General features: G+C 43.2%; 1 protein-coding gene across 3 annotated transcripts; it reads right to left on the reverse strand.

Annotated features, from left to right (window-relative positions):
• Positions 1 to 5,317: 5,317 nt before the first annotated feature.
• PLCXD2 (phosphatidylinositol specific phospholipase C X domain containing 2) lies at positions 5,318 to 56,344 on the reverse strand. Of its 3 annotated transcripts, XM_047876129.1 has the most exons (6): positions 56,135 to 56,344; positions 55,671 to 55,950; positions 24,216 to 24,676; positions 18,747 to 18,988; positions 11,430 to 11,517; positions 5,318 to 10,436 (listed from the first exon to the last, which is right to left on the reverse strand). In XM_047876129.1, exons 2-6 carry the CDS (start codon positions 55,831 to 55,833, stop codon positions 10,299 to 10,301), a joined length of 1,092 nt encoding a protein of 363 aa, XP_047732085.1. In that variant the 5' UTR covers positions 55,834 to 55,950; positions 56,135 to 56,344; the 3' UTR covers positions 5,318 to 10,298. The 3 variants fall into 3 exon arrangements, 2 of the variants coding, with proteins under 2 accessions (XP_047732085.1, XP_047732084.1); XM_047876128.1 differs by lacking the exon at positions 56,135 to 56,344 and having other exon boundaries at positions 55,671 to 55,965; XR_007155833.1 differs by lacking the exons at positions 5,318 to 10,436; positions 11,430 to 11,517; positions 56,135 to 56,344 and adding an exon at positions 15,095 to 15,105 and having other exon boundaries at positions 18,647 to 18,988; positions 55,671 to 55,965.
• Positions 56,345 to 57,932: the final 1,588 nt, after the last annotated feature.

Genomic DNA, 57,932 nt, shown 5'->3' on the forward strand with positions numbered 1-57,932 from the left:
TCTTTTTCCTGTAGCAATCTCAGAATGCAATTTCAAAGTCATTTTAACAAATCTCTCATTTAATAGAATTTCTTCTATTGAATTCCTGTCTGGTGAGAATCATTTGGAAATTCCTTGAACAATTACTTGAACCTTGAAATTTTATAGATGAGGGAACAGAAGCTCAAAGGGGTAATAGTCATGCAATGAGTAGGTGCTTAAATCAGGATTCGAACTCACTATTCTAAAACCAGTACCAATGTCCAATGTCCATACACTTTCCATAGTACTCTGTGGTAGACTGAAGAGGCCCCAAAGATGTCTATGTCTGAATTCTTAGAACCTGTGAATATGTCACCTTTCGTGGTAAAAGGGACTCTGTATATGGATCAAGTTAAGAATTTGGAGATGGAGATTGATTATCTTGGGTTGTCCATGTGGGCCCAGTATATCACAGGGTGCCTCAGAAGATGCTAGGATCAAAGGAGACGTGGTGACAGGAGTGGAGTCAGAGAGAGATTGAAGATGCCACACTACTGGCTTTGAAGAAGTCAGGAAGGGCCCCTGGCCAAAGAAGGTGGCTTTTAGAAGCTGAAAAGGCAAGGAAATGAGTTTTCTTCTAGAACCTCCAGAAAGAACACTGCCCTGCTGGCCCATTTTAGACTTCTGACTGTAGAATTGAAAGGCAATACATTTGTATTGTGTTACTGTAAGCCACTGAGCTTGTGATGACTTATAGCAACAATAGAAAACTGGGAGAACCAGAAATATTCTGCCTGATGGTGAGCTCTACCTTCTCGAAACAACTCATGGGTCTAGTTCCTCTTTGAACATCAGGCACTCAGGGGGACAGTTGCAAATGATAGGGAAGGACCCTGGGAGGAGACTCAGAGACCAGTTCCAGCACTGCCTTAGACCAGTCATTTATCTCTGGCTTTTAGTTTTCTCTCTTGTAATATTAGCACCTGGACAAATGTTCTTTGGTCCCTTTTACGTCTAAATTCATAAGATTCTCAGTTAAGCGTCCAACTGTGGCTCAGGTCATGATCTCATGGTTCGTGGTTTTGAGCCCCACATCAGTCTCTGTGCTGACAGCATGGAGCCTGGAGTCTGTTTCAGGTCCTGTGTTTCCCTCTTTCTCTCTGTCTCTCCCTCACTTGTGTTCTCTTTCTCTCTCTCTCAAAAATAGGTAAACTTAAAAAAATTTAAAAAAATTAAATTCATAAGATTCTAATATCTCAGTCATACAACAATTCAAAAATAATTGAAGATATCCCCATCATGTTTCTCTTAGTCTTTTTTAGTTTATTTTTTGTAATTTTATTTATTATGAGAGAGAGAGCAAGGGAGGCTCAGAGAGGTAGAGAGAATGAATCCCAAGTGTGGGGCTGGAACTCTTGAATTGTGAGATTATCACCTGAGCTGATATCAAGAGTCAGATGCTTAACTGATTGAGCCACCCAGGCTCCCCTTTCTCAGTCTTTTCTAAACACAACATCCCCAGTTCTCATGTGACACCACTTCTAGACCCTTCACCCTCCTAGCTTTCTCTGAAAAGGCTCCAATCTGTCCACCTCCTTCTGAAATGTGTTGTTTGGACTCGTGTGGGATACCCAGCTATGCCTCCATATCTGCTCCTGTGCCTGGTTTCTTCCATCTCCCGCTGCCCTCTCTTGCTAGAGCCCATCTGACTCTCATTCTTTAGGGTCTTTTGGACTTTCTTAGTCTTTCCTTTTTATCTTCTTTTATCCAACCTTACCTCTTGAAAGAGAGCATCCATAATCAACAAATTCATATGTCTTAATTTAGTTCATTTTTTAAATAGGAAAGACCAAAATCTTCTAGAGCTAGCCTATGTCAGCCATCTTTGCTTGCTTAACAACCTTGAAATGATAGTTAATTCTCACAAATATTTGAAAGACAGCGGTATGTAAATTTCTTAGAATCATAGATTCCTTTGAGAGTCTGATGAGAGCTATGGATTCTCTATTAGAAAGGTGTGCTCATAGTTCATAGTTTCAAATTATTTTTTACTTTTTTGAGAAAGAGAGAGAGAGAGCAGAGGGGGAAGAGGGGCAGGGGTGCGTGGGGAGATAGAAAGAGATAGAGATGAGAGAGAGAGAGAGAGAGAGAGAGAGAGAATCCCAAGCAGGCTCCATGCCCCACGTGGAACCCAATGTGGGGCCCAATCCCATGACTGTGAGATCATGACCTCAGCTGAAATCAAGAGTAGGACACTCAACTGACTGAACCACCCAGGCGCTCCAGTTCCAAAATTTTGTATGTCATGTCAGGGCATTCTGGCACCAATGAAATAGACCACTGAACCCTCTGATGTGTGGCAGGTTAGTTCTAAACCTGCAAGGTTGTTGGGGAAGGGGGGAGCTTTTGCAAAAGGCAGTCTAATGTCTTCTTCCAGATCCATTTATACTTCATGGAGGCCTACAAATGAGACTCCTGGGCCCAGATTGAGCAAACACCCATTAAGCGTCAAAGCAGGAAAGTCTTTAGGCCACAAAGCAGAGAGGTTAAACAAAGAATAGCTTTCAGTGGCCTTCTTTTGCAATAAGAGCTCTGCTTCTTAGGGCCTTTCTCCACAGGATAAGTCCCATTCTTTAGACACCAGGCCCCTTAGATTAAAGCCATCTGCTTGCCTAAGGCTTCTCTCAGTTGCATGATGCTACTGGACAGAGACTGACAATTCTGTGTCCCCTTTCCCCACCCATGCTTTCCAAAAACACTGCCCAGCTGTGCAAACACCCTGGTCTGACTAGCACTTTTGTTTAACTGGCACTTGCCCAGGCCATCCGGGGTGAGGTTTGAGGCACATGGGCTTTGGACACTGTTCCTCCCTTGCAACCTTCTACCCTCTCTGAGAATGAAAGGTTTCAAGTCTTAAAGATAATAACAATCCTTCAGTCACAGTGAGCAGATTTGCAGAGGGATAAACAAAAAAACATACTGCTGATCAAGAATTCCTTTGGGGAGAAAAAAAAAAACAACAAAAATCCAGAACATTCAGGCATTCTAACCTCAGGGATTCACAGAAGAGGACTCACTTTCCAAGTCAAAGAAGCAGGGTCTGGTCTCTGCATTGCATGTATCTCCAGCGCAGCCATCCGTAGGACTAAGTGACTCGGGCACCTTTCTCCTGCCACACTGGATGGCACGGAGAGAGGGCATGGACTGGGCACAGACTTCTACAGGAGACATTGAGAGTCTCCTTATGAAAGAAGAGGTGGTTTTCTAGCTCAAATAGCACTCTGTTTATATACTTATTTAGTTAAGGATGTTTGAAAAGAGCATGGCCAAACCCAATTCTTGACAAAAGCGTGCAGTGGAATCAACTATGGTGGTTTTCGGCCTGGAAAGGATCATAAACAAAGGCCATTCCCATAGCTTCACAGTGGAATTTTTTTAAAAACTTAAGGAAATTTTATATCACTGTTGAAAAACCCAGTATCACTTGCCATAGAGAGAAGGTAACCATAAAAGAAAGAAAATGCACACAAAATTATATTAAATGCTAGCTGGATATTACTGGCCTTTTGGGGGTTGTTGTTTTTGCTAGAAAAACAAGGGTTAGAGAGTTTTCGTCACTGAGACTTTCCTCTCCACTAATCAGGATGATTAAGTGATTGATGATATAAATTCTATTCAAAGCTATGGCCATCGTCCCCCTCACATCATCTGGCACACCACCAGTGGTCGGAACCCTACTCACTCTCAGAGCAGTGCACAGATGGTCCAGTGATTGTGCAACTTTCTCTTTCACTCTCTGAATTTATCTGCTTTCCTTCTTATTAATTAGCTCCTGCTAAGTCATTAGCAATAAACACAAGAGTTAGTAGTCAACCATGTTGAAGGGATTGTGCCAGGTACTCTTTGGAGGGGGTGGGTGCAAAGTCACCACCCCCAATACTAAGACTAACTACTCTTGAGAGTTTACTGTGTGCCAGGCTCTGTGCTGAAATGTTTTCTGTATAGTGTCTTATGTAGACTTCTCAAAAACCCATCAGAGCAGGTATTAGTAGTCCTATATCCTGTATATTTAGAGATGTTAGTTTTGTTTAGAGTTATACAGTCGGGATGTGATAGAGCCGGGATAGAAACACAGGGCTATGCGTCTCTGAAATGCCTGTTGCCCCAGCTCCTGTACTCAATAGAATGTTCATAAGCTAGTTGTACTATGAAAAATTAATTTGTACATAATATACGTGCTCCATTTTCAGAGAGACAATGTTTCAACCCAAGTGTGTGTTCAGAAATTGAGGCAGTAGTCTTTGCAAATACACCATGTGGATGTTGGGACTCAGACCTATCTCCATCATGCCATTTTCTACTAAAAGCCAATGGGGATGACTGAAAGTGGTGCTTATGAAAGCCCATCAGAAGACCATATGGTAGGGGTGCCTGGGTGGCTCAGTCGGTTAAGCGTCCGACTTCGGCTCAGGTCATGATCTCACGGTCCGTGAGTTGGAGCCCCATGTCGGGCTCTGTGCTGACAGCTCAGAGCCTGGAGCCTGCTTCGGATTCTGTGTCTCCCTCTCTCTCTGACCCTCCCCCATTCATGCTCTGTCTCAAAAATAAATAAACATTAAAAAAAATTAAAAAAAAAAGACCATATGGTAGATTTACTAACCATGACTAAAAGTACAGGTGAAAAATCTATGATGTGTTCTTCGATTGCTATGTTAACTTGAACAGAAATAGAATCGTCTAATTTGCTGCTGTAACATTCAACTATGTGAAATGAATGATTACTTAGAATTAACTTCATCTCTGCTAAATTCATACACAGGTGTTTCACCAGAGCCCGTTATTTTTGCAGGGCGTAGGGCAAAAAGAGAAAGTCACTGAAATTAAGTGGGCTCAGACATTCTACTAAAAAGAATTAGGAATGAAGAAAATATTGGAATCTTCCTTGCCGACAGATTGGACGCCCACTCTAATCTCTGCATTGTTTTATCTCGGTGCTTGGCAATCACTCAGAGTAACATGGGCTCACCATGGTGGTCAGGTGAGAATAAGGATGCAGGACCTGGCCCAAGCCTAGCAGAAATGGTTGAAGTGCCGAGGGCAAAGCTTAGAAAAGGATGGGTGACAAGATTGGGTGCACATTTCGTGCACGGCTCATCTTGGGGACTGCAGGTGTGGTCAGCGGATTCCAATATGTCTTCATCCAAAGTCGTATACTAAGATATTTGATTGACAGTGGGTCTATAACCTTTAAAAAAAAAAGATCAGAAGTGGGCCAACAATAAAATGTACAGAGAAACAAGGAAACATGCCTGCTAAAGCTTTATATTTATTATTAGGTTTAAGCCTATTTAGGTCGTTCAAATAAAATACAAGAAAAGACATAATGTCATCATACCTATTAAATTGTTTTTTCACAGTTAAAATGAGGTAATCTGGCTTTACAATGTTTTAGGTTGAATTAAGCAGAATAATCCAGGTTACAAGAAAGAAGGAGAGATATATTTGAACAATTATTTCCTCGGAGGGAAGAAGCCAAGTGAAACGTGTGTGAATAAGATAATTAAGCCACAAAATACATTTCAGGGTACCAAGCAGCATATAAGTTAAGTGCCAAACTTAACTCTAACCTTAAAATTGGTACAATTTACTATTCTGATTTTATTATTTTTTGTTACTTAGCAAACAGCATGCACTGTAATATAAAACAAGCATAGAGGACAAACAGAATATCTAACAGAGTATTTATCAGATTCACCTATCATATCTGAATTGACCAAGACTTATTTTCACTATGACAACCTCTGTATTTTCTAATTGCTGATCGGCGAGGTTAAGTATAACAGTTGGCATATACACAATACAAACACTGCCCACACAGTCTGTATGTGACGCTTATTAACATAGGGGTGCAAACTAGTAAGTATAATAGCAGCAAGGTACCGCCGTGCCTAGAATATGTTCTAAGATTAATCATGTTGATACTACAGATTCATGACTGAAGTGCTACTAGTGCTATAAAGCAATAACATATGTTAAACTGCAAATATACAAAGCAACGGAAGGCCTATCTGACTTCAAAGTGCTGTGCTTCTCATTGGGCTCCAAGCTTGTGAGCATGCCCCTGCGATTTGAATGAAGTATTGGCCCCGAGTTCTGGGCCCCAACCAGATTGTGTGTGTGTGTGCGTGTGTGTGCATGCACGCGTGCATGCACGCACACATGTGTGTGTCGGGGTCAGAATTACGCATTTGGGACCAGTAAGGAGCAATAAAAACCACTGTGACAGGAGTGGGCTTGGGCCTCATTGAATGTGTGTGTCTATTTGGATGAATTTCACCGGTATTCTGTTATTAACAGTAATCAGCAGATGATCAATGATGGCCAAGAGGAGAGGAGAGAGTGGTATTCTGTGCAGATCAGAAGGAATGAGAAGGAAAATGCCTCTAGACTATTGAGGTTATCTCAAGATTGTGGGATTGGATTCCCAGCAAAGAGAAGAAAAATATTTTATCCAAACTATGTGGCTTAGAAAGGAGTTTGAAAAGTACTAAGAATAAGTGTCGTTGGAGAAAAGACCAGAACACGGTATCCACTGCAGGATAGAAAGAGTTATCTTAGAATATTTTCTGAGCATTTAAGACTGTGCTATTTCAACACCACCAATAGCATTTTGTACTGTGTTCTTCCAGGTTAAGGGCCAGTTCAGCAATATAGTACCTTTCGTGTCACTATTTCTCCTAGGAAGCTGGGGAAGCCAGAAGGTAAGAAGATAGTAAGTCTCTTGGGAGAGTAAAGAGCTGTTCATTACCATTTGGAGTTAGGGTGAAGTTTCCAGCTATATCACTTATCACCTAATCAATTCACTCCTGTGTGTCCCAAGGCAACATTTCTGAGTGACAAAGCCATGATGGCAAACACTAGGAAGCAGTCTGAGGCCGAGGGCCGAGGACTACTGCAAAGTTAGTGGAATTGAGAGGGACAACCATGCTCTATGCCACACAGAACAAACTTCCTGTTCATATGGACATTTGACGTGATCAATTTCTGTGCACTTCCTTTTGGCATAACATGACTGCTTAGCATGCATTTAGGAAAGCCCCTCTTGGGAACTCAAGTGCGTCGGCAGATTTCATTCAGCTCTATTCATCTCACTATACGGATCACTACGGTGCCACTGTTGCACCAGCTGTCGTCCTAGACCACACTTTTGAGAAATGAACCCAAAAAGCATTTCTTCACACACGCCACACGAGGAAGAATTACCATAACTGCACACCTCGCTCCCTGACTATAAGGCATTTAATTTAATCATAAGGGACCTGACATTTTGGGGAGCTAGTTGACCAAGGTTTGCAGAACATCACTAAGGTACCCGAAAACATCTTTATTCCAGACTAAGGAACCGAGGTGGATTTAGCACAGGGTTGCTTACTTGCTCAGCCACGAGAGGGAAGTCTCATGGCTGTGCCCCACTCATTAGGCTGTTCCATTTCCCAGAACCTAACAATAAAAATCTGCAGTCAGCCAATAAAGAACATTCCAAAAACTTCAACTGGGCCATGAATTCATTTTGTAAGACGGCCTGAATTTGTGTAGCCCTACTGCGTCCACGAAAAGAAATCGTTTCATTTCCGTCGTAATTTCTTCTGTTTCTCCACCTTTAGCTTAGCACTAAGCTTTCTCGCCAGGTTGTAATGATGTCTCTTTGGGGAGCACTTTCTTATGGCAGGATTCAGAAAAACAGAAACAGAAAATCCTGACACACCATAAAACTGCATTTAATTCTAGAAGGCTCCACTTCATTGTCTTCTTGAACAGAAACATAACCTTTGTGATGTGAATATGAGGTCATGAAAGGAGAGCCAGGATTCTTAACCTTGGTCATGACCTGGGCTCAGATCTTGTGCTTTTGAGTCTATATAAAAATCCTGGGTTTGGACTGTGGCTCAACTATTTTCAAGAATTCAGCGGTCTGGTCTCAGTGTTAAGGAAAATAAATTACTAGAGAGTCTAATACAGCATATATATCATTTTGGGGGGGGGCATGACACCCTTAGGTCTGTCAATAATTTAAAAATTAATCCTCAATAATTTATCATTCCCTTCCATCAATTCCATCTTGACTTCTCTCTCCAACCCTAAGGATATCTTTTCTGCCCATGAAACCACAGTGGTATCTCTAATAGGCTCCAAGTTCAAGCCTTTAAACATTGCTCCAATCTAACTGAAACCTGTGATTGTCCCCTTTGCCACAAAGCCATGGAAATGTGGCAAATGGTCTAGGGAGTTCATGAAAAGCCATTTGGAGTTACCATTTCAGGATGACTATGGCCTACATTTCAGAATAACTATGGCCCCAAATCCTATGAAACTAAAGCCCTCTTTGGCTCAATCAAGTAGCTTTTTTGTTGATCTTGAAGTTAATTCTGAGTAAGTATGGTAGGCTCGTTTGATCTCGTGAGAGTGAATGATGCGGTTGGGTCAACCATTTTTATTGTTGGCAGTTGTAGAATGAGTCATAGAACTAAAGTCTCCTCTCCCTCTGTCCGTCACTGAGTCTTTTGCTTGGCCTCATGTCCAAGAGCAGAATGCATATATCCTTTGTATTATATCGAACAACTTTTTCCTGGAGCAGAGATTCTGCCAAGTCAAGGTGTTTATCAAGGGCGAACTGCCAATAATCCTCCTATCTCCCAGAACTCCTGTGTAGAATTTCAAAATGCAAGCCAGGCTGGCAACCCAAAACAGTATGAAGGAGTGAACACCTGCATTTGCCACATAGAGTAGGACTGCATGCACACGACGTTGGGACCATTTTCTGTGCTTCTGTGTCACGCTTGATGTCTTTCCTCTTACTATGCAAACACTGAGGTGCACTTCAGTGTTACAACCCAAGTGAAGTCCAGTTATGTATCTTAAGACGAAAGGAACAAAAATCAAGTAAACATTTCACTGAACAGTCAGCAGCCCTTGGGTGTCACTGGCATCCTCTGTAGACACCCTGCCAACACACCTGGCCTCGTAGCACCAAGCACCTGGACAAAGCTGAGGCTCAAATAAAACAGAGCAGAATAATTCTCCTCTTGCCTCCTGATCTCTTTGCCAAGTAACAAAGGGTTAAAAGAGGGGAAATGACCTAGTCCCTAGCAATTGACCAAGAGTTAAAAAGAAGACCGACTGAAACAATGAGACCACAAATAAAACCCTGAGGGGTGGCCAGGAATTTCAGAGCTTGTCACTGGGGTTTAATATTAGAATTGAAGAAAAATTGAGAAAGTGAGGGCACTTCCTTTCTTACCCCTTTCCAGAGAAGGCCCCCCAAAATTTGATGATACAATCCCAGGAACCTCTTTGGAGAGGGGGCTCAAATGCAAGAACAGGAAAAGTTAGACCAGATTTTCCCAAAGGCATTTGTGTTGTGGCCCTCCCCAAACTGCAGAAGCTGGAGGTCAGGGATTAAATTATTTTACAGACAGTAGAGGCTGGAAGACCAAGATTTGGGGGTGTGCTTTTGGTAGCTCACCCCGGATACCCGCCATTGCAGGAGACATGTAAGATCCAGCTGTGAGCATGGAAGAATAGAAATGGGAAGCTCCCGGGGGGGTGGCCTAACGGTCTTCACACATACACACATCCATCCAGGATTCCACGTTTATCTTTCCTCCTTAAGAATCCAGACGCTGACATTTCCTTAGGGATCCTCAGACAGTCCTGAGGAGCCTCAGTATGTACACACTCCATGCCCAGTTTTCTTTCCAGCTCCTTCCTTTTCAACCTTCTACTGGAGAGTCTTCCTCAAGAACTGAGAGTTCTTCATGACCCATTGTATCTTCTGACCCAGTGCGTGGCCTGGCAGTGGCTTCTCAAGTCTGGACCACACCCACGCATGAACACTGTCCCAGCATGACTGGGGGAGCTGGGAATATCTGTAGCTGAGTCAGAGGTCACTCACAGTGCTGAAATGCACAGTCCTATTGAAGGGAGAAAGATCAGGGCGGCATCGGGCCTGGGTGAAAAGAGTTCGGGAAGCTCCTTTGTGAGTGCTCTTGAGGTAAGAAGCACTGAAGATACTTAATCTATAAATAAATAAGTGGATAAATAAATAAATAAATAAAACACAAGAGGACTCTTTATAGATAAGTACCTCTTACCAATTAAAAAAAATCCCCCCTTGAGTTTCAAAGCCCTCATGCAGTGGTGATTAGCAGGCTCAGAACAACCTGCAAAAAGGAGAACAATCAAGACACAAACTGGAAAAGTTCCCACACTGGGTATTTCTCACTTGATGACCCACAAGTCATCCTAAATGTCCCCGAGGTAGTCTTGTTTTCAAGGAGTTACAGAACAGCTCCCAACCCACTTGGAGCTTCCTCCTTAAATCCATTGCACTTTCCCATGCTTCCTGTGTCTGCCTCCCCGGTGTCACAGACAAGGCGCCTTCCATTAGCGTTGTGTCTCACAGCACAGACCGAGTCCTAGGCAGACGACAAGGAAATGCGATTCCAAGATCTGGCTTGAAGATCCCACTCTTCAAAAAGGACTTTGCCAAAATGATGCAGGAGTTTACCTGGCAGCCATTTTGGGGAAAGCTACAGATTTAAACCAAAGAAATCGGGCGTGCAGCAAACATGCATGTCTATCTCCTGTTGGACCCCACACTGAAAGGATCTTCCACCACTGTTCCTTTCACTTTTAAGAAGGGGCCAATAGAAATAGAAAGGGATCAATGTTTTAAAACTGGGAAACACATTTCTGATACCAAAGGCAGTACGTACTGTTTATCTAAAGAATGAAGGTGACCAGTTCCCAAGCATAAGCTATGGAAGAACAGATTATGGCTGGTACAGCCTGGTGATAAAGAAGTCTTACTCTCTCAGGGAAGAAGTGGTGACATTCAACATGCCAGAGAGAGCTGGTGCTTGGCCCTTTTTCCCCTCAAAGCCTCGGGTTGATGTTAGGGCCACCCCATAGGGTCATCCACACCTGCAATGAGCCATTACTTTGACTAAGGATGCCTTTCTGATTCATCTCCTCACAGGCTCAAATACAACATCCTGGAAGAAAACAGGAAACTGGGCCAATTAGGGGACACTCAATGGAACCTGGAGACTCCATTTCCATATTACATCCAACATCATGAGCCACTGGGGAGACCTTGACCTTGATCACATGAGATATGCTTCTTCCCTTGGACTTAAGTTTTAGTCTCATTTGGGAAAAATGCAATTAAAATCTCTGTAGTTTAATCCAAATGGCCCTATGAAGAAGGGAAAACACCCTCCTCCTCCTACTTCCCCATCACTGCCCAGGGACCATCCTAACAGGAAACCCTTCAGAACTCTGGCCTGGATCAACAAAGTCAACAATAAGTTAAATAAATTAAAAAAAAAATCAAATCAGCATTTAGCCAAAGCTCTATCCTCCTGTAGGAGGTCGTTCAATTCAATGACAGTAGTGGCAAAGTCCACCAGGTCCACGAAGTCCGATGTGATGATGTTGACACCCATGGCTCCGGGCTTCTGGGTTTTCACCCAGTCCAGGATGGCAGGAAGATTCCTGCACAGAAGAGAGAGCAGGGAGCAGAGTTTAAAAGGACTCTTTCAGAAACAGAAATAAGACGTTTCCATTAATGTAACAAAAGTATGTCAATAAAAGCACAAGCCTCCAGAAGTCCATCTGTTTAAGCTTTATATCTCTTTGAGGGATGGAGTGATGTCAACTCCAACAGAGAATTGTACTTTCAAGGTTTCTGCGCTGGAAGACAAGATTATTTGCCGCAAGCACCAAAGAGACAGCCATGTCAATGGGACCTTGAAAGACTAAGATCAAGACCTAATTCTTGGTAGGCTCTTTAATTATTTTTAACATGAAAAATTTCAAACATATTGATTGCAACACTGAAAGAAATTTATAGTAAGTGCAACCACCATCTAGCTTCCAGCACTAACATTTTACAGCACTTGCCACATAACCGTCCATCCACTCTATCCTTCTTCCATCAAAACATCTTACATTTTTGACAAGTTCCAACTACACACATCTACACACATGCCCTAACGCCTCAGTATGCATCTCATTAAGGAGGATTCAATATTTGTTTTAATTTGTTTCTCTTTTGACATAAACTTGCATCCAATAAAATGCACAAATCTTACATGTAACCTAGTTGAGTTGTGACAAATGTAAACACATAATACATACCCCGTGTCAAGGTACACAAAGAACATTGCCAGCACGCCAGAAGGTTCCTGCATGTACCTTCCTCATCAATCCCTGTCCACATCCTCCCAGAGGCAACAGTTGTCATAACTTTTGTCCTACCATTGATTAAATTTGCCTGTTCTAGAACTTCATGCAAGTTCACGCACTCTGTATTTTTTGTGTGAGGTTCTTTGACTAAGCATTCTGGTTTTGGATTCATCTGTGTTGCTATATACGCCAGTAGTCTGTTCTCCTTTTTAATCACTGCAGTATTCCACTGCATGAATACAGTAGGTTGTTTATCCATTTTCTTATTGATGAATAAACGGGAAGCTACTTGTTTTTAGATACTATGGATAAAACTGTTATGAATGTTCTTATCTATGTCTTTTTGTGAACATTTATTTTCATTTCTTTTGGATAAGTACCAACACCTGAAATTGCTTTATTATACGGGAGGTTTACATTTAGTTTTATAAGAAACTTCCAGATCTTTCCCCAAAGAGGTCGTTCCATTATATATTCCCAGCAACAAAATATGAGACTTCCGGTTGCTTCAGAGCCTCACCAACATTGGCACGATTAGTCTTTTTAATTTTAGCTATTCTAGTGGGTATGTAAAGATATATGACAGTGTTTCAGTTTTCATTCTTTTGATGAAGAATGAGGCTGAGCAGTTTGTAATGTGCTTATTGGCCATTTGTATGTCTGCTTTTTGAAGTTCTTGTTCAATTCTTCTACGTATTCTTTTTTTTCTTTTTTCTTTTAATTGTTGAGCTGTAGAAGTTATTTATATATTCTAGATGCTAGTATTTTCTTGGATATGCTTTTTGATATTTTATCCTTGCCCATATGTTGCCTATTACTTTTCTCAGTGGCATATTTTGGTGAGTTGAATTCCTTGATTTTAATGGAGTCTAACTCATCAATTTTTCTCTTATAATTTATGTGACCTATCTAGGAAACTTTTGCCTAGTCCCAAGTCACAAAAATATTTTCCTGTTTTCTTCTATAAGCTTTATGGTTTTAGCTTTCCTGTTAGATCAAAGATCTACCTCCAGCTAATTTTCATGTATGGTATGAAGGAGGTGGTCAGGGTTCACTTTCCCATCTGGATATACAGTTACCCCAGTAGTATGTGTGGCTTCTTAATGGACCAGTGCTTACTCAGTGGTCTCACAAACACAGCCTGTGAGTTACATTGTACAATTTGAGGGTTTTCTATGTGATAGCCAGAATGTTTTGTCCAAAGCAGCTCACAATTTAGTGACATAAACAAATGACAACAATTTAATGTGATGCCTTCTGTATTAGCAGGAAATGGAAATATCATGGGCGGTACAGAAACTTCCTAGCTTTGCATCATGAGAAAAATAGCTCACTGAATACCTGATAAGCTGAGAAGACCGTGAGGAAGACAAAAACCGTGGCTTACGTTTTGGTTAAGGAACTGGGGATTTTTTAGGAAGAATTTGCTCTAGGCAAAAATTGAAAATAAGTTCATCTTAGTGGACTTCTTTCTCTTGTGGTGACGCTGTCCTTGGTTGTCATCTTCTCCTTTCCTGTTCTCTTTCAGAGCTGCCCTTCCTAACCTCTCCGTCTCCTCGACAACCTTATCGAGACCTCGGTACCATTCTGCCTTCCTTTCTCTTTTCCTCTTACCGTGACAACGATGGTCAGTCCTGCGTTGCTTCCCTCACTCAGTGGACTTGATAACTGGCCAGGGGCCAAAACGCATCTCATAAGTCAATTTGCATTTTTATATTAGTAGTCTAATTGGGATTTAAGAAACCACGATCACATGAGTAATTACATTTTTAACTGGGTCTCCTGAAGACTTAATAACCTCAACTTGACCTCAACTTATTTAATTTCTTTGCACCTCAGTCTATCCCCCTGTAAAATGGGGATAATAATACTACTAACTTCATACAGATTTTTGAAGAATTAAATAAGGTAATACATGTGAAGTGCTTGGAACTACGCGTGGGATATAGTAAGCACCATGTAAGTGTTTGGCACGAGAGAAGGAATCATAGATGGTAGAGTGTAGGGTAGAGATATTTGAAAGCCGAGAACAAAGCTCCACAAATAGTCTTCCCTTGGCGATAGAGGCTTGGAATACATACAGTGGCCCACAGGAAGGCCACTGCAGTCCTGAGCCTGATCCATTCAAGACTTCTTTTTAAAATGTACTAGTCAGGGGCAGCTGGCTGGCTCAGTTGGTAGAGCATGAAACCCTTGATCTCGGGGTCGTGAGTTCAAGCCCACGTCGGGTGTAGAGCTTACTTTAAAAAATAATGATAATCTGCCAGTCAGTGTTTAGGTATGTAATGCTGGCGCCATCTTCTGGTCATCATGGGAAAATGAGAATTAAAGGCTTGGTGGCAACTCCAGGTGACCAGCCGGAGCCAAACCACAGGGGATCCCAGGAGCCTGAGCAGAGAAATGTGGGAAATGTGCGGTCTCCGGTGACAAAGAGCTCTGTGTCAGCCTCAGGTTGCTCGTATCAACCTTTCCTCAAGGCAAGGATCAAATAACCAGGAGTACGTACAACGACAGGAAAATGTAGAACTCATTGTGAGGAAAAACTGCTTTGTTTTCTGAACTCCTGGCCTTTATTTACCAAGGGGGGATCAGTGCAGAAGGGTGAGCCAGATACTGCTGATAGGCCTGTGAAGCACCAGGCCCCACGAGCAGAGCAGTTGCTTAGAAACTTCCCTTTGCCTTTGAAGCCCACTGGGAACAAGGCTGGCCCTCTCCGTTTCTGGCTTTCTCTACAGGTAGAGTTGGCATGCCTACTTTGTGCCAGGCACGGTGGTAGGCATTGTCACATAAGATTCTACAGTTTTGTGCAGTATTGTTAATCCTCTTTAAGTGGCGAGAAAGGGACAGATCAGAGACCTCAGGAAACTTGTCCAAGGCCACCTGTTAAGAGACAGCCTTAGTTTGCTAGGGCTGCCATAGAAAACGCCTGACTGGGTGGCTTACACAACAAAAATGTATGTTCTCCCAGTTCTGGAGGCTGGAGTCTGAGACTGAGATGTTGACAGGTTTGGTTTGAGTCTTGTCTCCGTGGCTTGCAGATGGCCACCTTCTTGCTGTGTCCTCACGTCAGCTTTTCTCTGAGCACACCCATCCCCGGAGTCTCTCTGTCCAAATTCCCTCTTCTTATAAGGAGACCAGTCCGACTGGATTAGGGCCCACTCTAACGACCTCATTTTAACTTAATCACTTCTTTAAAGACCCTCCAAATACAGTCACATTCTGAGAGACTGGGGCCTGGGGCTCTAACATATGAATTTCCAGGGCACATAATTCAGCCCATAACAGGGACCAAGTCAGGTTTCAGTCTCAGGCCTCTGATTTCAGTCTGTGTCCCTTTCTATGGCCTCATGGCTGCTCTGTCCTTGGGCTTCGGCATAACCTTTTTTCCAGTTGATTTCAGTGTGAGTCCAAGGTTTCTAAGAATCTAGGGGCAACTACCATAGAAATTCAGTCAGAATGGCTGTATTTTTCATGGCTTCCTTTCAGGGTGATGAACCACAGCAAACAAGATCTCAGGTCCAAAATTTCACCCAAGAGTTAGGTTAACTTCCCACTGAAAAAGAAAAAAAAGGGACCTCTACATTTGTGGGAAAATATACCTGATCTTTTTCCTCTTGGTGCAGCTGATAACCAGTGCCCAGGACCAGTCTGACAGCACTCTTGTACCTTAGTTAGGACAGACTTTTGGCATGTTGGAATTGCTTCTTGGCTATGCTTCTTCAACTGCCCAGAGAAAATAATAGCTGCATGTCATGCTGGGGGTTTGGGAACAAACTCTTGACTGAGTTTCTCCCGTCTGTGGATTTGGAGGCCTGGCAATGCTTGCTGCCATGTACTATTCTTGAGACCAGCACGGTGGAGAGGACCAAGTGTCTTTCCAGTCTCGAGACACCTGCTAGCTATCAGTGGGCAAGGGCTCGGCATGCTAGGATCTCTTGGCTTTGGGCATTTGCCGCCATCGTTACCACTAAGGTCAAGACTTTTGTGCTTCATTTGCAGCCAGATTAAAGTTCTAGGAATTGACAAGTATGAACAAGTGTGAATTGTGACTTTGTGGGTTCACAGCTGTAATCAAGAAGATACGACCAGGGGCGCCTGGGTGGCGCAGTCGGTTAAGCGTCCGACTTCAGCCAGGTCACGATCTCGCGGTCCGGGAGTTCGAGCCCCGCGTCAGGCTCTGGGCTGATGGCTCAGAGCCTGGAGCCTGTTTCCGATTCTGTGTCTCCCTCTCTCTCTGCCCCTCCCCCGTTCATGCTCTGTCTCTCTCTGTCCCAAAAATAAATAAACGTTGAAAAAAAAAATTTATAAAAAAAAAAAAAAAAAGAAGATACGACCAGATTCAGGTACTAGTAAGACAATTACAGGCCAGTGGAGCAGAAAGGAGCAGAGCAATGAAATATGCTATATTCAAGCCAGTGGTAAATATGGAAAAGGGCAACATTAGAATAATCCAAAGTCCAGAGTTAGGGCTTTTACCCTAATTAAATAAGTTGAGGTCACCTAGTTACCCTAATTAAATAAGTTGAGAATAATCCAAAGTCCAGAGTTAGGGTAAAAGCCCTAACTCTGAGTATTGACTCAGAGTCTCAGAATATTGACCCTTACCAGCTATGTGGGTCCGAGTCACTTAACTTTACTGAGTCCCATCTGAAATGGGGACAATAATGTGCTCTAGACAATATGCCCACCTGGAGGCTGGCTTAATTTAAGAATGAAATGAAAACATCTGCAAGAAGGTAATTCATTTTCTGAGTACAGTATGCAGATATAACGTATCCTTATTTTTAAATACTTCCTCTCCCTTGTTAGTACAGCTCCTTGTACAGGCCTTATTATAGTTATTTTCACAATGTTTATAGAAATGTACATGTTTATTTTTCCTGATAGACTTAAGTTCCATGAGGACAGAGACTATATTGTTAACCTTGTATCTTTATTTTATTTTTTGTTGACCTTGTGTATTTTATTTATTTATCTTTTGTTTACCTTGTATCTTTTGACCTAGCTCCTCCCAAGTACTCAATCTTTGTTGGACTAATGAATGAATGAATGAATGAATAAATAAATAAATAAATAATGTTAATCCATAAATTTACCAAATGCATGCAGAAAATAGTGTGGATACATAAACATATATTATAAAAAAAGAAAGTTTGTAATTCTGGGTCTTTCAGAGATATATCATTGGTTTATGACATTCTCTTTTCCAAGTTCAGCACAAGTAATTTAGTCAAAACTTAATAGAGTCACAAAGTAAAGGTTTCTGGTTTTGTTCATGGCCAACATAAGGCAACATAGGAATTTTCACCAGCAAACAAAAGTGCAGGTGCTCCCTGCTATGTGAACTCCTGCCAGGTAAACTCCTGTTATCTGGAATGATGCTATCCAAACTCAGAACCAAGCAGGCAGGGACACATTTTTGGAAGAACCTTTCTCTATGTAAACGCTGGTGCTTACCACCTGGAACTCAGGAACCAAAGTGAGTCTTGTAAATATCCTTTATCACCCCAACACTTCCTCAGCTTGGATAACACGGTTGCCCTGTTATCCAAATGTATTTATAACATTCCCTTTATCCATATCCGTATGCATAGGCACACACACACACGCGCGTGTGCGTGTGTGTGTATATATAAGTATCTGGAGCTTCTCCTACCTAATTGTACAGTGAGAATAAATTGCGCTCTGAGGAAGTATTTCAAGCTGTGACAGTGCAGGCAGCATCCTCAGTTGCTTCTTAGGATTCATGGTCACAATGGAAGGGACAAACCGTGGCAGGCTATCTCTGCATACCTAGCACCTAGCACAGCTGCCTCACTTAATGCTTTTTTTAAAAATTTTTTTAACGTTTATTTATTTTTGAGACAGAGAGAGACAGAGCATGAACGGGGGAGGGTCAGAGAGAGGCAGACACAGAATCTGAAACAGGCTCCAGGCTCTGAGGTGTTAGCACAGAGCCCGACGCGGGGCTCTAACTCACGGACCGCGAGATCATGACATGAGCCGAAGTCGGACGCTTAACCGACTGAGCCACCCAGGCGCCCCACTTAATGCTTCTTAAATGAGTGAGTACTTGGGCCGGCTGCAAGGGCAGGGCAAGTTCACAGTGTGACCACATGCCAGAAATGAACAAAGTGCTGTTGGCTTAAAGTGCTTTGCCTTAGCATCAAAGTTCGGAGAGTAGTTATGGTATACTGTATATTCCAACAAAGTATTCTGAGATCCTTTGGCCACAGTTAATGCAAACCACCTCAAATGCACAGATTTTTCAAATATAAGGTTTTCTGTTTTGTCATTATTCTAAATGTTCAAACTATACAATTTTACTGTTGATTCAAAAGAGAATCAAGTTTTGTTTTTTTTTTAAACCTTACTTCTGGGGTGGAAGCAAAAAAATTTTTTTTTAATGTTAATTTATTTCAAGAGAGAGAAAGACGGAGAGCATGAGCAGGGGAAGGGCAGAGAGAGAGGGAGACAGAGAATCCCAAGCAGGCTCTGTACTGTCAGTGTTCAAGTTAGAGGAAGCAAACTCTTACCTATGAACCAGAGTGTTCTTGAGGCCACCAACCAGGCCTCGGGCGATGGTCTTCACTCGGGGGGTAAGAATCGCTTGAGAGACATGGAAGGAGCCCCGTGGGGCCCGCTCACTCAGAGTGGTCTCCAAGAAGAGGATTAGTTTGCGCACACTTGTGGTGTTTGCCCAGGGCGCTGGGATCTTCTTTCCGGGCCACAGGAAGGGGTATTGCTTGTAGAAGGGGCAGTGATAGAAAATAAGAACCTGAAACATTTAAAACAGAAAAAGGAGAGCAATTTATGAACAAGCTGAGTGTTAACTCCCTGCTTTGTCCTGATTGCTAGGATTAAAGACAAATGAATACAAGCATACAGAAATTAAATCATTATATTTAATATATATTTATATTAATTATATTATATATTATATATATTATACATATATTTAGAAAAATCAATAAGCAAAGGTTTAAGTACTTGTATATGACTTGAAGATTCTTAGCTTTATTTTTGTCACAAACACCTCTAGAAGTATGGTAAAATCCCAAACCCCTTCTCAGATTATGTTTTAAATGAATGTCTAAAATAAAATAGGATTACAAAAGAAATTATTAAGACTGAAATATAGCTATTAACATATTATTAAGTTTATAATAAATTAATGTATGTGCTTCACAATACATACATTAAATAAAAGTATTTTGTTGTAAGTGTACTAAGTTCCATCATTTTGAGTTATGATGAATTTAAGTGATATTTCAAATAACTGAAACGTAATATGGAAATAGCTGTGATTTCTGTGGGGACAAAGTCACCCGTACGGCCGATAGTGCTGTGGCTGACTGCCTGCACTCATTGTCAATGAGTATACTAATTTTCAGCTAAAGGTGACAGGGAACAAATATGTAGATTTTTCCCATGCAAATTCACAGCCTACTTAAATTCTACCCATGCCCCTTCCCTTGGGGCTCTGAGCCCCTGATGGAGAGCCCTGTGGCTGGTGCGGTCTGCAAGTTATGGCTCCTACGCTCGTGAAACTGACACTCCTGGGGTTGTGACCAACACCTTGAACTAATCTGGGAGTACCTAGAGTTTCAACAGTGCGAGCTGACTGAATGAAATAACCCTTCCCACGAGGGCGTGGGAGGGCACTACTCCAGGCAGGGATGACTTCCAGGAGGCGATGGGTCTCCAGCGGGGCCTCTGGGGACTGGTAGTGATTTTTGAAAATAATTAGCAAGCCACAGCCACAGCATTAATTAGTTTCTGAGAGGCAGCTGAGGGACAGGGAATTGCTATTTTGATTGTCCCAATTCAGAGCTCTGCTGCCTAGGTTTCTAGAAGTAATAGATTCCCCCTGCTCCCAGGCACCAGTAATCTCTTCCTGGAGGAATGTCCAGCGTGTTTATACTCCCTGGACCGCAATCCTCAGAGAGCTAGCCCGAGAGCATAATCCCCCAGGCACCCAAGAAGGAAGGCAGGCTATGAATGTGTGTCTCCTTTGCAGTGTGTTTAGCTGGTGACTAAGGTGCCTGACTAACTGCTCCTGGGGGCCTAGAGCAAGGGCGCACCAGGCTGGATGCACCCAACAGGCAAATAGTTGTTCTTGTTGTTTTTAATGGTGTTGAGTAATGTCTGACTGACTGCTAATGATGCCTGTGGTAAACACGTGTGTTAATGAGGTTAATCACAGGCTCATAGTAAGCAGATTGCCTGGGAGATTGGGAGGATTTCCCGCTGGCGGTGTAATTGGCTGGCTGGAAGGCTGGGGTCTCCAGCCTCGGGAAGGGGAGAAAGCTGGCCTTGGAAATGGACTGTGGGAGAGGCGGGAGGCTGTGCGACCCTTCTCCGGCAGGCCATTTTCAGAGCTGCCTGGACCCTGAGCAGGGTCAGGGGATAAGAGGACCGTGCTATTCTTTAGTCTGCCTTGGAAAAGGTGTAAGGAGTACAAATTGTACAAAAGGGGCTTTATGCCTTTCCTCAAGAGACTTGAGCGATCTGACCCTAAGAGTTATAGGGAGAATTTCTGCTGACAGCAGGAGGCTGACCTAGCAAACCAACCTTATTCTATGGAATTCTAGGGCAGTAACTCTTGCCCCAGGGCCTGTGTTTCGCATCTGCCTCCCTCCATTGCCCTGCTATATTTTTCTCTCCCTTCCAGCTCAGCAATTTATGTTCAGGGTTTCTCTTGAGGCTCAGATTTGAAATCGAATTTCTTTTGAGAATTATTCCTTGATTGACCTCCTCTTATTTTGATGGGTCCTTTACTGGCGGCCCCTGGGCTATAGATTTATGCTATGTATTATTTTTCAATTGATTGATTACAAACCCCTCTCTTCATAGAGTGCAGGTAGGGGCAGTTTTATCCTGCAATTGTATATCGGTCGTTTTGTATTTTAGGAGTGTTATGTGCTCCCACCTTCTCATTAAGATTCGAAATACTGCCACATTGTAGAATAAATCTTCTAATTCACTGTACCTCAAAACCCATAGCCGCTACGCACATGTATCAGTGAGCTGGGACGTAACTGTCGGGTAAATGAAATTTGACTGAATGGTAGTACGCTTCGTGCTGTTAAATTGTAGTGATAAAATACTCAGGGGGTTACATGCCAGGCAGCTCATTACATAATGAATATTTAAAGTTTAACCACCAGCACAGGGTAGGTGACTGATGACTGTGAGCTCTCTGTTTAGGTGTTAAGAAGAGACACGACAAGGAAAACTTCGGGAAGCGAAGAACAGGGAGATCCTCCAATTCAAATGGATGACAGGCTCCCTTTTTCTGATAATGTCATCGTAATCTCTCCCCTTCGTAATTTGAGGTGTGTGGTAGTTGGAAGACACAGATTAGCCCATACTTGCAAATGAGGATAGCTCGTCCCCCTGCTGCTAGAAATTCACTGTCCGCCCTAGTCAGTATTCCTGAAGATAACCTGTTACTCTTGCAGACTTCCAAACGATTTCGTATGCAGGAAGGCATTCCATCCAGGATACTCCCTGGGCACAAAGTATTAAATCTATATTTATGGCAGATATCTGATTATCAAACTTAGCTTTACTCAGATTTGTTCTTACCTGAATCCCAAATTCAAAGGCCCTCCTACAGGTCTCTAGCCCTTTCTTCCATTCTGCTAACTCTCTGTGACTCTCTGATAATAGGGGCTCATGGATAAGGAGAACATGTTTTTATGAGCGTAAGTAACCCACGATATTTGTTGTGAAAACCACCAAGGTGAGGGAACGGCGCTGGGACGGCATCAGAAGCTGCGGGAGCTCTGGGGAGCCAGGCAGGCTGTGACTCAATCCTGGTTCTTGCCACTCACTAGCAATGTTCTCTCCGGCAAGAGGCTTAGTCTCTCTGTAAGTCTCATCTATAAGATGAGGATAATAACAAACACCTACCTCATAGTGCTGTGGAGAGGATTAAATGTGCCAATCCATGTACCAAACACGGAGCAGAGAGGCTCAATAAATGTTAGCTGTTAAGGCGACATTGTTATTACTATTATTTCATATCGTAAGAGAGACTCCACTGAGAGAAAAATCTCTCCAAATTAGGCCTTTGAGTCTGAAAAAATATCAACGTAGGTTCGGGGCAGAGGTGTGATAAATATTTGGCAAACTATCACAAAGTTTCAGCGAGGAAAAGTGGTTTAGAGAAATTTTAAGAGATACTAAGAGTTAACTCATTAGCCTCTGTGGAGTCAAAGACATTTATTTTGCCCTTTTATAGGTGTGCAAAACCACCTGGCATCTCCAGTTACTGAGGCCAAACCTGGGAGGCATCCTTGAAGCCTGTTTCTTTTGCACCCTGAATCCGTCCACTAGCAAACCTTGTTGGCTCCACCTTCTGGTAGATTCCAAATCTGACCACTTGCTACCAATGCTCTTCTCACCGGTTCCCCTCCTACCCCTGGCTTCTTCCTAACAGACACAGAGACTCCATTAACGTGTAATTCAGGACACAGCACCCTGTGCTCAGAACCCTCTCACAACCTTCCTCCCTCAGAGCAAGAGCCAGAGTACCTAACCAATCACCCACGGGCTCTGATCTTCGCTGCTCTGCTCTTCAGCCCCATGCCCCTGCTTCTCCTCAAAGACGTCAGGCACTGGCTGGTTCCTCTGCTGGCAAAGTTCTTCCCCCAGTGTCCACACGATTAACTCCCTCGAATGTCTACCCTGATCAACCTATTTACAATTGAGATCGACCCTCCAACCCACAGAACGTTGGTTCCTCCTAATCACACTTGCCTTTCTGTTTTCATTGCTTGCATCCCTTTCTAGCATTTTCTGTAATGGTTTTGTTATGATGATGATCTATGATCTATTTCCTTGCACCTGAATGAAAGCCCCATGAAGGCAAGGATCTTTGTTTTATTTATTAATTTATCTCAGGTGCTTAGACTGGTGCTTGGCACATACTTGGTGTTCAAAAAATATTTGCAAGTGAAAAAGCTTTAGTTGATTTTTAATTAAAAGCTCTTCCCCAAGTTCAAAAATAACTGCCTCTTTAAGATGCTTTGGTTGATGTGTGTGTATGAGTAAGTGAGCAGCTGTGAATGAAAGGGACTTGCTTTTTTTCTTTTTTTAAAGATAGTCCGAATGGGAGGCTGACCTTTCCTGAAGCTCCCCTCTCCCATTATCTATCATCCTGTGGGATCAGAGCAGCATATATCTGAGGCCCACATTCCTTTTCTGGACGTTCCTCAAGGCCTAGTGTGGAGGCTCTACTAAGCTTAAGGGACCTGGGAATTCTCTCCAGCCTGGATCCCTTTGTTGGGCTCTTCCTTCCTTAACTCTCTCCAGCCATGACCCCAAATCTGTGAAGGGAGCCTTTTAAAATGTTAAGCCTCTGAGTCGAATCACTTACATGCTTTGTCAGCTAATGCAGGGATTTTTTGACATTGAGGTAGAGGCAGAATGGACCGGCCTATCCCTGAAGGGAAGTAGGAGCCTGAAAATGGGATTCTATGGGAGATAAAGCAAGTGGTAATCACCAACTGGTCCAATTTCACTACACCGTTGTGCGCTGGTTCTGGCCAGGCCATTCAAAGGCAACCTAGATGCTTCGAACAGTCTGCCAAGCAAATTGTAAATACTCGGCAGGTGTCAATCCCAGTTCACAAGCGCCCAGGAACTGGTGTGTGTACATTGAACACTCCAAATCATCTCTGCCGTCCAGCCTAAGAGCTCTGGAGTGAGCTGCCCTCCAGCTGGTGATATAGAAAAGGGAGAAGGGGGGGGGGGGCTCCTGGGTGGCTCAGTCGGTTAAGCATCCAACCTTTGATTTCGGCTCAGGTCATGATCTTGCAGTTTGTGAATTCGAGCCCTCAAGTTGCTTCCATGCTGGCAGTGCTTGGGATTCTCTCTCCCTCTCTCTCTGCCCCTCCCCTGCTTGGACATTCTCTCTCTCAAAATAGGCGAAAAATAAAATAAAAAGCAGACAGACTTATGTTCGTGCCCTTGCAAGCATGTCTGTTTCCGCTTACCTGGCACTTCTTCTCCCACAGGGCCTGCAGCGTCATGCTCTCCACGCTGCAGGCTGAGCACAGCTTGTTTCCAAAGGCCTCCTGGATCCGGAGAACTAGGCGTTTGTGGTGGGCCTCATCCATGGCGTAGAAGTGGTTGAAATCCAGGAAGACAATCTCTTGGGGGTGCTGTGTAAGAAATGAGTCAATCTCCATCAGCCCATCCGAGACCTTGATGCCAAAAAGTCCGTGAATGAAGTAGATCTCCTGGTCGGCATCCCCGGGTTTAGAAGACACACGTAGGTCGAAGTAGCGGATCCCAGCTTCCAGCTGCTCTCGGAACGTCAGGTTCTGAGTCACGGACCATTTCTTCATTAGCTTCTTCACCAAGGAGATCCTGGCGAGGCGTTTGATGGCTGGGGTTTGGTCAGGCCCCACTGGGGACTTTTCATCTACCCAGTAGCTAAATGAATCATGTGAGCCTGTGCAAAGCAACAGAGGTGAGAAAAGCGGTTGAGACTGGAGCTGGGAAAAATAAGCCAGCTGACCAGGAAACAGCGCAAAATTAGCAAATACACACAAAAAATGTAAATGAACACTTGCAAAACTTTCCAAGATTGCTATAAGCACAAATAAAAGTCATGTAGTCTTATTAGCAGCTTGTTAAGCGTGGAATATGGCTGTAATTCTCGTATATTACTCACAGAAGGTGAATTAATAAATACCCGTTTGGAGAGCTGCTTAGAAACATGCTGAGAAAAAGGAGCTTTAAAATATTCATACCACTTGATCCAGTAATTTCATTTCAGGAAAGCTATTCTGGGGAAATAAGTTAATGTTTGGAAAACAAAGATGTTTGCTGAAGAATATTCCTAAGACGACAAACTGAGGTTGCTGACGTGTCTCCTACAGAAGGTGGCTTAATGCTGGCCTATCTGCTTTATTCAGGCAGCCATTGACACAAAGATGAAAACCCTACATCTATCTCGATAATTCTGGGACAGGCATTTAAATTCCAGGAAAGGCAGAATTTTAAAGAAGACAATTGCTATTATGTATACTATTTTTTATGTTATTGTACATGCTATTTTACTATTGTAAACACCTGAGTCAGTGGGAATAATTTCTTGACAAATCAGATAATGATTTTTAAGAGCTCAACACAGGTTACTCAACACAGCCCTCTTTCTGGACACATATTTTAAAAAGTCAAATTGGCTATTAAATGATCAAATGTATGTTCCATTCCTCTGCCTTTGAGAAAAGAGGGTAGTTATCCACCTAGACACTGAGATGATCTTATTGTTATAAAGTCTAAGTGACTATTACAGACACAGTTCTAACTCTGGTATGAAAAAATTTCAGGAGTAACTTAAAGTGAAAATTATCGTGGGGGGGGGGGGTGTGTGCGCGTGCGTGTGTGAAAATTATCTCTGACAGATATCTTTCATTTGTCATTGGTTTCTATCTACCAGCAGCTAGATGGCTCTGTGACTGGCTCTGACACTGGGGACCCCACATAGGTGACTGCACTTGGCAAGCAAAGTGTAGGAGGAGAATGTCCTTGTTCTGACCTTACTTTGTTCTTAACCACTACCACCCATTTTAGAACCAAAATTATTTATTTATTTATTTATTTATTTATTTATTTATTTATAATTTTTTAAAGTCTATTTATTTATTTTGGGAGAGGCAGTGCGAGCAGGAGAGGGGCAGAGAGAGAGGGAGATAGAGAATCCCAAGCAGGCTCCGGGTTGTCAGTGCAAGACCTGACTCGGGGCTCGAACTCACAAACCGTGAGATCATGATGTGAGCTGAAACCAAGAGTCAGAGGCTTAACTGACTGAGCCACCCAGGTGCCCCTAGAATCAAAATTTTTTAATTCATAGGGTTCATTATTATCAATTGTTCTTTTGACTAAATTTTATTTTTATTTAATGTTTATTTTTGAGAGAGACAGAGACAGAATGGGAGAGGGTTAAGGGCAGAGAGAGAGGGAGACACAGAAGCAGAAGCAGGCTCCAGGCTGTGAGCTGTCAGCACAGAGCCCGACGCAGGGCTCGAACTCACGAGCTGTGAGATCATGACCTGAGCCAAAGTCGGACGCTCAACCGACTGAGCCACCCAGGCTCCCCTTGACTAAATTTTAAATATATGTTATTTCCATTTTCTTTTAAAATGTCAATCTGGGATGGCTTTACTATTTTATCTTCTCAGAAATAAAGCAAAAAAGCAAAAAAGAAAAAAGGTGACAAGAAATGTTTTGTTATACAGTCTCTAGAACATGGAGGCTATTCAGTAACTATTAAGAAAAAGCATATTTATTAATCCTTAGGCAAAGTCAATTTTACAAGCGAGAAAATTACTAGCATATTTCAGGTAAAAAAATTGCCATTACTAACAGAAATGTGGAGCAAGTCCCCCTGGATTTTCCGTATTGGTTGTTTCTGTTAATGAGACTCACTGGATACTTGCCTAATGCTCTGTTCCTTTGGCTTATGCAGCAACAGGAAATCTTTATACCTCCTCATTGAGAGATTTATTATGAATACATTATACATTGATGGTGAACAGCCAGTTCTCTCTTCTTTTTAAATTGTACTAGCAGCCCAGCTGTTCAGGACTGAGTGTGTAATATAGTGTGAGGCACACGTTGAACTTAATTCTTCCCTGGGTCTCAGGGAATAGCCATTATCCAAGCACGGAGAAGAGACAAATCCCTTCTGGTGTTCTCTTGGTGCTGAGCCCAGTTTCAACCTCCAGACAGAGATGTGCTAACAACCTCCAATGCTTTTCTTCATGCCCGAGGGTTGTGCCGCAATGTGACAGCAATGGGGCCCCAGGGACCATTTCTGAATACACAGGGACACACACGGTGCCCAGGCCATCCCGCAGAAGAGGGAGGGTGTGCACATTCCTTAGGAACACTGAGTCTATCTCTTTGTTCCCTTCTCTAATTCCTCTTTTCCTTTCTGACATCCTGTGTCCAGAATGCCACACCCCTCCATCGCCTTGATAGGAAAGGACGGGACAATGGAACAGATTGTTTGCTGAATGTTCTACAGCATTGTCCTACTTAGACTTCCTACAGCAGTCAAAGCCAGCCATCACTCATTAACCACTATCAATATTTTTGCTTTTCCACCTTTTTTGTTTTTTTCCCCAGGAAGCTTTTACCTCATATAGAGTGAGTGAAGTAACCTTCAGGCCTGAGTGCATTTAACTATTTGTTTTTCAAAACACAGGGTAAAAATACCCTGCCTTCTCCTGCACATAGGATATTTACAAGTTATGCAATTTGCCAACAGTTCTTATAAAAAGAAAATCCTAATATTTTATAGCCCAAATTCATTAGCAAGATTTCTTCTTCCTATACTCGATAGAAGTTATTTTACTTTTTAAGGTTGCCTATAGTGATGGCTACTTCTCCCCCTTTGCCCTGGGATGCGTGCATTAAATTCATGCATTCCTCCAGAAGAGGAGGAAATACCTGTTTAATTGGCCCTGGCCTTATTTTCTTGGAGAACTGTTGTGTGGGAGTTAAGGACGGCAGCTCCATGAGTTCTGGTTTGCTTTATCATAAGGTTTGAAACAGTTTTAGGATCTCATCCTGCTGGGATTTCTGCCGTGGACAGTACTTTTGCTGCTTACTTATTTTTGCTTAACTACCGACAGTACCTATGCATCCTCACTCATCCCTCTCTGTGGCTCATCGATCTCTAAAATAGGTTTAACTGGTGCCCTTTACCTTAAGAAGGAAACAAAGCACTTTCCCTCATGTCTCATCCCTTGCAGCCACTGTCTTCCTTTTCTTCATGCGCAAACTCTCCAAGGTTTCCCAGCCCTGCTGCCTTTGCCTCTTTTTCTCCACTCCCTCCTTCCCGCCTGAGGCCATCTCCTGTCCTCCTGATCCTTAGAACCTTTCAACCAACCCAAATGGCTTAATTTTTCTGGGTTTCTCTGAGGGTTTGCTAAGTCAGCTTTTTTTCTGGAACCTTCCATCCCCATGTGTCCTGTGATGCAAACTTCTAGATGTTCCTATTCTTCTGTTACCACTCTCCTTCTGTCTCCTTTGCTGGTTCCTCTTCCTCCTTGCCCCCAGATGTAAGTATTTTCCAAGGATCTGTTCTCTATTTTCTTCCTTTTCCCGCCTCCAGAGATCTCATCCATTCCCCAGGTTTCCCATAGCACCTTTGTGCAGATGACACCAAAATCTTCGTTTCAAGCTCTGATTTTAAATTCCAAACGTGTTTCCAAGTTCCTGTTGTCTCCCACCTCGATAGCCTGCTCACTGACAACAAATTGCGTATTTTCGGAGCCCAGCTACTCACGCTGTTCCTCTCACCCCTCAAAGTGCCTCTTCTGAGTTTCTGCCGGTAGTTCAGTGACTCGAACTTGAAACCTTGGATTCTATTCTCCCCTCTCCCTCACTCTTTTCATCCACCCAGTTACCAAAACTTTGTATTTGACTTTTGCAACATAGATCAAACTCACCTCTTCTTTAACCTTCAAGGATAACCCCCCTGCTCATACACTCATTATCTGTCATATAATGCGGACCAAAAGGACCCTAACCTAATCCCTTTCATTCTAGCCTCTCTCCAGTTTGTTCATATTCAAAAGTGAATCATCTCAAGATAAAGTGCTGATTATGTCATTTTCTTCTTCCTTCCCCCCTTCCAAATCAGATTTAAACTCCAAACACCGGTGTTCAGGACTCTTCACTATGATCCCTGTGCATTATTTTAGACTCCTCTCTCACCAGGTCTCTACACGAAGCCTGGCATCTATTGGTGTCCAATATCCGTGGATAGGCAGGCCTTCTCCTGGACTTAGTCCGCTTCTTTAGCTGAACTTAACTTTCCGTAAAATATTCTCTCACCTAACCCTGTCTATAGCTTCTCCCCAGCATTTGTAGCCCATCATGGATAAGCTGCTTACCCTATTTCTGTTTTCTCATCTGTGAAATGGGCTTAATAGTGCCTCTTGTCACAAAACTAGTGAATATTGGAATGGGTACGGTGTGCTTGGAACAATGCTGACATGTAGAAGTGCTGAGCTATTGTTATTCTTACTAGCCATGCTCTGTGAGTTAGAAACTGGAGGGAGGAGGGGTAATTAATTGGAAGTCCTCATCTTAAATATTTAGGGTCTGGAAGATTTTCTTTTCTGCACCTGAAGTGCTGTCCCTCTTCATCTATTGGTGGACATGGAGACAACAGCTTAGCTTTTACTTTGTTCACAGGAGCTGCCACTCTCTCTCTTGGCCACAGCCTAAGCTTTGTCATCACCCATTTCTAACATCTTAAAATTCAGTATCTTACTTTCTGAATTCTTACTTTCTGATCACAACTTACTTTTCTTCTGCCTCCTTGTGACTTGACTTCTATTCCCCCCAATGGGAGAGCCCCGTGTTGGCTTTACTTCTCTTTCAGCTATAACCAAGGTTGTCAATTGCCACTTTCATGTGTGGAATTGTTACTTATAACTATTTGAAAGCTGTGAAGGTCACGGTTGGGGCATGTCTTCTGCCTGTACATGCAGATCATGTGCACCGCCCAAAATGGACTTGGAAATATTAACATGATCTTTTCTAACATACATCTTGACTATCAACAAATGTTTTTCTTCTTTCCTCCCATACTTCTCATTTATAGAGTGGATTCAATAAGGTTTAGGAACTACCAGACATCAAATATTAGATGACTATTTTCAGACTCTGGGTAGGGGATTTTGTTGTCATCTCAGGAACAGTCTACACAGAGCAAGAAATGTGGCCACACAAGCTCCTCTTTCATGTTCTGCACTCAATGGACTGCTAGCATCTCTAACGTCAGCCCTACAAAGGTGAGGCTTTTTTGTCCAATATTTGGAAAATTCTTTTCTGCTCACCTTGCATTTTCACAATTACTACTCTTTCTCCTACTGTTCCCTTATACAATCAACAGGCATTACAAATGTTCCCTTTCCTGTTTTTAGGTGTACAAAATCCTGGCTAAAGTATGTGAAAACACTTTGAAATCTAAATCAGGGGGTACACATCAGAATCCTCTCAGGGAGCTTTTAAACACAACAGTGCCCAAGACCCAATCCAGACCCATTGAGTCAGAATTTCTCTGGGGTGGGCGTTGAGAACGGAAAACTTGGAAAACCCCCAAGTGATTCTATTGTGCACCCAGGCTTGACACCTGCTGCCATAAATAGCAGGTCTTCTTTTCCCAACAAGCTCTCTGACTTCTGGGATCACCTTGTCCCGTTGGTCTTCTAGCACTTTCAAATCTTCAAATAATAATCAGGCAGACTGCCTTTCCCATATCTTGGTAGAAGCTTTCTTCACCATATCTTTCATTCCAGGAATTCCTACTTCCTGCCTTTTGATCAGTTGGATAACCACTGTTTGTTTGTGAAGAAGAAAAATATGAGGGAGAACATAACTTTCCTTACCACGCTTTCTAGTAAGTGATTCAATGAGGTTATGAAAGGTTAATAAGGGCCTTTGAGATAGGGGCTGGGTTACAGAGTTCAGAATAAAGTCATCGTGGCAGCAAAATCATGAGGAAAGAGATCTGAATGGGAAGAGTTAGCAAGCTGTGTGCTCAATGTTATTTTCTCCTGGATAGCATTAGGTTACAAGATTGTCGAAGAGAACAGGTCCAAGAAAATGAGCTGGTCTTCTGGGCACCAGGGACAACCAGTTTGCTCTTCGTCTGGAATACCAGTTGCTACTTGATTCTTTCTGAGGTTTGTTAGTTCGGAAGTACTAGATCTCAAGTGAGCACACAGCAGTTTTTAGTTACAGCATTTTCATTACCCATTTCTTGCAATTTGGAGTAGCAGCCATTTTTTTTTTCCCCTGAATTCACTTAATTAAAAGGAATTTAAAGCAAGCTTCTTGGGAAGCTGGTCTCTACATAAAATAGGAAATTCAAACCACACACCCTGAAATGATACATTTCATTAAAACACAATGGTAATTCAGATTACACGGTGACCTACAGCCACGGAAGGAAGACTGAGACGAGAGTTAAGTGAATAGTAGGAGAAAAAGAAACGCCTTATCACATCTCTGGGTGGCACTGGGGAAGTGGGGATGGTGACCCCATGACAAAGAACTTCTGACCTCACATATTTAAGAAAATCTCTCCCCCCCTCCCCCGCCCACCCCCTAGATACTACTTCGCCTTTGGTGAGCCCTTCTAACTTTGAAGCCCATTAGCCCCCTCCAAGCTGGTTTACTGAAACCCATACTCCCACCACACACCATTCAATGTCTCTCTCGGTGCCTCTAGGCTATGTGTTCTCAATGGGGTGACATTCTGTCCCAGGGGACAGAAATCGGTTCTTGGGGGATGAAAAAATCCCACTCTTTTTATGTATAAAGCAACACAGTACTTCAACAGATATACAGTATATCTGTGGTATTAAAATATCATTGTGTGTGGAGGGAGGGGGAGTGGTGAACACGATAGAAATGGCTAAAGAGACTCCTTAAGTGATAAAAAAACAAAAGGCTGAGAAATATCACTCTAGACTGAACTCTCTGGTAGCTAAATGGACATCTGACTTGTCCGGGCTGGACCTCTGGCCCTGCACCTCTTCTTATCCTTAACCGGCATGTCTCTCAATGCCTCCAGCAACTGTTTCTCCATGGACATCCATCCATAAGTTGCCCCAGTACTGGAAGGTTCTCTTCCCTGCTGCCAGAACACTCATAAATTGGGAACCAACTCAATTCCCTCTTGTCCAGTTATCTTCTGAATATTCCCACTAGGCATCTCCAAGTTCAACAAGTAATTTCTCTGCCTCCTCAGCCCCAAAGGACCCAGACTTGACATTTACAAGGTACCAACTGAGCAAGAGGAATGTTCAGTCCTGAGACCCAACTTGATCAATTACCATAGCTCTGAATAAGCTAGATGGAGAGTGACCACAGTGGGTAAGAGCATGGGGTCTGGTGCCAGGTTGCCTAAGTTCATAATCGTGGCTCTCCTGCTTACTAGCTATGGGACTGAAGTGCTGTGCCTCAGTTTCCTCATTTGTGAAATGGAAATAACAACAGTACCAACATCAATGGTTTGTGGTTAAGGTTAGATGATTAAGTCAGGTAAGCATTTGGAAGAGTCCCTGGCCAACAGAATGAGCTCAAACATATCATTATTATTATTTCACTATTAAAGAATTTGTGTCATCTTCCACTTGGATGATATTATCCGGTTTTTAAATAATGTTGTGAAACTTCATTAAACATTTTATATTCAGGATCTACTGTGGCGGTTGAATAGGAAAAATGAAATTAGCAGTTGAACTGATTTATTTTAGGTTACATCCAGAACCAACACCAAAAAGAGGAAGTTCAGGTCATCATATTTACAGTTTAAGTGTAAGCTGGCACTAAACATAAAATAATAAATTATCTCTAGTCTGCTCCCATGTAAATAACTCAGGAATAAATAAACACACTGACTACAGACAGAATTTGAAAGTATAGGAGAGGAAGTTCCAAGGATATTCTTTATTCTTGAACTTTCTATTTTTCATATCATAGCATTAGACATCCTCAAGAGATTTCTGTACTAAAATAAGTACAGAAAAACAAATCCAGCCTCTTTCTATTATTTGAAACGGAAAAAACGGCAATGCCTTCCCGACCCATCAGTGTTCACAAATATCGCTGCAACACTCAAACGCTGAGATACCCATCCAAGAAAAGAATTTTTCCATAATATAGTTTAAACACCAAATACCAGAATCAACAATACTTTCAGAAGTTTCTCAATATTTTCTTACACATTTGAAAATATTGATGCATAGTTCCTAGGCACAGGGGCATGACCAAGTTGATGTTAATTTGCCTCTCTCAATATGCTTCATCACCTCCTAATTTTCTTTGCATGTATGGGCTTTTCAGGCCTCTTGGGCTCACCTGTTTTATTCATAGGCTTTTCACTGTTTTAGAAGACATTCTCACCGACATGGGAAGTGGAGAGCACATCCACATAACTCAAGCCTGCTGGGTGAGCCGCTGAGCCATGGATAACAACATTCTCCATCTTCTTGCCTGGATATCCCTGCAACTTCAAGGTGTTTGCCAGCCCACACGAGTGAATGCATTCTGAGGGGATTTTGACTCGTGAATGCCAGGTGAAATGAATTTACAAGTTGTTACAGCAAACATTTAGCCAGTGAGCCTTCATAGCGGGGTCATGATAGGGATGTTTGGAACTAATGTCTCACAGTTACCAAAGCTTTTATGTACATGTTTGTGTGTATATGCTGACACTAAAATTGGCCCATCTGAGATGAAATGCAGATAAACTTCTTATTCAGGAGGAAAAAGACACCATGCTACAATTACTTCGAAAAGTATGCTTTTAAGAATCGAAAAAAAAGGCACCACTTCATGGGAAGTATTTTTACTAATATCAACAGAGAGCTTCAAATAAACATAATAATTATTATGCTACATTTCTTTTAAAGACAATTATTATGTTGAGCTCATTTTTTAAGGTGCCATCTAAACTCCACGTAAACTCCAGACTTTTATCAGGACTTAATCGTATCATCTCTATCGACACCTAAGACAGTCTGGTCCATTGCGAGCTTGCTCTTAAAACATATATTGAAAGTGTATGCATTGTCTATTAGGAATGTTAGAATGTTCAATTAGGGCTTGTCTATTTTATCTCAGTTTGAACTTTGGGTCACATGGTTTGTCATTTACATGTTCTCTCCCTGATTATTAGCCTATACCCTGTCAAGTGAGGCCAGAGTAATGCAGGCAGCTTGCAAGAAAACAGATGCAGTTGTTTAGCCAGTTACCCATTGGAGCTGATGCTGCAGAAAATGGCACTGAATGCCAAATTAATTTTGCCAAATTAAGGTAAAATACAGATGCTAAAAAAAATGTCCAGGGCAAGTTAATAAGATCTGAGCTGCAAGGAAGACTCCTCCCCTTCCCCAAACAGCAAGAACTAAAGGATATTAAGGATACCCAAATGCAAAAGACCACAACCTTGCTTACACTCTATCGTAACAGAGCTACGTCATTCATATGACCAGAAGGTTTCTGGGTAGGAATATAGGCTCAACTAGACCCAAAGTGCAAACAGCAGAAGAGAAGCAATATCATACTTTAAAAAGGGAAAAGATATTACGTGTTTAAGCCAAAGAAAGAGACTAATCTTCTCCCATCTCTTAAGGAGGAAAGGAAGAGAGAACAGATCCCAAATGGAACTGGGATCAGCACCTGAGAGGCCCAGCTGAATAGCTCCTCCAGATACTGTCCGTCCATCTCTGAGGTTCAGAGATGACAGCCTGGTGCCTTGTAAAGCCATTTTATTTAATTAATTTATTAAAAAAAATTTTTTTAATGTTTATTTATTTTTGAGACAGAGAGAGACAGAGCATGAACGGGGGAGGGTCAGAGAGAGGGAGACACAGAATCCGAAACAGGCTCCAGACTCTGAGCTGTCAGCACAGAGCCCGACACAGGGCTCGAACTCACGGACTGCGAGATCATGACCTGAGCCGAAGTCGGTCGCTTAACCGACTGGGCCACCCAGGCGCCCCCAATTAATTTATTTTTTAAACATATTTTTTTTTATCTTAAGTCTATTTATTTTGAGAGAGGGAGGGAGAGGCAGAGAGAGACAGAGAGAGAGAGAGAGAGAGAGAGAGAGAGAGAGAGAAAATCTCAAGCAGCCTCTGCGCTGTCAGTGCAGAGCCTGACATGGGGCTCAAACTCACAAACCATGAGATCATGACCTGAGCCAAAATCAAGAGTCGGATGCTTTGTTAAGTCATTTTAAAGGGTTAAATTTTTTTCTGAGAAAATAAGAGGATTTTATGCCTTGATTTACCTAGAACCCAGATGACTCTGTTCTTCATACAATTTTTTTTTATGTTTCTTTTTGAGAGAGAGAGAGAGCGCACGAGCGAGCATCAGTGGGGGAGGGGTAGAGAGAGGGGGGAGACACAGAATCTGAAGGATTGGAGACACCACTACTTAATTTTAGAAATGGCTAAACATACACCTCAGTATGCACATGGAACTTATCAGCAAGGCCAAGTTTAGAAAGAAGAGCTATTTAGGAACTACTCACTCCCTTAGCACCAGTGTCCACTCTCAGACTCAGATGGTGACAAGGAATACGAGGGACCCCTCTGGTCCTTCAGAGATCATTGGCTCAATTGGACTCCAGATCCCTTACTGTTCAGCTCTTTCTGTGGACGCCCGCTCAGCTCCTTCTCTGGCATCTTCCTGACTCATGACAGCCAGTTCTGCCAGGACTGTGGGCTCCCAGGGACAGCCATGTGGACGGGTGCACCAGCAGAGCGGGAGCTGAAGGGACCAGTCCACAGGGGACCTTGGGTAAACTGCAAATTTGGTGCCAGATGACACAGGTTCTTACCAGTGACTTCTTATAAAATAGGCAAGATTTTTTTAAAAAGAAAGAAAGAAAGAGAGAGAAAGAAAAGCTCTTTTTAGTGTACATAGTAAACTCTTTATCTCAAATATGAACATGTGATAAGGAAAAAAAGGTCCTTTTTAATACATACTCTCCTCTAAGCAGAGTGAGTCCTGGTAACTGTGGTATCTTTTGTTTGCTAAGCACAGCTGAAATATTCATCTTGGGCACCAACGGCTTCAGACACACTTGAAGCAGTATTAAGCGGGGGTGGGACGCGCGAGCTTGGAGACAGAAACTTGGAAGGCCCTGAAGGGCTCTGCTGAGGAAAGGGAGACAGGAGGGTGGGAGGCCCAGAGGAAGGCTGGGAATCCGAAGGGGGAACGAAGAGGGAATCACAGGGGCTGCAGGGCTCACGGGAGACTCAGGGGAGGGAACAAACCTAATAGGGAGTTTTCAAAGGTGTGGTACCGTCTCAGTTCTGCCTTTTTCTCTAAGTCGAGAACCAGTAGGGTTTAACGAGACAGTGAAGGGGTGCTGCACTATTAAGCTGCTCAAAGCATACCGTGTCTCTGTCCAGCCCTGCTTATGGCCCCGTCACAGCAGGGCTCCCCTTCGCGGGACTGTCCCTCTCTGCCTCTGGCACCCTGCCTGGGCTGGAGTCTGCAGGCAGGGGGTACACCTGGCTGGGGAGTGGGGGTGGTGCCACATGAAGGTGGGAGAAGGCGGGAAAGCAGGAGGAGGCTTCTCTCTGATTGAGATGGTCTTCAAAAAGATCCCTTTATGAAAAGTCTTTTCTTAAGTATGCTGGAATTAAAACCCTACCACAGGGCTAGCAAGGTTAAATATCCATAAAAGCAAGATGTATAAATTTTAGGGCCATTCTACGGAGAAAGGCTATGTATCAAGACACAAGAGCACAATGCAGAAAAGGAGACAAACGCCAGGAAGAGCGAGTTTCACAAATGCTACTGAGGTCACGAGAGCAGCCACACGATATACTGTTCAATTAATCCATACAAATAGGAGGCTTGCAAGTGTGAGTCAGGGAATACCTTTCTGTTAGTTGACTAAAGATTTACGACCACAAGGCGAGTCCAGCTCAAGCTTGCCACTGCCCAGAAGACCACCGCAACCGTGCAGAGTAGAGCATTCTGGAGCTGACGTGGCACCGCTGCGCATGTGGCTGAGCGTGCTGCTTCCCGCTGTGCGGTGCTGCTGAGCATGTTGTCTCACTGCTGGGACTCACACGCTTCCATTCTGTTCCTCCACAGACAGAGGTAAGCTCAATGAGCTGCCCATAAATAATAAATGCCTTGGCTTCGTGTGTGCATTTGCCTTCTGTAAAGGCACCGGATTCCCAGAAAGGATGAACGACCCCAGGGGCGAGGCTTGCAAGCTCTGAGCAGCCTTTTATCTGTTCTTGGAGTGCCATCATCTAAGGAAACCTCCCAGGGACAATGGTATCTAGAATAAGCATTTAGAAAACAGAGGCCGGCCCAATCTTTCCTTTCCTTTTCCCCAGTGAGGTAAGGACAAAAAAGATCGAGGATCAATGCATAGGTGACGTGTTCCTTCACCCCACCACCTTTCCAGCTCACCTACTATTGGACTATTTCTCTCAATTTTCCAACAAGCTCCTGAAAGGTACAGACAGAATCGCCAGACTCTGCACTTCCACTAACAATTAAAAGTCAAGTCTCGGGGCACCTGGGTGGCTCAGTCGGTTAAATGTCTGACTTCAGCTCAGGTCATGATCTCACGGTTCGTGGGTTCGAGCCCCGCATCGGGCTCTGCGCTGACAGCTCGGAGCCTGGAGCCTGCTTCGGCTTCTGTGACTCCCTCTCTCTCTGCCCCTCACCGGCTCACACTCTGTCTCCCTCTCTCTCAAAAATAAATAAACATAAGGAAAAAAAAAAAAGTCAAGTCTCCTTGTAGTGTACGTAATGATATCTCCCTCCCACGTGTATGAAAAGGATGGCTGGGGCGCCTGGGTGGCGCAGTCGGTTAAGCGTCCGACTTCAGCTCAGGTCACGATCTCGCGGTCCGTGAGTTCGAGCCCCGCGTCGGGCTCTGGGCTGATGGCTCAGAGCCTGGAGCCTGTTTCCGATTCTGTGTCTCCCTCTCTCTCTGCCCTCCCCCATTCATGCTCTGTCTCTCTCTGTCCCAAAAATAAATTAAAAACGTTGAAAAAAATTTAAAAAAAAAAGAAAAGGATGGCTGTGAGAATTACTGGAGGGAGGAAGGAACCTTCGCTCATTGGGGCAAGAACTTGATTTACAGCAGTTCTGCCCAACACTTAGGCTGAGATAGTTTGTTTCACCAAATAAACAGTTAAGGCAAATTAAAATCAAAGGATGAATTCATCCAGCTATTGTTTTTCACCTCTGCTCTTATTGATTTCAATATAGTTACCCCTCTCAAAAAATAAAGACTTCGAAAAGAACTGGGTCAATGACATAAATAAATCCAATTTTCAGACCTTTTTTCAGAGTAGAAACTTTTTCTTTGATTGCTGGACCCTTGGTGCCAGGGACCAGATGTTATCTCTGAAAGAAATTTCACCTATGGGAGAGCCATTTGGCCTAGTTCCATTTAAATTTCCCCATCTGAAGGAAGAATTTATTTTGGACGAATCATATATCGAGTACATATTTCTTTAAAAATTAACTCCTTTTCCCCCTGCCCCTGGAGCTCACGCAAACCTCTTTATCGGAGAGCTAGAAGTATCCCAAAGACAATCTGATGACCTCCCCAGCATTTGCATTCCATTCCTTCATCATGTACTCGGCGGGTGATCCTTGGTAAGGGCTCACGTCTGACAATAACAACTACTTCAATCTGCTGAGTATTTATTATGTACCCAAATGTCCAGCTGGGCATTTTGCTTACACGATCTCATTTTATGATAGGAAAAGATAGGATTCAGTAGGCAGAGAGGGAAAGGATAGGACCTGAGGTCCTGGGTGGGGAAAAATACGTATTTTGGAACAATGCTGGGAGTGTCTGACCACGGCAAACCCCCTCAGGCATAAGTTTCCTCTTAAGAATGTAACAGAGACCACCTACTCCCCCCAGATTTCTCTCAGGAATTTGACAAAAGACCTGACTAAAAATGAGTAGACCATAAAACCTATGACCCACAAGGAATGACGTGGCCTTAGACCGTCCCTCATACAATGGAAACAAGCCAATCAGGAATGGACAACCCAACACCTAGAGTTAGTTACCCAGCCAATAAAGGCAAAATGTGAGAAGGAACAAGGGAGAAGTTGGGGGGGTGGGGATGACCAGAACCTTATAAAACAAGGACCCTTTCCTATTATCGGTGGGCACTCACTTTCAAATGCCCCCTCTCTGTAAAGAGAGCTTTCTTACTGTTCTTCCTTTCTAATCTTATACTCTAATAAACTTTTGCCTGCTGCTCATTTTGTGTCCACTTCTTTCTTCATTCTTCCAAGTGGCGAGACCACGAACCCCGGGGATTGAGGTAAAAAATCCCACGACATTTTCATCTCTGCCACAATCCTGCAGGGCAGTGATTACCAGCATTTTACAGATGAGGAACTGAGGGGCAGGCTGGTTTTGCGACTAGTTCAGGGCTACAGAGATCTCAAGTGGCCTGGGACAGAAATCCAAGTCTGTTCAACCAGAATCCACACAAAGCGGCTCTAGGGATATTGTTGCTTCCATATCCTTAATGATTAAATAAGTCAAATGCACTGCATATTTACTTCTGAAAACATGGTGATCGCAGGGTTTGTTTTTAGTGCTAAATACCTGCCCTCATCCCAATGCAGGAACTTGAAGGAGAGATTAAAGTGACTCTCTATTTTGTAAAGACATGAATAATTTCTATGTAGGGACACACGAGGGCACTGTAACCTTCTCTCAGTTGAGGAAACATTTTCTTTGTCGTTCCTCAGCTCAGAGCTTTCAATCCCAGTGCTGGTTCTGCTCTGATTACTTGTGTGAACTTCACATTGCAAATTCACACTGGAGGTTGGTCGCTCCATTTGCAAATTTAGGAAGGTGGGTCAAATGAGCCTTAGGATCTCTTCTTCCTTAAGAACCGGATGATTCCAATTTAGTAACAGTTCACTAACGGAATTCATGACCCTATTTTAACAAGGATTATTAATCATTGCAAAGCAATAAGATACGTTTCTTTCATACTGCCAATACTTAAGCAGAAAATGTGCTTATGGACTTGACTCATCATATTCGCAAGAAGCAAATCAATCCAAGCCTGAGGGGTGGTCTTTTATTTATTTTTGGCTCATCTGAGCATTTTGTGAAGTTGCTGGAGAAATTCCCCTTCACACAGGTGGAGGCCCTCATTTTCCCATCTTGCGATTGGCTAGCGGTGGATCTGCACATTGAACACACTGGCCAGTAGCTCACTTCTTGTTCAACCTTTATGTGACAGCTCCTTTCACTCCAAAGGCTGGCGTTTGATGGCTCTGTGGGACATCTTTATGAAATTTATTGTGGGGACTTTAAAAAAAAACACCTTCATTGTTACTTAGCTCCGCTGAAATTTTTCACAGGGCAGGGTTATTTTAAGATTCATTTGACAAACTGCAGAATGGTCAGGATCCAGGGAAGCTCCTCAGCTAGGTCCCCTCGGGAACGAGGGTTTTTTTCTCTGTCCTGTAAATGAAAGACTAAGCTTGGTACTCTGACAGAGGAAAGGGAAAAGGGAGGAGGAGAAATCCAACAAGTAGCAGTCTAAATTACATGAAATGATAGGTTTAAAGGAAATTTGTACATTACACACAGCAGGGAAAGTGAATGAAAACACACCCCACTCTGGAAGATGAGTGTCCTGACAAGCTTGCACACATGCTCAAAGCCTCTGCTGATCTTTTGGTATCAAGGCAGAAAGATTTTTTTCTCTGCTGGAACCTTGCTGGGCGATTACTACACAGACCACTTAAACCACTGGGCTGCTTCTGTTCTGAGTCAATAAAAAGTCTCCTAGATGTTTGGTCTTAAAAAAAAAAAAAAAAGATGTGGCTTGTTCAGCCGGAACAGGTTAGCAGGCAGTCTTTCAAACACAACCATCCTCATGGGTACTCAGGCATTAGAGTCCTGGCATGGAAACAAACGCCTCGGATGAAAAGAAAACCGTTCTTTATTACGACCAACAAGAGGAAGTGAAGTTGCAGTCCAGCACTGGGTCAATCTCCATCTCCATAAATGTCTTTTACTCAAGAGCACTTAAATGGATTTGGCAAGATCTAGTTTTTACGGTTCTAGTACTGTTATCAGGACTTTTGTGGCAATTTGCTTAACTTCTCTGAACTTCAAGTTTCTTCATTTGTAAAATGGAGATAATAGCACTTGCATCACTGGGTTGTAAAGCTTAACCAGGTTTACATCAATCAAGTGCAGCAATCTCAGGCACCTAGTAAATGCTTTATACGTGTTGTATAAGTAAGTTCTTCTATTATTTTTATTTTATTTTATTTTATTTTATTTTATTTTATTTTATCTCATCTCATCTCATCTCATCTCATCTCATCTCATCAAGCCTTGGGATACCCTGAGAGGACTTTGCTAGGCACTTACAAGATTTTGTCTTACCTTAGGTATTTTTACTTTCTCTTTGTGTCCTAGTTTCTCCTTAAATTAGTTAGAAATATGTGTTCTTTTTCCTTAAATTTTCTGTAGATATTTCCAAATTCCATCTCCCTCTCTTTGGCTCCCTCCTTTTTATTTGCGCAAGGTACTTATTCTGAACCAAACACTGAGTATATAGAGGTGACAAAACACTGCCGTGTGTAGTGGAAAGACAGGTAAGCAGTCCCAATGGCATACAATGCGTCCCCTAATGGAGGTGTGCTCAGAAATGACACTGAGCTGTTTCTTGCAGGAGGAGTTGTTTTGGGCCAAGTGAAGTGGGGGCTGTCGGGAGGGAGGCTGTGATGTGTGATGGCAGAGGAATGAGCGGGTGCAAAGATTGGAGTTATGAAAAGGGATTGCATTCTCTTTCAGGGTTTTCTCTGGTCCCTAAATTGCCACTGGCTCGCTACAGTCTGCCAGATAAAGCATGAAGTGCTCCACACCACACTGAAAACCTCTCTCAATCTGCCTTAAGTCTGTCTGCCCAGTCCTTTCCCACCTCCTTCTGTCACTCCTTCTCTGTCCCCTGAAGGTACCCTTGTTTTCCCATCTCTGATTTCATTCCTTTGGTTCTCTGTGTCTGGGATGCCCCTCTTCCCCATATCAAAATCCTCCCCATCCTCCACCAGCTCCCAGGTGTCCTCCCAGGGCAGCTTAAACCCCATCTGCAAGTACCTGTTCCCTTCCCCAGGTCCCTAGCACACTTTGCTCACTTCTTTACTGTTGCATTCACCACATTCTGCTCTCATTTGCTTTACTTGAACCTTAGTATCTCTCCTACAAGATTACACACTACACCTCGTTAATGTTTCAAAGATTTCCTATAGTATCCAGTATGATGCTAGGTACACATTAGACAATCAACAAGGCTTATTAATAACATAGCTGTGTATCCAAAATTCATGTTTATTTTGTGTTAAGCAACATTCTAAGCACATTGCAGGTATATCTCATTCAATTCTGAAACAACTTTGTTGTGTAGGAAAAAGAATGTAACTTTGCCCAAGGAGAGGGCTGGTCTTTTTCCTTGGCCCTGGGAGGTGAGGTAATCTCTGGAACTCTTGGAATAGCTTGCCTGATATGAGCATCCTTATTTACCTGGGGACTTTGGGGCCACATCAAAAAAATCTAAGGATGAGATTTATGGTAATGGCTTTGAGTCATGTAGATATAGGCTTGACCTCAGAGGGGCTGGATACTGAGGTCAGCCATGTGGAGCCTCAGTACAGACTCTGGACCCCAAGGCTCAGGTGAGCTGCCCCGGCCAGCAGTACTTTGTGCATACTGTCGCCCGTCAATTCCAGGACAGTAGCGCTGTCCATAGCTCCAGGCGATGGGACAACAGAGGTTCCACATTTGGAACTGTGCCTTGTGCACCTCTTCACTTGGACAATTTTAACCAGTAGCTTTTAGCTGTAACAAACAGTAACTGTGAGTATAACAGTTTGCAGTGAGTTGTCAGTCCTTCTAGCAAATTATCTGGCAAAACTGAGGGTGATCTTGAAGACCCCCAAACTGGCAATTGATGTCAGAGTGAGGGCAGATTTATGGACTGTGTTTTCTCTAACCTTGTGCTTATGAAGTAGATACTGTAATTATTTCCATTTTACGGATGGGAAAATTAAGGGACAGAGAGATTACACTTTTCATTCAAGGTAATGTAACTAGTAATTAGGATTTGATCCTAAGTATGCTAAAACAGAACCCTTCTCAACTACTCTGAACTACTTCTTTACCCTGTTTCTCATGTGTATAAAAACTAAAAATAGAGATAAAAAATATTAAGAACAGACCTAAAAATGAACATGTCTTTAGATGATGAAAATGTTTAGGGCAGCTTTTATAGAAAGCATCTTGTGTTATGGATCAGGTATTTCATCTCTATGAATGTGGAAATGTGATATGAACAAATTGTAATTTTGCATGTTAAAGTAGGTCTGTTGGCCTGAGCTTAGAACATACCCATTTGCAAAGTTATATATAAGAAATGGGCCTTGTGGTTACGGGATATAGCAAAAGATTTGCTTAAAAAAAACAAAACAAAACAGAAAACCCTCACAGTCCTTGGAAATAGATTCATTGTCCCCTGCCTTTTCATTTTAATTACCTGTATGTGACCCAGGTCACAATCATTTGTCTGTGAGCTCACTGACTCCGCCAAGTAGATTCAACCACTTTTCTCGTTGTGCTCCCACGGACTTTTGTCCACACGTGATGAACCTGGGACACTGTGTGGCAGTTATCTCCATATCTGTCACTGCCATCTGACTGTGAGTTTTTCAGGGTGGGAGCATATCTTATCACACCCATACCCCTACAGTTCCTAAGTTTCTGGCATATAGTAGGCACCGAATAATACATGTATGTAGAATAAATGCAAGCATGATTGCTTGAATGGACAGATGAGAGAGTTGCCTAGGGCAGGTAAGCCTAGGGACTCTGATCCTTTCCCAAACTTCTCTTTGGTCCATCCATCCTCTTTAAACAGGCTGAGTTCACTGTCTACACCTCCTCACCCCCAGCACCTATATACCTTGTTCCATTTATCTCCATCTGTCCTAGCTTGAGTTATTTGGGTCAACGAGGAGGAATATGTCAGAAAACACACAGGACAAAAATAAACCAAAAAGGATGACTAAAGGAGGAGCTATAATAAAACACTGAATTGAACAATTTAAAAGGAAAAGTCCCAGAGAGTAGATTTCCTGCAACTTATGCCTGTGTAAAGTATCTTCTAATAACATCTCTAATAACATTTCTAATAACATGGGTCTCCCATGTCACACACCTGAATTAGGTCCTTGGGGAAAATACAGCATTTGTAGAGAATTTGACTCCATGCTGACAAGTGCAGAAAGGCTGAGGCATCTTTGGCCTTTACAGAATCAAGTCAACATGAGTCCAAGGCTCGAGATCAGGGGACCATTTAGCGGACTCCCAAACCACAGAATAACATCTTTAAACCTTGTTGGCCCAAAGGGATAAACTTTACCTATCCGATTGGATTATTTTCCTTAGGACATGTGGTAGAGTATTAATAATAACTGTCAATCTGCCTGGAAAATCTGAGAGAGCCATGTGGCCAATTTAATTTTTAATCAGGTGCCTACTGAATTCAGAATTATTCACGAGGCAACAAAGCAACTGGGTAAGGCAAAACACTGGAAAGCAGAGGATGCTGATCAACTTCTTTTTATGTGCTCAGAAGCCAAGAGGCATCCCACTGCCTGAGGACCAATATTAGCCCAGGAATCCAGAGAGCTACTCCTGGTCTACCCCTCCCTGGCTGGATGAGCTAGACAGTTGGAGTAAATCAGGGATTTTAGTGGTGTTTTTCAGACCTGGAATGTTGTCAAAAGAGGTATTTATATGTCAAACAAATACAAGCAGGGCTTGTTAAAGGTCTGCCCCAACAGTCCCCACTTCTGGCCTTGAGGAAGGAGTCCTGAGGGGCACCAAGCCTCACAGGGGCTCTGCGGGGCACCATGAGAATCCAACTGCCCTAGTTATTCTCTGAATTGGCCCCAACATCCTAGGGTTTATGTGAATCAAAGGGGTTTCAATTCCGTGTATGGGAGGCATTAAAAAAATTTTTTTTAATGTTTATTTACTTTTGAGAGAGAAACAGAGACAGAGTACGAGTGGGGAGGGGCAGAGAGAGAGGGAGACACAGAATCCAAACCAGGCTTCAGGCTCTGAGCTATCAGCAGAGCCCGACGCGGGGCTTGAACCCATGGACCAGGAGATCATGACCTGAGCCGAAGTCAGACGCTCAACTGACTGAGCCACCTGGGTGCCCAGCACCCAGTCCTCTACAGATGGATGGGTATCTATTTTCTTTTGAAAGACTCTTCCTCAGATAATCCAGTAGACTCTGATCCCCACCCCAAAGTAAGAGATTGTATAGGTAATTCATTAATCAGAAATTTTTTCTCTATTTTGCTAATTATCACTCTGCTTTGTATCTGAACAGATGGCATCATCATTGGTAGAGTAACACCTCACAAAGGGCACTTGATCATCCCCTGATAAGCCTTCTCAGTTCTAAGATAATCACATTCTCTTTAACAACTTTTCAGTTTTTAACACAAAAATAAGACTAATACAAATGTTCAGGGGAAAAGTAGAAAATGTTTAGGGTAGAAGAAAAACCTATATTAAACTAAATATTCTACTACAAAATTCTCCTGCTTTTATGAAGCCTTTAGTGTAACCCTAGATATGAGTGTGTGGCATAAATGGGATGTGATGACGTGGTCAAGTTACTAAAGCTTCCATTTCACAGCTGGTTTTTGCTGGAGTGCACAGAGCTAACCTCGACTTCCGCCCCCAAACTGCCACTATAGTTGAAGAAATCATTAAACGAGACATGATAGAATTCATGCAGAATGAGTGAATGCTAGATGAGCTTCCGAGGGTTGCTTACTTGGGACTAGAAGTTCAGGACAGAGTTCCTGAACAAAGTAAAATTATATATATATGATTTTACATATATATATTACTTATATATATATATATATTACTTATATATATATACACACATACATACATATATACAAGGCACTAATTTCGAACTCAAATCATCTTATATTAGATATAATAGTAGCTGTGGGTGAGGGTAGAGGGTTGGGCAAATTGTGAAAAGTAAGATTGAGCTCTGCAATAATTTCCACTGGGTGCTGTCTATGCCCTTCTCCCAATTCTGGTAAGTCCCAGAGGTACCTCGACCTCAGCATGCCCCAAACTAAGCACACCTGCTTCCCTCCACCACCTGTAACTTGCTCCTTCTTCTCTGCCCCTATTTTCACCCTCCAATGAATTGCCAAGTCCTATGGATACTTGCTCCAGTATATCTCCAGTGTCTCCCCTTTTCCTTCATGCACACTGTCCCTGTCCTCAGGCCCACATCTCCCCCCGCTTGGATGGCCTCATCAACAACCTCACTCCCAACTCTAATACATTTCGTGGACTGCAGCCAGAACGGTCTTTCCAAAACATGAAGCTGACCTTGTCATTCACCTTCTTAACATGCCTTATTAGACCTCCCTGTGTCTTGCCGCCTTATTCCTTGCTCCTCTCCTCCTTGCAAATGACAGTACAACTAGTGTGAACGATTCTGGTGTGTTTAGTGGGTCACTTTCGTAGAGGTCTTCGTCCATATTGCTTCCTCTCCTAGAACACTTCTCCTTGCTTCTCTTATCCTGGGGGCTAATTTCTGTGCATCCTTCCAACTGAAGTTTATTCAACACTTCCTCTAGGAGGCCTCCCTAGACTCCCAAGTCTCGGTAAATGCTTGTTATATGCTCTCTTCAGCAGTAACTTCTACTTCCCTAATCATTCTACATAGTATATCATAGTATATCAGTATATTGTGTTAGAACTACTTGAGGTTTTGTTTTGTTTTGTTTTTTAGGAAAGCAGTGACTCATCACATCCAGTATAACCGCTCGATTAAATGTCCATTTCTCCAACTAGAGTGTAAGCTCTTTGTAGGCAGGAGCAGCGTGTAATGATCATCACTGAACCGCTAGTGTCTAGGAGGGGGCCTGGCATGTGAGAGGAAATCGATATGTATGTACTAAATAGAATGAAAGAAATAAGTTTCCCATATTATCCCTCAGCATTCCTAATAACTGATGTGTCACTTTGTTTCTATTCATCCGTATGAGATTATTTGAGGGCTTTTCATCCATTCCTGACCAAGTCTTTCAATGGCTGCTGTTTGCCCTGGGATAATGTTTCAGGTTTAATCTAGCATGGCACACCAGGCTCATTAGCCTACTTTCCCCGCCTCGTCTCTGTTCCTTTGTTTAAATGAAATCTATGTTCTGACCACACCAGACTCCTTGGGTTTCCTCAAGGTCACGCTAATCTCTCGCTCCACAGTACCTCTGCATTGTGACAATCTTCCCTCTACCTGTAACACCTGGCTATTCACTACTTGCTCTTTGATTCCACAAAGGTCATCCCTTGAAAGCCCAACTGACTGGGCTTCCTGCCTCCTACCAGCGACGGAAGTGGGAACCGGCTTTCTGAGTGTTACAGCACCCCACTCATTCTTCTCCCTAGGGTTTGAATTTTGACTTTCTTCTAAGATCATAATTTCATGAAGAGAAGGGAGAAGAATCTTCTGCTGTCCATATTCACCTCATCTAACACAGCACCTGGCACAAAAGGTGCTCAACGAATATCCTTTGAGTACATGATTTTCCTTGAAATGAATACATTTTTTCAAATGTAGGTAATGAAAACCAAAATTAAGCACCTGCAATTATTTTTAGCCAAATTGACACAATGTGCTCACATATTTCTTATGAAGATCCATATGGGCACCTCTTATCAGGTCAATGACCTGAACTCCAACCCAGGGACGAAGGAGGGCTACTGTCTTCACCTTTATCTCTGGCATTTTTTCATCCAGTTTCAATTATACTTTATAAGAATATTGCTTCCAACAAAGAAGCCTTCAAATCATACATCTTCATAAAATATTCATCTCAATCTGACAGAGTCTAAGAACTGTTCAGTTCCACCATTACTGCAGACTGCTGTGCACCCCAAGACGTTAGCTTTACAGGGTACAAATGCTTCCTACTTCTGTCTTTATTTTGATCTTGTCAGGTCTGTACAGAGGAAAAAATTACTGACAGAACGTTCTCTGGAAAAAAATAATACCTTATAGCCAATAGTTCTAGGATAATTGGAAATTCAAAAACAACAACAACAACACCTGTCATTCTCTTAGAAAATTCCAGCTGCTTAGTAGAAGATGCATCCAAGGAAGACTGGCTGACCCTTCATGGTTATCACAACCTATATCTCCCCCTTAGAGCAATGCAAGGCCTCTGGGGCCAAACCCATTTCATCTTGGAGCTACCAGAGGCCTACTAATGTAATCCTCCACCAGCTGATTGATCCTTCTGGGCACTCAGCAATAGAATCCAAATTCCCATAGCTGAGAGAAGGTGAAGGGCCCTCGCTGCTCAACCAGGTACAGAGCTACTCAAACCCACCCAGCCAGTTCGGTTCTCCATGTGTGTTCAAATCCTTTCCCTCCCTCCCTCCTTTCCTCCTCCCTCCCTCCCTCCATCTCTCCTCTCTCTCTCTCTCTCTCTCTCTCTCTCTCTCTCTCGCTCTCTCTCTCTCTCTCTCACACACACACACACACACACACACACACACACACACGCACACACACACACACACACCTACTACAATGTCTATAAATAATCCCTCCTCTGAAGACCTGGTTTGAAACTCTAATTAGGGTTACTCAGCATTTGTAAAGAGGTCCAATCTTTTCCCAAAGGCAAAGCATCTCACTAACATTCCTTCCAGTGTGCCTGAACTTAGAAGTTCTTAGGGGCCTGGGAGAGACTGGAGCCAACCTGTCCCACAGAGATGGGGGCAGTGGGTGGCGGGGGTGGTGGTGGTGGCCAGATCAGCTCATGTGATAGAAGCCGATTCTCAGCTTCAGAAGCAAATCTGAAACAGCAGCCTGTAGTTGAAGGCCGTGGGCTCCTAGGATTTGAGAGGTCAGTAGGAATGTTTTGCAGGATCTTTATCAAGGGAAAACAGTAAGAGGCATGAGAATTTGGGCTCTTCTGACGGTGAGGCCAAGGTCAGAGCTCAGTGTGCCTGCACTGGGCAATGGGTGGTGGTGTGTGTGTTTGGAGATGGTGAGGTTATTCTGATGGCTGCGGAGAGAGTTATAAAGTATGTAAAAAGACCTATTCAAAGGAAAGCATTCTGTAACATCCCTACGCCGGAGCTGGGAGCACAATGACTAGGCAAGGAGGGCCAGTGATGGGGAAATGAGAAGAGCAGAAGAGGAGTTCCCAGTGTGGTCCTGTCAAAGAGAGTTGTGTCTTTTCCAAAGTCTTTGGATGGCTGCAGATGACAAAGTTGGACAGCTGAATGTGGGATGACAGGACACAGTAAGTAGCTGAAGAGGAGTTTCTGGCTCTCTTGGTCAGCCCTCATCCTGCAACTTACAGCTCCTTTGGTACTCACATCCGGGGCAACCCTCCAGGTACCCTTCCCTTAATTCTAAGTCCCTTGAGGGGATGACCAGGTTATCCTGATCTGATCAGACAGGGAACACTGAGCCACATGGCTTAATTGGAAGGTCGGCTCCTTAACTAGACTGCAAATTACTTTAGGGTATGGATTGATCTTATACTTTTTCTTGGTTGTCCATTCCAGGTGCAGGTTTTTTTTTTTTTTTTTAATTTTTTTTTTCAACGTTTATTTATTTTTGGGACATAGAGAGACAGAGCATGAATGGGGGAGGGGCAGAGAGAGAGGGAGACACAGAATTGGAAACAGGCTCCAGGCTCCGAGCCATCAGCCCAGAGCCTGATGCGGGGCTCGAACTCACGGACCGCGAGATCGTGACCTGGCTGAAGTCGGACGCTTAACCGACTGCGCCACCCAGGCGCCCCCAGGTGCAGGTTTTTAATAAAGGACCATCATAATTAATTTTCTGAAGACACATTATTTTGTGACAGAAACTATCCTAAGCGTGCTACATGAATGAATTTATTTAATTGTCATACTAACTAAATGAGGTAGTGCCATTATTATCTTTGTTTTACAGAGAAGAAAACTGTAGCACAGAGAGGTTAAGTAACTTGCCCAAGGTCACAAAGTCATGAGGGACAGAGTTGGGGTTCAAATCCAGACAGAGTGGCTCTAGCATTAATGCTCTAAACCAATCCATGGTTCTGCTTCTTACAGACACGTGTGATTCTTGAATTTCTCGTGGCTTTTGTGTGATTGGGGGGCAAGGGTGGGGAAATCTAAGGATGTGATGAGCTTTCTTAGAATTAGAAGAAACAGCTACTGATAAGAACACCAAAGTCATAGCCTCTTTTTATTACTCACCATTACCACCCAGAGGAAAAAAAATGAAAACCAACTAAAACTATTCTCACTTAAGAGTCCATTTTGGTCCCATTAGATTGTTTTGCTTGATTGGGTCAATCCTGGTAAACTCAGCTTGGTCCTTGGTTTTCCACAGCCTCAAATCCTGTAGGAGGATGGGTTTCTTTCTAGGGCCAACTCATGGTTCATGCTACCCTCAAAGCAGAGCCAACCTAAACTTCTTGTACCACAGTGTATGTTATGCTGTTTTGGGTCTCCAAATCTCTGTTAGATGCACCAGACCTAATCCAACTTCCCAAAGCAGGATTTGAGTAATGATCCTGCCCCTGTAATAATGTTGTCTACATGTCATGTGTGTGGGATGTGAGAAGAGCTAAAGAAATCACCAGGTGGCCAAAGGCAGAGCTGCATGGGACATGGGACAAGGATAGAATTCCAGAAAGGTAAAGAAGGGGATGATCGTCAGTAAGATGAGAACGGAGAAGGGTCTGGGAATTGGAGAGCACTGAGGAGCATCTGAGCAAGGGCTGACACTGGAAAGGGAGAGGCCAGGTCAGTGGAAGAAAGGTGAAGAGGGGAATGAGAAATGAGAGCAGACTGAGGCTGAGGCCAGACAGGTAACACGAGAAGCTGAAATTTGACAAGGGAAGAAAGGAGGCAGAGAGGATGCCGGGAGAAAGAATTGTTCCTAGGACAGAAGTTACATCAGAATTCTGCATCTGACCCTCCTGACCATTTTGCTCTACCTCAGAATTTTCATTTTTTTACATTTATTTATTTATTTATTTATTTGAGAGACAGAGAGAGACAGAGCACAAGTGGGGGAGGGGCAGAGAGAGAAGGAGACACAATCCGAAGCAGGCTCCAGGCTCTGAGCTATCAGCATGGAGCCCGACTCGGGGCTTGAACTCACAAACCGTGAAATCATGACCTGAGATGAAGTTGGATGCTTAACCCACTGAGCCACCCCGGTGCCCCCAGAATTTTCATTTCTAACGGGGCTCAGTGATGAGCCTATCGAGAGCTATGGGAACATTATGCAGAAGTAACAAGAAATGGTCAGAAAACATTCAGGTTGCTTCATATGGTTTTTTCACCACGTAAGCCTCACTGACCTATTCAGTTTAGCTCTGATCACAATGGAACAGGACGGTGGCTGTGAGCAAGCCACTCTCCAGCATCCTTACTCCCCAGTTCCATGCATTCCATTATTCACTCATCATCAATGACCAAGATACCTCCCTGTACTAGGAGCTTGGATTATAAAGAGAAATCAGTCATACTCTCCGTGTGCGAGTTGTTCATAGACGATGTGGAAGACGGATAGCTAAAAATAATAATGTGATTAGAAGTGCGAGGAGACAGGTACTAACAAAGCATTACTGGGAGGCAAGAAAGTCAGTCCTTCAACCACTTCCCGTATATACCCCCATCCCTTACCTTAATTGGCTCATTTCACCAGGAAAGTCCCCTTCCAACCCAGATCTCCTAGCCACATCCCTTGAAATTTTGACCATTCTTCAAATCTCAGGTTAAATGCCATTTTTTTCAACAAAGCAGTTCCTCATCTGAAAAGTAGGGACTAATGGGAATTAATCTTTCTATTCCATGTGCCTCTATAACACCTTCTTTATATCTCTGTTTTAATATTTACCCCAATCATTTTTCATTATGTACAGTAATATATGTATATAAAGCTACATCGTAAGCTCCTTTACACTAGGGTTGATGCCTGATTCATCTTTGGGTCTTCCCCCAGGCCTGAGCACGGAAGTTTCTTAAAATGTACTCAGGGTCAGCTTATCTAGAGCCACTAATCTACAGTCCCTTTTAGGATGCTAAAGTGAGAGGGCCTTGCTTCATTTTGGCAATTGTGAGTACTTGTTTGCACATGCCAAAATCATCTCTTGTTTTAAAGAGGCCTAAAAGAAATGGCTTTTAGACCTAACATAAGTCATTCTTCCCATCTCTTTTCTCATTTAGGTAAACAACAGGTATTAAAAAAAAACAAAACCTCCAATTAATCAAAATATTTTTAATTTGGAAAAGACTCTATATTTAATTTAACCCAATGTCTTAATTACAAATGAGGAAACTAAGTCCCGAGCAATTCAGATACTTCTTCAGTATCAAACAGCCACAATCAACAATATCAAATTTCTTAAGTTCAAGGCTCTCTCCAATAGACTAAAGAGTTTACCTTCAATAAAAAGAAGGGGGAAAGCATGGTTTAAAAGAGAAGAAATACACTAAAATACAAAAAAAGAGTTCATTTAAAAGCTATGCAAATTACAGAAAAATTTTTCCTACCAGTCCATTTGTCCAAAAAGAATATCATGCTCTCATTAACATCAGTGAAAATATATGTAGATTGTGAAGCCTAATTTAAAAATCTGATTTTTGCAATTTCCAGATCCTTTACCCTTGGGGTCTCCAGTCATTCTAAACACTTGGCAATGAGATTCATTCTGAGGTTCTTGTCCGGTATATTTCAATATATTTGGGTGATGTTGGCCATTAACAGGTGTCCTTAACAGTTGTGTAAGTAAAATAATACATCAAGGCTTTGTTGAGAGGTGCACATTCACACATGTTCTCTCCCATCACGACTTAGGCAAATGCAGCCGATGCACTTGAATCTAACAGTTTACTCGATTCCAGTTCTGTTATTGCCTTTTCTCTGACCTTTCCCAGGTCACTGCTGTCCCACCCCCATCCTGACAGATTTGACACAATCTACAGACATCCCACATCGTCGGTCAGACACAGGAGCACACGCCCACATACATACCACACAAAATAGATTTAAGCAATACATTTGAATTTGAAACTTACTGGGTTTTAGTTTTAAACAGGGATACTTCTGTACCTATATATATATATATATATATATACACACACACACACACTCACACATATATCATATAAAATACATATATACATATGAAATTATAAACATGAAAATATATATTACTCATATATATGATATTTATACAAATATGAGTGTCTATCTCTTCCCAGTGATACATAATCACTCAGATAAAGGCCACCTGATTTTAAAAATTATTTCATTGCTGCAGAGGACAGTCTGTGAAAACTGGTTTTTAGCTAGAGACTACCACCCCCTCCCCCAATACACACACACACACAGCTGCTCTGCCCTTTCCAAGGCCCCCCTCGGAGGCACAGGGATAGTGCATGGGTTTGGAGCCAGCTAGATAGGGGCTTGAATGTTAGTACTGTTATTCACTATTTGTGTGATCTTAAAAAAAATTAACCTCTCTGGACAAGAACATTCTTATTTCCAAAATGAGGATGTTAGTACCTATCTTGGAGGTGTAAAGATCTGAGGCAATGTTTGCCAGTGGGTGCTGCAGGTTAGTGCTTAGTAAATAATAACTATTACGATGAAGGTGATTATGGAGGGGAAGAGGGTGAGGGCAGATGGGGGAGGAAGATGATGAATACCACTTCCTGAATGCCTTCTGTATTTCAGAATTTCTCAGCAAGCCTTGGCAGAGCTTGACTGCTAGCCATTAGCTAGGGGATATTAAGCTTGAGGTAGGGGAAAGAAAAGCGGTGGGGAGGGGGCAGGGCTGGGTGGGGGTGGGTCCATAAATGGCTAGCACTTAATATGTGATTTTCCTGTGTTGGACTTATGCAGACATATACTCAAGCCCCTTCCACTGCTGGGAAAAGGGCATTCACAGAAGTGAATTCAGCATGTTGGGGAGTCAGAGGACTCAAGGTCATTTTTCCTTTCTCTCTCTCTCTCGCTCTTTTTTTTCCCCCTGCATAGAAGGACCAGACTTCACAAAGCAGGGTGAACAAATCCTGTGTCTTCCATGGTGGCTAATCATAGCATTTCCAGTTACAGCATCAGGCTCTGGCTGTTTTGCCCCCCTCCCCTGGTAATTCTAGTAATTCTAGAGAGATACCCTGTAGATTGCAGAACAAATGCCCAGCTCCCTTCTGGAGTCACGGTGTCAGAGTGCAAGGCCACAGGCAGAGCTGCTGCTGTGCTTTGAGCCGTCCAAAGTACAACAGGAAGGAGGAAGCTCCAACCTACCCCGGACATGCCCAGAATGACAGAGCCATTTAGGGCCTGCCTAAGATGCCATGCTGTTTGCAAACACATACTACCTGCCACACCATCTGACCAAACAATTCCACCGGAAAGCCCGAAGACAAATGACTAATGTTAAAAGAAGCCTGTGCATCATCTCAGTGATGACTCCACAGGCGTCAATTAAACACGGAAAAGACCTGTTCAGGAGCATGACCATCAGGCATTTCCCAAGGAGCTATAGTCAATGGCTGATAAAACACAAGTGATCATAACCATAAAGAGATTTAGCAGCCCTCTCTTTGCTCAAAAGCAACAAGAGCCCACAGGGACAATGAACCTGGAAGACCTCCAAAAGAAGAGGCAAGTAAGGAAAAGGCTGCATCTGAAGCCAGCCCCGCTCTTCCTCATGCATAGAAAGCAAAGATCTGGGTTGCATGAGGTCATCTTTTCAGCCACTAAAAAATCAGACTGCTCCCAGGGATGCCTGGGAGTTTGTCTGGTAGTCTAGGGGTGAACATCAACTGTTATGTCTCCAGGTGGGAGAAACATTGGCAGTAGTCCCTCCCCTGCCCCTAGGGGTACTTTTCAAGTTGAGGCAGCTGGAACTTTGTCCAGCACAGCAGACCAGGATCACTGTAGGCCACACGTCCTTCCCTAGAAACCATGCTTTAACCAGCCTTTGAGTGGAAGGAAGAGGACACATTTAATAAATTTAATGAGAGTGATGCCAAGGCATAAAACCCCCAGGCGAGAAACAGTGGCTGGAGCAGAAGTGCTTTTCGAGGCTTTAGTTCTAGATCAGTCAGGCAGACACCTGTATATATAGAGAGAAATCTTCAAACACCAGCTCATCACACCTAATGACTGCCTGTGACCTCTGATGAGCATTTGTATTCTCTAATTCTGGCTTTTCCAACAGCAAAAACATGTGTCTTTATACTCAGTCCTGGTTCTGAACCTGTTCTCTAATGCTAATCTTTGTTTACTTCGTTTCTTTGTTTGTTTGTTTTTCGTATATGCAAGGTCAGATGAATGAGACACGAAATACTTTTCAGTTTTGATTTTGATCCAGATCGAAAATTGTTAATGGCTCTTTATTCATTACTCTTGAGCTCTCCTTTTTTCTTTAAGTGATTCAGGTAAATGCACCCCTCATGTGGCCTGGTTCCAACATTAAGAATGTAACATTCTTAGAATGAGGCTATCAAGTAAAAACAAAACCAAACAAAACCAAAAGACCCAAACAAACAAATCAACAAAAAATGGTGTTCCATTCTTCTGAGTCTCTTTTGCCAATGATGCAGTGTACTTAAATCTGTTTATGGCAGCTGCTTCAGTGTTAAGTTTTTGGTTGGAAATAAAAAGAGGTTTGGTAAGGTCACTGACAATTATTTTCTCAGCGCAACAGAAAAGCAACCCAATCCATTAATGACACTAAAATGGCAGAAGCAAACACAGTGGGAACAAGTAGGAATAGAAGAGTACCTGGGATTGCCAGATTGGAAAGGGGGACGTTGTGGAGGTGAGGGGGGAGCGAGGCCATCCAGTCGGCATTGCAGACCTCCGATGATGTCTTTGTCCCGGTGGGGTTGGGGGAGCAGATGGTCCCCATCCTGAGTTTCCTCCTTACCTTCCTAACTGCTAGCATCCCTCTTTGTCAGTCAACAAACTGCCCGGTGCCACTCACTCCGTGATCATCATGGTCCAGACTTTAGACATTCCAGGGCCACCTTTGTCACGCCAGTCTTGCCAAAGGGCCTTCTGCCTGGGAGACTGGGCAAATAGATGGTTCCCTACCCCCCACACCCACCCCCCAGCACCCGCAGTCCCCACCCTCTCTGGCCCAGCCACTGTTCCACTCCCTTAATCTGCTCAGACCTGGCTCCGTTAAACTTCTTACGTTCCCCTCTGGAACCGGGGTTAGGTAGGCCCCTAGAGATAAATCTTACAGAAACTGAACGTCCGACGAGCAGCCACGCCCGGAGCCACTCACACGACAGGTGCCCACACGGCACACAGAGAAGCCGGTGGGTCTACACACACGTGAGCGCCCGGCCGCAACATCACGAGCCAGATTTACCCCGCTAGTGTGTCACTGGCCTGGCACCGAAGCTGGGCCTGCCTACTACTCCTCCCCCGGCTTCTCAGCACACACTCCCCCTGCCCTGTGGCTTCCCGAAGGCGCTCAGAAGTGTAACCGGCGGCACCCGGACTCCCTGCAGCCCCGCCCCGCACTGCCGGGCAGATTTGCCGGGCTACGCGGCCCGTGATTGGCCGCTGGCGGAGCGCGCTCCGATTGGCTGGCGCCCTCCCGGGCTGCCCCTCCGAGCGCTCCCACCCTTCCGCGGCCGGGTCCCCTCCCTCCGCTACTCCTGCCTCAGTGAAGCTAGGCAGGCGCCGCTGCGGGGACTGCAGGCAGGGAAACTTGCTGGCCTGGGCTGGTCAGACCTCAGACAGGTCTTACCTCCGGCCTTCCACGCAGCCAGCACTCAGATGTTGAACACGACCACAAATGTCTCTTTCCTTCCTTCTTTCCCCTAGACACACACACGCTGACAATTACATAGAACGTATTACACTTTCCATAAACCACAGAGGCAGCAGACATACGGGAAGTAAAGAGGCTGAGAAAACGTGCAATATCTCATACTTGGATGACAAAGTCAAGGATGGTTTGTTTCAACCGTTACATAATGAAGATTCACTTGCCCCTTTTCCCCATTTTACGGAGGAGGGGATCCTGATAACTTACATTTGTATTATTTTGTTATTTGAAACCTTCTTGCAAATTTTTTCTTCCATTTGCTCTTCACACTACCCACATAAGGCAGGGAGGGTTGCTGGGGCATTCAGGGAGCAGTTCCTATGTCGGCACTAGTTGGAAATCGTATTTTGGAATGAAATCCTCAAGCCCAGAGGCTTTGTAGGCACACAAACCCATTTCCATGCTTTCTGCAATATTCCCTATTCCTTCAAATGGTACTTTTTCATGGTGGTAAACTATAGGGTCTCTAATGACTTGAGAACATTGGACATTGATAATCACAGAAACATCTTGGCAAACTGGCAAATTAAGAAAAATCTGGAACTTGATAGTGAGGCCCTGGAAGGCTTCAGGTCAGGCAGCTCCTGGCTGACTCAGGAGGGGCTTATATGAAAGGCAAATAGCAAGCTTTGCTGAGGGAAAACTGGAGGCTGACATTTAATCACCGAATGACCCCCCTCTCCCCAACCCCACAGCAGCAATGCCTGCGCCCCAGCCGCATTTCAGTACATAGAACTCTTGCTGCCTATGACTCCCTTTTGACATCTTACTAAAAGTTCCTCTTCTAGGCTATTTTTAACATTCATTGAAGCCTGTTTTTTCCGCGCTCTGAGCTGCATGGTATTACAGAAAGTTTTTTTCCCCCTTAGAGGAGTATCCCTTGTTTAATAAAAAGAAAGTGTACACTATTTATCATGTATCTTCTGATATTTAAAGGGCACTTCAATATAGCGCTCTTTTTTCAAGTACACCACAGGATATTGAGAATATGTTGTCTGTTTGAGTCCACATTTTTTTTTTTTTCTCAGAGAAAAATCACTCTGTAAAGGACGAGCACAACATTTACTTTTGAAATGTCACCTTTCTGGGCTTTCCTTGAGCTTCAAACCTTTTAAAAAGAATTTCTAAACACAAAACTTTATGAAACTGGCCAAGGCAAGCAAAATGTGTGCTTTAAGCTCTATTGTGGAATGTCCATTTCA

This window comes from Prionailurus viverrinus, chromosome C2 (genome assembly GCF_022837055.1).
Source record: "Prionailurus viverrinus isolate Anna chromosome C2, UM_Priviv_1.0, whole genome shotgun sequence".
In the NCBI taxonomy this organism is placed as follows: Eukaryota; Metazoa; Chordata; class Mammalia; order Carnivora; family Felidae; genus Prionailurus; species Prionailurus viverrinus.

Excerpts from the sequence above, each read along its gene's own strand:
- PLCXD2 (XM_047876129.1), bottom strand. The coding sequence starts at position 55,833 with ATGCTAGCAGTTAGGAAGGTAAGGAGGAAACTCAGGATGGGGACCATC. Across the intron at positions 11,518-18,746 it reads AAGAACACTCTGGTTCATAG|GAATCTTCCTGCCATCCTGG; the intron begins GTAAGAGTTTGC and ends TCTTCTGTGCAG. Across the intron at positions 10,437-11,429 it reads CATCGGACTTCGTGGACCTG|GACTCGGTCTGTGCTGTGAG; the intron begins GTGGACTTTGCC and ends TCGTCTGCCTAG.